General features: G+C 36.6%; 2 protein-coding genes across 3 annotated transcripts; one reads left to right on the forward strand and one right to left on the reverse strand.

Moving 5' to 3' along the window:
* Nucleotides 1-2,666: 2,666 nt before the first annotated feature.
* Nucleotides 2,667-3,551, reverse strand: LOC139440954 (brain acid soluble protein 1). Its single transcript, XM_071221610.1, has 2 exons — nt 3,157-3,551; nt 2,667-2,973 (listed from the first exon to the last, which is right to left on the reverse strand). Exons 1-2 carry the CDS (start codon nt 3,549-3,551, stop codon nt 2,667-2,669), a joined length of 702 nt encoding a protein of 233 aa, XP_071077711.1.
* SANBR (SANT and BTB domain regulator of CSR) lies at nt 2,783-57,642 on the forward strand. 2 transcript variants are annotated; one of them, XM_053925513.2, is made up of 21 exons: nt 2,783-2,939; nt 5,573-5,731; nt 11,897-12,080; nt 12,908-13,001; nt 15,452-15,690; nt 18,482-18,540; nt 19,940-20,100; nt 25,834-25,920; nt 26,028-26,138; nt 32,259-32,382; nt 34,817-34,969; nt 42,686-42,831; nt 43,848-43,947; nt 45,167-45,199; nt 46,055-46,154; nt 51,270-51,361; nt 52,701-52,729; nt 52,807-52,880; nt 53,500-53,588; nt 54,835-54,926; nt 55,825-57,642. In XM_053925513.2, the coding sequence occupies exons 2-21, from the start codon at nt 5,582-5,584 to the stop codon at nt 55,859-55,861; spliced, it is 2,154 nt and encodes a 717-aa protein (XP_053781488.1). In that variant the 5' UTR covers nt 2,783-2,939; nt 5,573-5,581; the 3' UTR covers nt 55,862-57,642. The 2 variants fall into 2 exon arrangements, with proteins under 2 accessions (XP_053781488.1, XP_071077662.1); XM_071221561.1 differs by lacking the exons at nt 2,783-2,939; nt 12,908-13,001.
* The last annotated feature ends 14,447 nt before the right edge of the window (nt 57,643-72,089 follow it).

Below are 72,089 nucleotides of genomic sequence, written 5' to 3' on the forward strand. Positions count from 1 at the left end.
GAAGTTAGTAATAAAGGTTTGGGTAGCATATAATCTTTGAAACTAGACTTGTGTAGAGATGATTAATTGACCACCAATATTCACGGTCCCATAATTAAAACTGCAACTCCTACCTTTTAGTTTGGTACACAACTAATCAAATGGAGCCTTCATTATCTGGCCTCCCCTTTTATGGTTAAATTGTAGCCAATGGGATATAAGTGGAAGTGATACACATGTGACTTTTGGGTCATGCCTTTAAAAGTCCTGGGGCATGCATTTCTTGCCCTGTCTCCCATTTCTTGTGTGGGATGTGGAAATGAGTGGGCATTTTGCAGCCATTTCAGATGCCACAATGGAGATTGTGTGTAAAGGATGGCAAAGCGGCCAAGCCAGCCCTGGACCATCACCTCTACTGTTACTTGAGAGACAAATAAACTTGTATTGTATTTAAGCCACTGTACTTTGGGTCTCTGTTAATGCAACTTAGTCTGTACTAAACCTAATAGAGGGATAGATGACCTATGAACACAGAAGAGTTAGACTTGATGAGGAAGGGAACGTAGGTGGAACACTTAAGTACCGTATTTTTCGAACTATAAGATGCACTTTTCCCCAAAAAATTTGGGAGGAAAATGGGGGTGCATCTTATAGTCCAAATGTGGCTTACCTGGCTTGCTGTAGGGGGGTTTGGGGGGTGGGGAGGCCAGAGGTGGAGCGGGGTCACAGGAGGCAGGAGCAGGACCACATTTTTTGCTTCAAAATTGTTTTTCCTATTTTCCTCCTCTAAAACCTAGGTGCTTCTTATGGTCCAGTGTGTTTTATAGTCTGAAAAATGCAGTAAAATTGCTCATTCTGCATAGAAGACCTCAGGAAGGAATACCTGTACAATGCCAAAGAAAGATTCTTCCTTGGGCAAAGGTCATTGAGCCTAATGAGTTGGCTATTTGGCCTGGGAAGAGTGACTTAAAACTTTCTCTGATCTTAAAATGAAAAGAGGAAGAAGTTGATTTTTCAAGGCTCCTTTCTAGCCCTGTCATTCTGTAAATGAATATTGTTCTAGAAAAGACTGGAGAGAGAGAAGGATAACCTTCAAATATTAAGTACCTGAATTAATTCCCCAGAGATTAATATGTGGAACAACACCTGGAACAGATGCTATGGATGGGGTCCAGTAGTAGAGCTCTATTCTCTACTGTGTTTGCAAACTAGCTAATTCTTAACTGATTTCATTTCTTTTCGTTGAACTTTGCTAAAAGCAAGGAGCTGTAGCCAACACAAACTTACATTCTGACATTTTCTCAACAACTTCCCTCAGAGCTATAGGCTTGATAACCTGCCTTCCCAGTTAATACAGGTGACACTTTCCAGACTGCAATATGGTTCTACCTGCCAATGCTGTATAGATCTTAGATCTGTTATTATAACACACCACTTTCACAACCAGCTTTCCCTTTTAGGGACTTCACTAAGCTTCTGTAACAAATAGGTCAAAAATTACCGTAGCTAAAGCAAGATAAACACTTTTCTGTCAAATAATAGTCCAGAGGTAGTCCACAGGTAGGGCCTGTGAGGTAGCTTTGCTTTACAAGGTAATCTTGGCCTAGGTTCCTTCTATATTATTGCTCTGTAATCTGTTAGGGGTCCTTATTGTCCTGAATGAAGCTGGCTCACTACCATCACAAGTACGTTCCAGCCTAGGTGACTGGAGAAAGAGGAAGTAGAGAACAAGTAGCCTCACTTTAAGAATTTACTTAACTTTGCCCTGGCCAGGTAGCTCAATAGGTTAGTGCGTCCTCTCCCTACATCAAGGTTGAGGGTTCTAGCCCCAGTCAGGGCACATGCAAGAATCAACCAATGAGTGCATGAGTGGAACAACAACAATCAGTGCTTCTCTGTCTTTCCCCCCTCTCTTTCTCTCTCAAATCAATCTTTAAAAAAGAATTTACTTAACTGATATAGTTGTGGTACAAAACTTGCCCAACTTTAGTGTCTTTGTGGAACAAAACTAGTAAAAGATTGCAGAAAGTCACAGGTGATACAATTGGAGAAAAAACTTATTTTCTGTAGTTAGCTACTTCATCATCAGAACTCATTATAGTAATTATTCATTTGAATAGTTCTTTACTTTTTCTGTCCTTTCTGATTCTAACATTTAGTTTTGGGTCTCAGAATAGGCGCATTCCAAGTGGAAATTGAAAATATGACATGTAGTATTTACCCTACAAGACTGGGCCTTATATATCATACTAGGTTCCCAGTGGTAATCACAATAACACACGCATGCTGAACCTATTAATGTGAATAAAAACTCAATTTGTAACCCAGAGTCATTTATATTTTTCAAGAGATGCCTCCTGAAAAAGAATGCTTAACCCAAGATACTTACTTTGTGTCCCTCAGATCTTACAGTTTTGTCGTTCTACCTACCTAACCTAGGTAGCTATGCCAAAGCGACCTGGACCGGAAACCTTTTCATCCATTCTTTATCCGAGTTCTTTTTATCTCTCCCGTATGGCCCCTTTCTTCTGGACTCAGAGTTAGTCACCGAAGATCACCAGGCCCTGATCCTCTGGTTGCTAAGAGACCAGACGCTGGGAGGGTGGGGTCGCTGCACTGCGACAAGCCTGGGTGTGAACGCCAAGAGGGGGCAGTGGAAGGGCCGCGGCAACCGCTCGCTGCTGCGACTAGTTCGGCTCCCTCCCGCCTGGCAGGATCTCGTCGCTTATTGGCTCGGCCACTGTGGCGCTGTCCTGCCATTGGCGAGGCGCTGTTGGGCCTGGCACTCCCCGGCCCGCGGGCGCCGCTATCGCAGCCGCACGGGGCGTTGCGGGAGGGCTCGAAGTGAGGGCAGCGGCAGGGCTGCGGTCCGGTCGCGGGAGCTGCATGGCCGCGTCGCTAGCAAAGGCGGCCGCCGTAGGTGACAGAGGTGCAGCGAGGGCCGCCGCGGCCCTGTTGTGGTGAGCAAGACGCCTAGGGGTCTCGGGCGCCGGCCTGCGGGCGGGAAGTGCGGCGAGGGGCGGTACCGCTGCCAGACAGCGCGATCCCCACCCACTGGCCGGGCCCCGGGCCCCGGGCCAGGCTGAGGTCCCCCTGACCCAAACGCCCCCGCAGCGCCCCTAGCAGCGCGCCAGCCCCGCCTGCCCCGCATCCCCTCAACCCGTCCCGCCCACGCACCTGCCGAGGGAGCCCAGCTTCTGTCCCCGCAGCCCCGTCTCTCCCCCCGAAGCCTTTGTCCGCTCCCCACCTACTCCGCGCCCACAGAGTTTCAGCACCACGGGGGATGAAGGCGGAGCGGAAGACAGCGGAGGCCTGGGGTGCCCGGAGGCCGCGCGGCGCAGGGACCCCCGGGCGGAAGGTTTGCGGGGCTGTGGTCTGTTCATGCTAGGTTTCAAATGTGATTTTTCGTTCTCCTTCCTGATGAAAGGCGGCCGGCTTCGCTCTCCCTTGAGGTCAGGAGCCTGGACAGCAGGCTTCTCCCCTGGTGCCGGTGACTCAGTGTTACCTCCCACCCAAGGCCTTGGACCTGCCCGACCCGCTTCCCACCGTACCGCTTGGGGGAAAGTGCCCATAGAGCCCTTCCCAGTTTCAGCAAAGCAAACTCAGATGTCAGCCGGGGACCTCTGTTGGTCTTAATTACTTAGATTGGTCTTACAGATACATTTAAATACACCAAGCTTGTGGGAATGGAGGAGAGGACATGAAGTATTTTAAAAAGTGTTGTGTATTAAACAAGTAGAATTTTTTATTTCTGGTAAATGACACATTTCAATTTAAACATTAACTTTTAAAATATATTTTGTCATGAATAGGGGTAGATTTAGTAGTAGTGTAATTTGAGCTTCAAACTTTTCTTTTTGTCACAATTTTGATAAGTCTGTACTTTTTTTTTCCCAGAATGGGATGCACTGTGACATCTGTTCTGAGAGAATTTATGTGTTATTCAGGACTGTCCATCAATGCCTGTCGTACTTACATGCAGACTCTAAGAGATGCTTTCTTGAACATTCATTTAACCGGAATTAATACTGGGCACTCTTCGCTTGCTTGGTATGATTCAGTTGTGTAAAGAAAATGTCAACAGAAAAAATTTTTTTTCACATCTAGATAATTTAAATTATTCTTAAACATGTATATTATATTTGAAATATACATAAAGTTTTAAAGTATTTGGTCTTGCACAGTATTTTTTATTACTTAACGGGTGCCTACACATTGTAGGACACATTAAATATTTCTGGAATTTTAAATATTTGTTGGAAATAAAGAAAGCACCTAGTTCCTTGCCCTGAATTCTGTTTTAGACTATTTTCTACTAAGGCCCAAATAAATTATTTTAAAAATACCCCATGCCCTAACATACTTCTCAAATAATGGAGTTAAATTATTTACTGAGCATCTTTTGTGTTCCAGATAGTGTGCTGGGTGCTTTATATATTACTATTTAATCCTTACAATAACTCTAAAGGTAGGTATTATTTTACTTTATTATAGCTGACACAGTTGAAAGTGGTAAAAGTGGATAAGAATCTAGATGTGACTTTCTACTTATTTTGTCAAAAGTGTGCTTCGTTGAAAAGTTGCTGTCTCTCTTATCTGCCATATTTATCCTTATGATTGTTTAATCTGAGGATCTCTGGTATGGTAATGTTACTACTACAAACATATAGTCCTTACTGTGTGTTAGGTAGCTCAGTCCATACATTCTCAAAATATGGGGGCTAGCCACTATTTTTTGTTTTACAGAGGAAATAGAGGCATAGAAATAAGTAATCTGAATCATATAATACTAAGTGCTAGAACTAGATTGAAAATTTGGGAAATTTGGCTTCAGAGTCTATACCCATATTCACAGCATGATTCTTACCCATCAGCAGGATAACTCCCTGGTTGCTAAAAAGCTATGATTTTAGAGTGCTTAATGTTTTTCTTTGTTTCTTTTTAATGCTCATACAGATACATGTAGGATAACTTTATTATATCTACCACCTGATGGTAGATGAAATACTGCCATTTATGACAACATGGATGGATCTTGAGAATATTATGCTAAGTGAAATAAGTCAGTCAGAAAAAAGCTAAGAACCATATGATTTCACTCATTTGTGGGATATAAAACTGAAACTCATAGACACAGACAGACAACAGCATGGTGGTTACCAGAGGGGAGGGGGTGGGAGGCTAATAAAAGGGTAAAGGGGGCCAGTTCTATGGTGACAGAAGATAATTTGACTTTGGGTGGTGGACACACAATGCAATTTATGGATCATATATCATAGAAATGTATACCTGAAACCTGTATGACCCTATGAACCAATGTTACCCCAATAAATTTAGTAAAAAAAATATATTTTTGTATTATACTTTTAATCATATATTTATCTATCTGTCCATCCTTCTATCCATCCATCCACTAAGTCATGATATTAAAATACTATTATATTTGAAGAGTTTGAGCTATATATTTTGTGTTTATTTTAGATCAGTTTCACTTTTCCTTTACATACTAGGAAATAATTTTTAGGAATGAATTACAACTGATTTATAATGTTCTGAAAACATTTGTAAATAAATCTGTCTTCTCTATCTCTAGTTGTAAAAGATGAGTCGTGGATATTCAGAAAACAACAATTTCCTGAATAATAACAACCAAATGGTGTTGGACATGATCCTTTATCCATTAATCGGAATCCATCAGACCATTAACTGGGAAACTGTGGCAAGACTTGTGCCTGGGTTAACACCCAAAGAGGTAAATAACAGTCTCACATGTCTCTCTTGAAAAAATCCGAAGTGATCAACTTCTTTATTCTTTCTTGTTTTTAATTATTTTTTTAATTTTTATTTTTATTGATTGATACTTAGAGAAGAAGAGGCAGAAGAAGGGAAGAGAGAGAGAGAGAGCAAGAGAGAGAGGGAAAGAGAAAGAAAAAGATTGATTGATTTGTTGTTCCACTCACTTATGCATTCATTTGTTGCTTCTTTTATGTGCCCTGAATGGAGGTTGAACCTGTGACCTTTTGGTATATCTGGAGAATGCTCTAACCAACTCAGTTACCTGGCTGGGGCAAAAGTTATCAATTTCAAGGAACAAATAGACAGAAAAAAAGATCTGTTTTACATGTTTATACAACTGAAAATTCACTCATAATATCTTAATCAATAGAGGTTTTCCTGTGAAATTATGGGTAGATAAATTTTTTGTAAATAATATTTTACATTATTAAACCCCTAATGCTATGAGTAATATTCAGACTATTTAAAGGAAAAAACTTAAAACTCCCAATATTGACTTAAATTATTTTATCATAATGTACAATAAATTAAATGAGCTCTAACAATACTAAGTATAAACACACCTATACCACCATAAACCTAATTTACATATTATAGACATAAGTAAAAACTAAAAGCAACACACTTCAAACTAATAGTGCTTACTTAATGTGATAAGTTTAGTGTTTTTTCTGAAATTAAATTGCTGATTATTACACAAATATTGTGTAGTCTGTTGTGGCACAGAATTTTTTGCATTCAGCCATTGCTGCCATGTGCCATTCAAAGCCTTCATTCTTTCTCCCCTCTTCTCTGTTTAACCTAATAATGAAGCCTTACATTGCTCAATGACGTTACTTGCCTTGCCTTGGCACTATTGCATCTCTTCTCTACAAGTCCCTTCCCTACCTTTGTCCTTTTTTAAAATTAGCCTTGGACAATTTAAATATTTCTTGGTATGAACTTACTTGTAAACAGACAGCAAATAGGCAGTGAAATAATCTGTCATTGTGATGATTTAGAGGATTTTATTAATATTATTATGCTCAGAAATTAAAACTTAGAATCTAAAAACTTCTATAGGGAACTCTTTGATTTCTGACCATTTGTCAATGAACCCAGGTTTGAGAAACACTGACCTTAGAATTTTTGCTGTTAAAAGGAATCCTGCAGTGGGTGAATCATCTCACAGTTCTAGAAGCAGAAATGACATCAGTGATTTTCCCCAGTATTTTTGAAGCTTTTTCACCTCTGCGTGACCCATCATATACATTATATACACTGTGGAATTGGTGAATGAACCAAGTTACACCCTCTTTTTACAGTTGGAAAAAAAACCAGTTCCCAAAGGAACTGCTTTTATCACTTGACCTCAGTTATAAGTCTTTGTGAAATGATGTTGAAACTTATGTTTTAGAGTATATTATCACTCCCTAATTTATATGTTATCACCTTTAGGATTTTTACATGTTAGACATTAAAAGTTGAAAAAATAATACAGCATCTCTATATCTTTAATACAGGTTTGGCAATTCTAGGATTTGATCTCTTTATGTAATTTTTTGTGACATTTAAAAGTAGGTTTCAGGCATCATAATACTTCACATTATAGACTGTAGCATACATCTCCTTCAAATAAGGACAGTATTACATAACCACAGTACTACAATCAAACCTAAGAAAATAACTCCACCATATCATCTCATATCATCTGCATATTCAAATTCACCCAATTGAGGATTTTTAAATTATGTTTTATTGATTATGCTATTACATTTTTCCCAATTTTTTCCCCTTTGCCCCCTCCACCCAGCACACCCTACCCCCTCATGTAATCGCCCCACCTCTGTTCATGACCATGGGTCATTTGTGTAAATTCTTTGGCTATTCCATTTCCTATACTGTACTGTACATCCCCATGGCTATTCTGTAACTACCAATTTGTACTTCTTAATCCCCTCACCTCTTCACCCATTCTCCCCCACAGTTCCCTCCCATCTGGCAACCATCAAAACACTCTCTGTATTCATGATTCTGTCTCTGTTCACTTGTTTGCTTTCTAAATTCAATTGTTGACAGATTTGTATTTATTGCTGTTGTATTGTTCATAGTTGTGATCTTTTTCTTAAATAAGTCCCTTTAACATTTCATATAATAATGGTTTGGTAATGATGAACTCTTTTAGTTCATTCTTGTCTGGGAAGCTGTTTTTCAGCTCTTTGATTCTAAATGATAGCTTTGCTGGGTAGAGCAATCTTGGCTGTAGGCACCTGCTTTTCATGACTGCATATTTCTTGCCAATCCCTTCCAGCCTTACAAGTTTCTTTTGAGAAATCAGCTGACAGTCTTATGGGAACTCCTCTGTAGGTAACTGGTAACTAACTGCTTTCCTGTTGCTGTTTTTAAGATTCTCTCTTTAACTTTTGGCATATTAATTATGATATGTCTTGGAGTGGACCTCTTTGTATCCATCTTTTTGGGACTCTCTGTACTTCCTGGACTTGCATGTCTATTTCCTTCACTGAATTAGGGAAGTTTTCTTTCATTATTTTTTCAAATAGGTTTTCAATTTCTTGCTCTATCTCTTCTCCTTCTGGCACCCCTATGAGGCGAATGTTGGAAGCTTGCAGTTGTCCCAGAGGCTGCTTATAGTACCCTTGGGTTTTTTTGGATTCTTTTTTCTTCTTGTTGTTCTGATCAGGTTTTTTTTGCTTCCTTATGTTACAAATCATTGATTTGATTGTTCATCCACTCTACTGTTATTTCCCTGTAAATTGTTCTTCATTTCAATTAGTGTATCCTTTGTTTCTGACAGGATCTTTTTCATGTTGAGGTCCTCACTAAGTTCCTTGAGCATCCTTTTAACAAGTGTTTTGAACTCTGCATCTGATAGATTGCTTATCTCCATTTCATTTAGTTCTTCTTCTGGAGTTTTGATCTACTCTTTCATTTGGGCCACATTTCTTTGACTCCTCATTTGGCAGCCTCCCTGTGTATGTTTCTATGTATTAGGTAATGCTGCTGTGACTCCCTGTCTTGGTATTGTGGCCTAACATAGTAGGTGTCCTTGTATGGTCTAGTAGCACAGCCACCCCTATCACCCAAGCCTGGTACCTGAGATGTGCCCTTCAGTGCACTGAGTACATCCTTCTTTTGTAGTTGAGCCTTGATTGATGTTGGCAGATCAGTGGGAGGGAATTACCCAGGCCAGTCAGCTACAAGGCCTGGCTGTGACCACTTACCACCAACCTCTGCCCTCTGTGGAGGATCAGCTGTGCTGGGGAAACTTGGGTGGGCTCATAAGTTGAGTGGGACAGAGTCTCAGAGGATATTCAGGACAGGGCAAACAGTATTAGCCAGGTTGATGGAGTCTCAGATATGGCACCTGCCTGCTGGCTCTGTGGCTCTGTGGGGGGAGGCTTCAGAAAAGAGACTGGCCTCTGCCTGCTTTTCTGTCTGGGAGAAAGCTGTCCCCCAGCTCTTGCCTTGATGCCAGACACTTCGGTTACTCCCTGTGTGCCACTGGTGCCTTTCAAGCTGCTACCCTGATGCTGGAGCTCAGAGGGAGTGAATCTGAGTAAGTCCATGTGCAGGCTCTCTAAGAGGCACTGTTTGGGACTCCAGTAGTTCCTTTCACCAACTCAAACCCCACTGGTTTATACAGCCAGAAGTTATGTGCATTTATCTTTCTGGCACTGGAACCCTGGGCTGGGGGCCTGGTATGTGGCTGGGACTTCTCGCTCTCAAGACATCCCTCCTGAATATTTATCCACCGCACATGTATATGGGACCAGTCTGTTCCGTGTCTGTGCTCTGACTGGGAATCAAACAAGCGACCTTTCACTTTGCAGGACAACGCCCAACCATTCAGGGCTCATTTATATATATTTTTAATAAATGCTATCTCGTTGCCATTTTACTATAACCTTTCTTTAAATCCTGAAGAGGTTAAGTGTTTTATATTTTCTTGTTCCATGTCCTTTTTCTATTTCTGGATTTGTTACAGGTATAATAATAGTTTTACATGTATTAAATATGTTAACCCTTGATCTAGCTTATTTTTCTGTTTGTTTTTCAGCCTATTAAGTTATTCTAATAGCCACTTATATTCAAATGTTTAAAAGTTTATGTTAAAATCTATGTATTTTTACTCTGATATCTGCCTTTTTTGTCATGCTTAGAAAATTCTTCTCACCTGATTTATACCTGTATATTTTTGAGTCTTATAGTTTTAACTTATTTTTAGTCTTTGATCTATTTGAGCTAATTTTTATATATTGTGTGACGTAGGGAGTGCAACCTCGTTGTTTTATACATAGGTATGTTATTTTTGCTTAAATACAAAAAATATATAACAATATATTTTAAAGTTTTTATAGTATATTTGCTTTCTTAAGCAACCATGTATCCATTTCAAATATCCAGAATTTATAATTTTCTTATTTTTAAACTATTAGAAATTGCTGTAAGCTTGTTAAATAAGTCTATCTATATTCAGTTTCCAAATAAGCTATAAACTTTACCTAAAAGATCAAAAGAATCTGTGTTTTAAAAGTTACCTTCCACTTTCTTTGTGTTACAAAAAATAAACTCATTTTGTAGGAAAAGTGGATCCAGTTATATATCATTTATATTCTTTTATCTTCTACATGTGAACCTGTACATATTTCTAATGATGTTGTAGCATCTGTTTCTCTTTTTTCCCCAGACTTTCAAAGGTATTTTTTTCAGTACTCATAAACAAATATTTTCTGTTTCTCATTTATCATATTACTTATTTTTATTTAATTTTAAGACTTAGTTTAAAGAGATGAGAAGATTGATTACATAATATTTCAGTCCACATTTACATATCTTTTAAAGCCTGTTAAAAAAACTGTTACTTTTCAAAGGCTTGAATAGTCATTTGTTGTAGTAACTGTGTAAATAATGCTTACTGAAAATAGTGCTTAATATCTAGTGGGTACTTGTTAAATATTTGTGTAATAAATGATTGATGCTATGCCCAATGCATTATTCATTTAATATGTACACATACATGGTTTATATTTTTCTCTTTTTTTTTTTTGCATCTCCCAGATTACTTAGTCTTCTATGGGATTTACCATCCACTTTGATGTCGATGAGATTTATAAACAGATACTGTAGCGTGTTTGATCAACACCCACAGTCAGGAAGGCATTTTATGTTATGACCCAGAACACACATAGAAATGACATTTTTGTGAAGGAGTGCTTAGCTTAATGAACTCTTGATATTTTTTAATCCATTGTATTTTTTTTTTTCAATTGCTAATCTGGACCTGAGCTGATTTCATGACTAACTCATGGGTTAAGGGAAAACACTGTACTAGAGCAAACTATGTCCAAGTAGTTTGCAATGAAGTATTTTGTACAAGGTGAACCTCACTGTTAATAGGAATCAAGTCTTTTATTATTTTAATAGAGAAAGTCTGGTGTCACAAATCAGATACTTTTTGGTTTAGTTTCCATTGAAGGTTAGAATTTAGTCTTATTCCTGATGAAAACTCAGTTAATATGAAAATATTAGCTATTTTTTACTAAATTATTTAAATTGTCAACTGATCATAGAAGCAGACCACAGAGAAATATGGCAGATAAAGGCATTCTTCATTTTTCTACAAGAGCATTAAACATATTATGCCTTTGGGTTAAGTTTTTTTTTTTTTAATTCTACCCTGAATTTTTAAAAAAATAAGTCAGTGGCTTTTGTATATTGAAATATATGCTTATTTTTCACAAGTTACCCAATGGATTAATATTCACTTACAAAAAATAATTATAGGCTCTGGCTGGGTAGCTCAGTGGTTTAGAGCATCATCCCCACACATCAAGGTTGTGTGTGCGGGCTCCCTGTGGCCAGGGCATATACAAGAACCAACCAGTGAATGCATAAATAAGTGAAACAACAAATTGATCTCTCTTTCTCTCTCATTCTCTCTCTCTCCTTTGTCCCCCTCCTTCTTCTTTCTATCTAAAATCAATCAATCAGTAAATAAATAAATAATTATAATTATAGAAAAGTATCTTCAAATACCTCAGTAGTAGGCAAAACTATATATCCTCATTTTTAAATTAAAAAACTCCCAGACCCGCATTTTCTTCCTTTTATATCATTACAGTGTGCAAAAAGGTTTGAGGAACTGAAGAGCAGTGGAAGTTCACCTGTTGACAACCAGTATAGTCTCCTAATGGCCGGAGAGAATCCTGTTGAAACTTTAGCTACATATATCAAATCCTCACTTCTTGACACACACGGAGAATTTCAGCAGACTTCAGTTGGTCAGGATGCAGTTTCCAAAACAGGTAAGGTTTTAAAACAAAATGCAGTGTTTGTCCTTCAATTCTGCCACATATGCATTCCAGTCATCTTTTCTTTCTTTATTTAAAGGCTAATATAAACATTAATAGAGAAATTTATTAGTATTTGTATCTTCCTAAATTTTAGAAATTTGTCGTATCTATATTTGAAAAAATTTTTAATGTTAATATACAGGTCAAATACTTTTACCAAAAAAGCTCTTTACCAAAATTTACTTCTCCAATCTGTTAGCCTACTAATGTCATAAATTTTGGAATTTGACCTATGCATTTTACTTAAATTGTTTCTTTGTTTTTGTTTGTTTGTCACTAAGAGAATCTTGCTTGTTTCTTGTGTTAATCTTTTTTATAGCTATTCTTATTGAAGTCAACAACAGCTTCAAATGACACAGTGGCAGAGTAGAAGAAATGTTTCCACGGTTGCTTTGGAAATAACAACTGGTTTTAGAAATCCTCGTAGGGAATTATTTCAATCTCAGCAACAGCAGTCAGAGTATTGATGTAAAACTTTACTTCAGGAAGAGAAATTTATACTGTTAGCTTTGAGCATTTGACCCTGTCTATACATACCATATCAGTATTTATTTTTAATCATCACTGTAATACTAGCAATTTGTTATCCCTGTTTTAGACTGTTTCTTCCATAGATATTTGGAAATATTGAGGGATATGCCACCTGACAAAGTACCATCTTAACTAGCCTTGAAAACCATGCATTTACAGTATATCCGTTCAATAAGTGAAAACTATTCTGAGCTAGAAATGCTAACCTCCCCCCTTTGTTTTTATATGTGTTTGTTTCTGTATTTAAGGAAGACATAGTATAGCTTCCACAAGGAATTGTTCTTCAGAAAGTGAAAATTGTACTACTCGTAATGGTGGAGAAAAGACTGAAGAATCTGAAGGGTAGGAGGCTGGTTCTTTGCTAGATAAGATTTAATATGAATATCAACTTTAAATTATAAAATATGTGATTGGTGATTGTATACATCAATTACCATAATTCAGGAAATACCACATTACACAATTGCTAAAACAATTGAAATCAGTTTAGTTCATGTATTGAACTATAAATAATTGTTTAGTAGCTAAGCATATGGCTTATTTGTGCTATTTATAAATTGGACTAGTTTTTCATTTTAAAAATTCACTTTCATTTTGTGAATATTAGAAACAACATCTGTTAACATAAAACTTTAAATATTAAAATCCAAAGAAAAATCTGTCATTGGTTCTCCAACTCTATTTAAAACACTGGGTATGCATTTTAGAATGACATATTTGAATATAATAAAAACTAGAGTACATCTTTCAATATATTACAAGTTTTGATAGTTTTGTATTGTTTCATGTATTTTACATACAATAAACTGCACATATTTTAAACATTCACTTTGATGAGTTTTCACAAATGGGCTCACCAAGTAACCATCATCCAAATGAAGATATAGAACATTTTCATTGTCTCTGGAAGTTCCTTTGTGTATTTTCAGTTTAGATAGTTCTTTTATAACAGATTTTTTTAACATGATTTTTTTTTGAAGATTTTATTTATTTATTTTTAGACAGAGGGGAAGAGTAGGAGAAAGAGAGGGAGAGAAACATCAGTGTGTGGTGACCTGTCACATGCCTTCTACTGGGTACCTGGCCCACAACTCAGCATGTGCCCTGACTGGAAATTGAATAGTTTGCAGATCAGTGCTCAATCGCTCAATCCACTGAGCCATACCAGCAAGGGCTAACAGCTTTATTACCATATAATTTACATACCATAACATTTACCTTCTGTGAAAACCTTCAGAGATGGATGGTAGTGATGATTGCACAACAATGTGAATTACTTAATGCCACTAAACTATACACTTAAAATGGCTAGGGCGGCAAATTTTGTGTTATGTATATTTTACCACATTAAAAAAAAATCACCCTTTTAAAGTAATTTTTTGTTTATTCACATAGATATTTCACATAATTTTTTAACTGATAGGTTTGTTTGTATGACAGGAAAATTTCATCAGATAATTTCTCTACTGGAATTATCTAGTATTTCATATTGTGATCCAAAAAGCTATACAAACTTTATGCTTCGTTGTACCAACGATTACCTGTTAATATTTTGACCATAATTTCTTTGGAAGAACAATTTGCCAAGAGTTAAATTCCTTTGACTTTAACAGACTGTTGATTAACAATCCCTTTTCTGGTAGTTCAATTTTATTTCAAATGTAATTAATTAATTAATTACTTTTAATTTTTAAATGCACTTGACATTCAGTATTTTTTTTCAGTGGCAGTTGATATTCAGTATTATTTTACATTTGTTTCAGGTGCACGGCATAGTGGTTAGAACAAATGTAATTTTTTTATTAGAAATTTATCAAGTTGAATTAAACACACATTAAATTCCTGTTGTAGGACAGTGTATCTCTTCCTATTTATTCTCTTCCTTTTGTAATGACGCGAAGGCACTTGTGGATCACACTGATTCCTTTTGAGGTAGTATAATTTTCAAGGGATAGTAAACTCAAGGAGTGTATATCATTTCAAAACAATCATTCTGGTATATTATCTAAACTTACCAAATTATTTTTTAAATATGTACATACCACATTCTACTCTTCAGAATTCTTTAACTATATTTACTAATTTATATTTATTGAATGTCTGGCAAACTTTCTTGCTGTTAAAAATAAGTAAGTTGCCATGCTAATTTTTTAATTCTTTCATGAATAATTTTAACATTTTTTTCTACTTATAACTAGTAGGAAAATTTTAGTATTTAACTTTATCTCCTTCCCAGGCCCATAGCCATGTAAAAGTACTGTTTTATGTTCTTGACAAGAATTAGAATGTATTATTTGATTTTTCTTGGTGAATTGATATTGTTTTCTAAAACTTTATAACTTGAAAATAATATACAGGGTCTGGCACAAATAATGCCCCTTTTTATTATAAAATAGTTTATTACAAAATCATAAGCATGTAATTCTGTAACATAACAATATCACACTCAAGCACACCATTTGACATTTTAGGTAAAATGTTCAAATTAAAACTATAAATTATTATACACATATTAATACCGTACCAACCACACTCAAGCAGGTGTTTACTTCTGCCAGACTCTTTACTTAAACCCTGGAAATTATGAGTCCATAGTAAAAACTTTTTATCTGTTTTATTAAGTCAGTAGTTTAACTAAAGTTACTCATAATCTAAGAAATAGATCAGATTAGCGAGACACCTAAATCCTTTAATACTGATTTGTGGTCAAACCTTCAAAAACATGTCAATATGCTTGGCTCCTCTTCTAAAACTCTTAATAATTTCATTTCTGTGTAACATTTTTTATGAAGGCCAAACATGGTGATCCATGTATGTGATGAAGCAAAAAACTTGAAAGAAGATTTTATTTGCCCACGAGATCTTTTGATATCAGAAATGAAGTACTTTGCTGAATATTTATCTATGGATGCCCAGCGCTGGGAAGAGGTGGACATTTCAGTTCATTGTGATGTTCAGATTTTCAACTGGTTGATAAAATACGTTAAAAGGAACACTAAGGAGAATAAAGATTGTGAGATGCCTGCTTTAGGTAAAAGACAATCTATTACTTATTTTGTAATAATTACATTTGTGTGTCACCTGGTAGTTGCTTCAGGCCAAACGTGAAATGTGGAAAATTGCCTGAACGTTAGCATTTATACTCAGATTATTAATTTCCCTTTAGGAAAGTGATACCTCATCTTTTTTAGTAAATTATAATGAATTTATGGCAAATGGATAGGTCTCTAGATCAGCAGTTCTTACTGTGTGGTCCATGTACCACTGGAGTCCTGGAGGATCCTTTTAGGCAATCTACCAGGTCAAGACAATTTGCATAATAATACACAAGAAGTTATTTGTCTTTATATGTTGACATTTGCTCAGACGGTGCAGAAATAAAGGAGGGCAAAACTGTTGCAGTTTTAGCACACGACAAAGCCAGGGCACCAGACTGTACTAGTGGTCACTGTATTATTCTTCAGCACCATGTGCTCATAGTAAGAAGGAAAAAAAGAAGAAAATCCAGGTTCACTTAAGAATGTCCTTGATGAAGACTTAATTATAGTAAGTCTTGACCCTTGAGCTTACGTCTTTCTCATATTCTGTGAGGTGACGCAGGAAGTGCACTTCTGCTGCACACCAAAGTGTGATGTAAGGAAAAACACTTGTGCAGCTGTCTGAGTTGCAAGCTAACCTAGTTGCTTTTTTAAAAAAAGAAAACCATTTTCATTTGAAGGAATGACTGACAGACAAATTATGGTTATTCAGACTGCGGCATTTGGCAGATATTTTCTTGAAAATGAATTAAGTGAGCTGGTCAGTTAAAGGGAAACAACTGCTAGTATTTGTTGCCAATAGTAAAATTCAAGCTTTCAAGTGAGAATTAAAGTTTGGAAATCTTATATGTGCTTTCATGTGCTTGACAGTTTCTTAATATTTAAAGTCTTTTCTGATGAAACTTGTGATTTTATTTATATACTGTACAATGAAATGTTTCAACCTTTGCAAGATTTACATAACTCATTGAACCAGTATTTTCCAAATGACCAATGCATGATGTTAAAATAATCATGCATGGGATAAAGATTCAAATCACAGGATAAATCATTGGATTTTGAGGGAACATTATGGAAAAGTTCGTTGATATGATTTCAGATCCCATTACAAGTAACCTTAAGGAAGTGCCATTTGTCAAGGTTTGATGTAACATCAAAGAAGACTACCCACATATTGAATGTAGAACCAGATACGAGAATCCAGTGGTGGTCTATTAAGTCAGACATTGAAGAAATTTGTAAAAAATGTCAAACAGTGCTATTCTTCTCTATAAATGTTTTCATTTTGGAAAATAATAATTATTTTTCATAAAAATATATGAACACATAATGTTTATTTTTCTTTTTAAATGAATTAATAAATATTTTTCTGTTTTAATTTCTAATATAGTAAATACTAATAGATATAATCCATATAAAAAAAGCTCTCTAGGAGTCTCAGTTTCTAAGATTGCAAAGGGGTCTTGAGAGCAAAACTTTGAGAACCAGTATTCTAGATGATAAGAATAACAATTACTAAGTAATCTTTCATTGGGCATAGAGTTGAATAGGAACTCTCACTAGTGGTTTAATAGTCTTTCTGTGTGCTAGAATTGCTATTTACAGCAGAACCAAAATATTTCTAAACTCTCATTAGTAAATGAATCTATACAGACAGTATAAAATTTTCTGAGGAAATTTATAATTTATTACATTTTAATGACAAAATTTAATGGAAAAGGCTGCTAGTGATCCTTAAATAAAAATGGCAAGATTGCTAAATCAAACATTTCAGCCAATCAGAGTCCAGAGATTTCAGACCATCCAGATATGATATGTACATGTGAAGTAAAAATCAAAATATGTAGAGAGGAAAAAACTATTGTTTGATCCAGCAAATTTATATGTACAGTAAAGTTAAAAGAAGTGGATCAAAACTAGTCACTGTAATCTTTGACTTTAAACTAGTGAATAGAAATGTAAACTTTTATAAGAGCAACGTTTATTCTAACTTAAAAAACTACCAAAATGCTTAATTAAATTTCTGAAAATGCACATATTGCTTATCTGGAATGAGTCATATTACAATTCCCTGAGGAACTTTTTTTATTTGAGAACCTTTAATCTAGAATTGTTATTTAAGGAAAGATTGGATTACTTATTTTAATCATTGTATCATTCTTTAGGTGAATTGTCTTAGTACTATAACGGTAAAAATCAGGGTCTTTTTTTCCTTAAATATACCTCACATGAGATGACTTAGGTTGACTAAAACAGTAGCATTACCTGGCATACCCCTTTCCCTGGTTATGCCTTTGAAGGCTCACTCAATCTGCCTGCGGGAAGTAATTTTAGCACTTCTACCGGAGCAAATTTTATATTTCTTTCAGAATTATTTTATTAAGAATTTGTTCATAACAAGCATTGAACTGCTTTTGAAATAACTAATAACAAGGGCTCTCATTAAATCTTTTTAAAAATTTTCTCACTGATTTTTGTGTGATGTATTCTCAATTTTAATTATCTTCTTTCCTGGTTTAGTTAAGGAGAAATTTGCATATGTCTTATCTTTAGCTGGAGTCCTTTCACTTGATGTGACTCTAATTCCAGGACAATTTACTGTGCATTTTCTCTGTACCTTAAGTTTGAACATTGAATTTTGTTTCTTTGATATATGTAAGTCATAGTAAGTTCATCTTAAGTTGTTCTTATTAAAGTATCATCCTGTTTTCATATGAAAAGGACCCTGTTCTAAGGACATTGAGGTACAAATCAAAAGGAGAATTTAATTTTTTTTTTTTTTAGAGCCAGGAAATGCCATTTCAATTCTTATTTCTTCAGAGTTTTTGAAAATGGATTCATTGGTAAGTATTAATAAAGGATTTAACTTCTTCTGTTCACCCATGCTTGATTTAATATTTAACTTGATTTTTCCTTCAAGTGTTAGAAAATTCTAAGGCATCTGTCTGAAGTAATTGTTAATTCAAGAGTGTGATTCCATTAGAATAAACTGCTCATGTTTGAAGGTATTTTGTTCTGTTGTGGGAAGGGTTGAGGCCACTGTATATCATTTGTATGTGATGCCTGTAAAGCAAGCAATTTATCCTCATGGAGTAGCTCTCTTTTGTATTAGATGAAACTAAACAGAATTAACTTTACCCTAAAAGAGAGTTTGCTCTAAAACCAAATTAAATGAAAATTAATTGGAATATATTTGTTTCACTGTTTAAGTAATTTCTTAATGCTAATTTGTGTCTTTCATTTATATTTCAGTGAATTAAGAACAAATACCCAACTATTAAACAATATAATTCTGTATGTGTAAATCAGATCCTCATGTCTGTTGTTTAAGAGTAGTTGATTAAACATAAAAGCACATATATACATACACATATCAAGCTTTAACATTAAATATATGTTTTTTTCTTTTTATTTAATGAACTTACTCAATATTTTTACATGTTTTTATGGTTTTACTCTAAATAATATTTGCTTTTGGTCCCTAATAAAACTACAGAGGACAGAATACTCCTTTGCTGTGTTAATGAATGTGAAATTTGTTTGTTTCTTTGATAGTTGGAGTTTTACTAGTTCCCTGTATTCTTTCTATTCCTTAGTGCCTCCCCCATTCAGTTGCTGATATTAATTGCTTCAGGGAAAGGTTACAGAAAGAAAAAAGACTCTTTAACATTTGAGTTTTAAAATCTAAGCCCTAGAGGATAATTTTTATCCCAGAAGCAAAATATTTTGAAGAATACATGTTTAGAGAATGCTAGTTTTCCCCAGAATCCAAACCCACCTCAAAAAGTAAATAAATATACTCTCAGGTTGGAAAAAGGGAAGGAAAATCAGAGACCAGTACAGTAGGACTGAGAAAACCCTGAAGTCACCGGTAATATGTTTTGTGCTACTTCAGAGAAATGGAAATTTAAAATTGTAACTACATTTAGTGATAGGGAGTCAGATATCCTGTACATTTGAATTGGTGGACTAAGATTTATACCTGCCACAACCATGAGAGATGCTCATTGCATCTTTAAGACGGTTGAAAATGATTTTTCTAGCTATGTATATATGTTTGTACAAATTTGACCCACTGGAGCACTTTGGAGCAGTGTAGATAACCCAAATAGGTAAAACCAGGCAGGACCTAGCAATACATGTATAAAGCTTTTAATGAATTTTATCTTTAAAAGGTACTGATATGACATTTTCCTTCATGCTACTATTTTCATCATTCATTTTCTATTCTGTGTTTTTTAGGTTGAACAATGTATTCAGTATTGCCACAAAAATATGAATGCCATAGTAGCCACTCCATGCAACATGAACTGTATTAATGCAAATCTTCTTACACGTATAGCTGATATGTTCACACACAATGAGGTAGATGATTTAAAGGACAAGAAAGATAAGTTTAGGAGGTAATTTTTCATTTTAAATCCAGTGTTTCTATTAGAAAAACTATTTCTTTCATTTTAGTAAAATATTATTTTAGATTATATTTAGAAATATGTTTCCATTTTATTATAAGTGAAGTAAAATTTATCCAGAGCCAATTGCTCAAGGTAAAAATTAGTAATGAAATTACTTATTTTGTCTAATGTACATACAAGCTTATTATGGCAGTGAATTATGTGAAAAATTATTAAGAAAGGCCTTAGTATAAAGGAGAAGGGTGGTATGCAGTGGGGTCGGCAGTGGTCATATCACTTAGGTGCTGTTTAGGTCATAGCAAGGAGTATATACTTTCTTCTAAGTGTGAATGTAAGCAGACAAATAGCATGATCTGATTCGATAAGAAATCACTTTGGCCCTGACTGGTGTGCCTTGACTGGGTGTCGTTCTGCAAAGTGTAAGGTCATCGGTTCAATCCCCAGTCAGGGCATATGTCTGGTTAGTAGGTCCCAGGTCCAGGCACATATGAGAAGCAACCAATTGATGTTTCTCTCCCTTGCTTTCTCCCTTCTTTCCCCTCTCTCTAAAAATAAATAAACAAAATCTAAAAAAGAAAAAAGAAAAAATCATCTTGGTTGCTATCTGGGAATAGATTACAAGGAAGTAAGAAGCAAAGAGACCTATTAGGAAGATAAGGCAGTAGTCTGGTGAGAGACAAAAGGGTTGCAACAGACTAGAGTAGAAGCAGTGGAGCTGGAAAGAAGTAGACAGATTCGTAGTAGGTTATTGAAAAGAGTTGGCAGTCCATTCAAGATGGTGACATAGGCAGATATGGCTCACCTCCTCATATAACCACATCAAAATTACAACTAAAATATAGAACAACTATCATGAATATCATAAATTCAGTTGAATGGAAGTCTGACAACTACGGAATTGAAGAAACCATATCCATCCAGACTGGTAGGAGGGGTGCAGATGCAGAAGGGGCTGGCACTGCACCCACATGGATAAAAATCCGGTAGGGATATCTCAGGAGTGAAGAGTGCCACATCCACCTCAGGCACCCCAGCCCAGGATTCCATTGCCAGGAAGATAAGTCCCCACAACACCTGGCTGTGAAAACCAGTGGGAGTTGAGTCAGTGGAGGAGGCTACTGGAGCCCTAAGCAGTTCCTCTTGGGGACCCCACACACAGACTCACCTACTCAGACTCACTCCCCCTGAGTTCCAGCACCCAGGTGGCAGCTGGAAGGGCACCACTGGTACAGAAGGAGAGACTGAAGTGTCTGTCATCAGGGCAAGCAGAGGTCATTGTCCCTTTGCTGAGCTCCCCCCCTTACAGAGCTAGTAGGCTGGTGCCATATCTGCGACTCTGTCAACCTGGCTAACACTATATGACCCACCTTGGAGATCCACAGAAGCTCTACCCCACCGAATTTACTGGTCCACCCTAGCTGCTTTTCCATAAGAAAGGCTTGTCTTGGCTCCTAAATCCAATCAAACAAGCAACAGCTGGCTTCAGTGAACCCTAGGGCAGCTAGATTAGAGAGTCACAGCTTGGCTTCACCTGGGAATCTCCAAGCCCAGCACAAGTAGCAACCGTCTCAGATTGGTTTATAGTTCAGGCAGGGTGGCCCTGCACAAAACAGGTGGGGGCTGACCATGGCTTCCACCACCAAGGGAACCCCAGGGCCAGCACACCCAGTGGGTAGCTACAGACCAAGTCAGAGCACCACCATCCTGCCCCTGCACAGCTGATCCTCCATGGAGGGCAGAGGTTGGTGATCAGTGGTCACAGCCATTCCATGTAGCTGACTGGCCTGGGTAAACCCTTCCCGTCGATCCACCAACAGCAAACAAGGCTCAACTACAAGAGCAGGGTGTATTCAGCCCATGCACCTCAAGTACCCAGCTTGGGTGATAGGGGTGGCTGTGCCACTGGACCATACAAGGACACCTACTACATTAGACCACACTACCAAGACACGGATTCAAAGCAGCTCTAGCTGATACATAGAAACATACACAGGGAGGCTGTCAAAATGAGGAAACATGGCCCAAATGAAAAAACAGATCAAAACTCCCGAAAAAGAGCTAAATGAAATGGAGATAAGCAATCTATCAGACACAGAGTTCAAAACACTGTTTATAAGGATGCTCAAGGAACATAGTGAGGACCTCAACAGCATAAAAAAGATCCAGTCAGAAATTAAGGATATGCTAATTGAAATAAAGAACATTTTATGGGGAAACAGCAGTAGAATGGATGCAGCTGACAATCAAATCAGTGATTTGGAACATAAGGAAGCAAAAAACAACCAATGAGAACAACAAGAAGAAGAAAATCCAAAACAAGAGAATAGTATAAACAGCCATTTTCCCCCCTTTATTTCCCTCTGCCCTGCACACCCCCTCCCACCCACACCCCCCCCCTTAGTTCATGTCCATGGATTGTATGTATAAGTTCTTTGGCTTCTACATTTCTTATACTATTTTTAACTTCCCCCTATTTTCTACCTACCTTTTATGCTACTTATTCCCTGTGACCTTTCCCCCCTTCTCCTCCTCCCCCTCCCCTGCTGATAACCCTCCATGTGATCTCCATTTCTGTGGTTCTGTTCCTGTTCTAGTTGTTTGCTTAGTTTGCTTTTGTTTTTGTTTTAGGTGGGGTTGTTAATAACTGTGAGTTTGCTGTCATTTTTACTGTTCATATTTTTATCTTCTTTTTCTTAGATAAGTCCCTTGAACATTTCATATAATAAGGGTTGATGATGATGAACTCCTTTAACTTGACCTTGTCTGAGAAGCACTTTATCTGCCCTTCCATTCTAAATGATAGCTTTGCTGGATAGAGTAATCTTGGATGTAGGTCCTTGCCTTTCATGACTTTGAATACTTCTTTCCAGCCCCTTCTTGCCTGTAAGGTTTCTTTTGAGAAATCAGTTGTCTAATGGGAACTCCTTTATAGTAACTCTTTCCTTTTCTCTTGCTGCTTTTAAGATTCTCTTCTTCTCTTTAATCTTGGGTAATGTAATTATTATGTGCCTTGGTGTGTGCTTCCTTGGGTCCAACTTCTTTGGGACTCTCTGAGCTTCCTGGACTTCCTGGAAGTCTATTTCCTTTGCCAGATTGGGGAAGTTCTCCTTCATTATTTTTTCAAGTAAGTTTTCAATTTCTTGCTCTTCCTCTTCTCCTTCTGGCACCTCTATGATTTAGATGTTTAAAGTTGTCCTGGAGGTTCCTAAGCCTCTCATTTTTTAAAATTCTTGTTTCTTCATTCTGTTCTGGTTGACTGTTTATTTCTTCCTTCTGGTGCAAACTGTTGATTTGAATCCCAGTTTCCTTCCAGTCACTGTTGGTTCCCTGTATATTTTCCTTTATTTTGCTTTTCATAGCCTTCACTTTTTCCTCTATTTTGTGTCCATACTCAACCAATTCTGTGAGCATCCTGATTATCAGTGTTTTGAACTCTGCATCTGATAGGTTGGCTATCTCTTCATCGCTTAGTTGTATTTTTTCTGGAGTTTTGACCTGTTCTTTCATTTGGGCTTTTTTTTTTTTTTTTTTTTGGTCTCTGGAGCCTTAGGTATTCACCAGGGCGGGACAATCCCTGTCACTGTGTTGTGGCACTGTATGTGGAGGATGGTCCTAGAGGGAACAATGCCGCTTGTTCAGTTCTCTGTGGCTTTCAGTCACTTCCACCGCTACCCATAAGCAAATTGGGCCCTTCTGGTGCTGATTCCCAGGTGGATGGGTTTGTTTACATTCTAGGACCCTGTGGGTCTCTCCAATGAACTCTCCTGTGAGGCTGGGAGTTTCTCCTGCCGCCTCAACCCCTACAGGTTTTTTCTGTCAGGGTTTGAGGCTTTATTTCCCCGTACTGGAACCCTGGGTTGCATGGTCTGTCTTGCTCCCCAGTTGTTCCTCCAGGTTTATCTGCACGCAAATGTGGGACTGCCTGGTCTGTCAGCCACCACCTCCCTGGTCCGCCAGCTGCCACCTTGCCTCCAGTCCTCTCTGCCCGGCTGTCTGTCTCTGCCTCTCCTACCAGTCTGGATGAATATTTCTTCTTTAACTCCTTGGTTGTTGGACTTGCACATAGTTCAATTTTCTGTCAGTTCTGATTTTTCTGTTTTTAAATTTGTTGTCCTTTTGGTTGTGTGAGGAGTCACAGTGCGTCTACCTACACTTCCATCCTGGTGGGAAGTCCCTGTTTCTGAGTTCTCCATTTTGTTCTGTTGGTTTCTTTGTTGATATTTTTATCAGTATCACACTGTTGTAATTGTGGTAGCTTTATAATATTTTTTGGTATCTAAATTCTCCAGCTTTGCCTTTCTTCTAGATTGCTGTTTTAGCCATTTTAGATTTCTTACATTTTCATGTAAATTTTATAATTAGCCTACCCATTTTTTTGTTTCTTTTGTGCACACACATACACAACTGCCAGAATAATTTAGGGTTAATATTGAGCCTCTAGATTTGTGAAAATTTGATATCTTAATAATATTGAGTCATTCAGTCCATGAACATGGTATAACCCTTCATTTATTTTAGCAATGTTTTATGATTTTCAGTGGAGAGATGTTTTTCACTTATTAAATTTATTCTCGGGCATTTAATTTTTTGGGTGCTGTTGTAAATCTATTTTTAGTTATTTAATTTTATAATTGTTAACAAGAGTATTGGTAAAGACTATCCAAAATTTAGAGGCTTGACAGAGGAGCATCATCACCAGTGAGGGGTCTGAAAAGGAGGAGCCAGTGGGTTGAAGGAAAGAGGGTTTCCAACAGGAGGAAGTGATTAAGTGATCAAATGAGTAGAATGCTGCCACCATATAGAGTGAGATTAGGACAGAAATGTGACCAGTTGGATTTAGGTGACTTTTTTCCAGATGTTTTGCTCTGAGCAATTGCTGAAAAATTTAGTAGTAGCTATTAGGGATAGGTAGTCCCAATAAAGGATTTTTTTAAAGGAGAGAAATATTAGATTATGTTTATTTGCTGACCAGGATGACTCATGAGAGTAGGAGGAACTGATCAGGTAGGGGGTGATCCAAGAGTTTAGTCCTTAAGGGAAATGAGACAGGGGAATTATCCAAGAGCTAAATACTTAAAAATGGGACCAGGGCCCTAAATCTGGATCTGACCTTCAATAGCAGATATTACATGAGGGAAAATGGAGACAGGATGATACACTTGGAATTAATGACAATTAGTTTAATTAGAATTAATTAATTAGAAGGTTTGAAGTTCAGTCATTTTATGCATGAAAATAAAGTATTAATATTCATCGAATGCTTAATGCTTTGCCTGTTTTTTTTTTTTAATTATCTCATTTAACCCTCCTAAAAAATTATGAATTTGGAATTCTTAACCCCATTTTATGAGTGGCAAAACATAAGTTAAGAGAGATTAAGTTGCTAAAGATCACGTACTGAGTTACTGGTAGACACAGAATTGTTAAATTTCCAAAATCTTTAATCTTGAATATTCCAGCAACAAAGGACTAAAAGAGAGGTAATATTTCAGTCTTATTTTTCTTGTGAAAATAGATTATTGATCAAACAGTTGTCATTAGGAGGTTTATTTACTTAGAACACTAAAACCGTATTATACATTCCCAAAGAGAATAAATCTAAGCATTTATTAATCTTATTTTCTACATGTGCAAATAGATCAGTATTTGTTTTATTGCTATTGAGTAACTTTAGTAAAGTGGATATGGGAAATTAATTTGTTGGTCATTTGTTGTTAATAGTAAACTGTTTTGTAAGAAGATTGAGAGACTATTTGATCCTGAGTACTTGAATCCAGATTCTCGTAACAATGCAGCAACATTGTACAGGTATGGTAACATGGTTTTCCTTGGTAGACTATATGATGCAGCTAAATTTTTTCATTTTACTACATTAAAATTTTTTTCTTATAGTTTTAAATCCCTTTTTGTTGTAGGTGCTGTTTGTGTAAGAAACTTTTAACTAAAGAAACAGAAAGAAGAGTTCCTTGCATTCCTGGAAAAATCAATGTGGATCAACATGGAAATATTGTGTACATTCACATAAGGTATAGTGAAAAAATACAGCTTTTCAAATATAAATTACTAATGTATTTATAGAAGCATAACTACTCCTATAAGCAATAGGGTATATTTTCTGCATGTGATCCAGTTTTGATTTAGAAAGATGCTACTTTCAAAACAAAATTGTTTTAAAAGCTATGTTTTATTAATCAGATAAATATCAGTAAACTTTTAAGTTTTCAAAGAGTAAAAATGGTCATACATTTATCTCGAAAGATATTCTGGTCAGTACCATTAAAATTATTTCTTTACAGTAACAGATTTTACATAAATGTTATATTGAATTTAACAAGAGAACCAAGTTTACTTTCAAGTGAATTTTGGTGAGGAAAATAGTCTTTAAAGTTGAATTTTCTGGAGAAAGCTAACATGGCAGCCTAGGTAAACATGGCTCACCTCCTCACACAACCACAAAAACATTACAGCTAAACTGCAGAACAACCATTATTCAGAACTGCCAGAAATTGAACTGAATGGAAGTCCTACAACTACAGAATTAAGGAAGAAACCACATTGAGACTGGTACAAAGGGAGACTGGTAGGAGGGGTGGAGACATGGAATGGGCTGGTCCCACAACAATGTATGGCAGATACAAATTAGGAGGGATATCTCGGGAACAAGGAGTCCCAGCCCCACACCAGGCCCCCAGCCCAGGGTTCCAATGCCAGAAAGATAAATCCCCATAACTTCTGGCTGTAAAAACCAGTGGAGATTGAGGCTGTGGAAGACAGAAACTTCTGGATTCCCAGGCAATCCTTAAATGGCCCATGCACAGCCTTATTCAGATTCACTCTGGGCTCCAGCACTGGGGCAGCAGCTTGAAAGGTGTCAGAGGCATACAGGGAGGAACTAAAGTGTCTGGAATCAGGGCAAAAACTGGGGGACAGCTTTCTCCCAGACGGAAGTGCTGACAGAGGCCACTGTTCCTTTTCAGAGCCCCCCCCCCCCCGCCCCCAAAGAGCTGGAAGGCAGGCACAATATCTGAGACTCCATTAACCAGACCCACACTGTTGCCCTGCCCTGGTGATTTCCTGAGTCTCTGCCCAACCCAAATTTCAGGCCCACCCAAGCTGTTTCCAGTGGCTTTTCCATACAAGTGGCTTATCTTGGCTCATGCTTCAGATTTTTGTAAATCTCTCAAATGAGCAGCATCTGGCCTCAGCAAGCTCTGCACTTCTTGCTAAGTGACCCCAGGCCTAGCACTAGCAGCTGGCCTTGATTCACAGTTTGGCCTTGCTTGGGGCATTTCCAAGCACAGCATAAGTAGCAGCCATCTGCAGATCACTTTGTAGCTTATGTCAGGTGTTCCCAGACAGAACACAGGCAATGACTGACCTTAGCCTCTACCTCTGGGGAAGCACTTAGTGGACAGCTACAGACCACATCAGAGCACTACTACCCAACCACCTCCACAAGTGACACACTCACAGGGAGAACTCAGCAGGCTCCAGAGCCCTACTGAACTAAGTCCTGCTATGTGGACTGGCCCCTGCACAGCTGATCCTCCACAGTAGTCAGAGGTCAGTGGTCAGTGGTCAGTGGTCATAGCCAGCCCTTGCAGCTGATCAGTCTGGGTAAGTCCCTCCCATTGACCTGCCAACAGCAATCAAGGCTTAACTACAAGAGGAAGATATAAACAGCCCAGATGGTGGGTGGCTTTGAGTACCCAGCTTGGGGGTAGGGGAGGCTGTGTCATTGGACCCTACATGACACCTACTACATTAGGCACTGTACCAAACCAGGGAGTCATAGCAGCTCTACCTAATACATAGAAACAAACACAGGGAAGCTGTCAAATGAGGAGACAAAAAACAGGGTCCAAACGAAAGAACAGAACAAAACTCCAGAAGAAGAACTAAACAAAATGGAGACAAGCAATCTACTAGATGCAGAGTTCAAAACACTGGTTATAAGGATGCTCAATGAACTTAGGGGAAGAGCAGATGTACTCATACAGAACTTCAACAGCACTGAAAAGGACATGGAAAGCATTAAGAAAAAAACATAATTGAAGGATACACTGAAATGAAGAACTATTTGTGGGGGAACAACAGTAGAGTGGATGAAGCCGAGAATCAAATCATCATTTGAATAAACAAAAAACACCCAATCAGAACAGCAAGAAGAAAAAACAATCCACCAAAAACTGAAGGTAGTGTAATGAGCCTCTGAGACAACTTCCAGCAGACCAACATTCACATCATGGGAGTGCTGGAAACAGAAGAGAGAGAGCAAGAAGTTGAAAACCTATTTGAAAACATAATGACAGAAAGCTTCCTTCACTTGGTGAAGGAAATAGACATACAAGTCCAGGAAACACAAAGAGTCCCAAATGAGATGAACCCAAAGAGGCCCACTCCAAGACACATCATAATTAAAATGCCAAAGGTTAAAGACAATGAGAGAATCTTAAAAGCAGCAAGAGAAACGCAGTTAGTTACCTACAAGAGCATTCCCATAATACTGTCAGCTGATTTCTCAAAAGAAAGTTTGCAGGCTAGAAGGGATTGGCAAGAAATATTCAAAGTGATGAAAAGTGAGGACCTACAACCAAGGTTACTCTACCCAGCAAAGCTGGGTAGAATCGATGGTCAAAGAGCTTCCTGGACAAGAAAAAAGCAAAAGGAGTTCATTATCACCAAACCATTACTATATGAAATGTTAAAGGGACATATTTAAGAAAAAGGAGATCAAAACTATGAACATTAAAAAGGCAACAAATTAAGCCCTGGCTGGTGTGGCTCAGTGGATTGAGTGCTGTCCTGCGAACCAGTTCAATTCCAAGTCAGGGCACATACCTGGGTTGCAGGCCAGGTCCCCATTTGGTTTGTGTGAGAGGCAACTGATTGATGTATTTCTCATGCATCAATGTTTTCTTCTCTGTCTCCCTCCCTCCCCCTCTCTCTAAAAATAAATAAATCAAATCTTTAAAAAATAAAAAGGCAACAAATTCACAATTATCAACAACTGAATCTTTTTTTTAAAAAAGTAAGCAAACAACCACAACAGGAACAAAATCATAAGTATGGAGATCATTTGGAGGATTATCAGCTGGGAGGGGGAAGGGGGAGAATGGGGAAAAAGGTACAAGGGTTAAAAAGCATAATTGGTAGGTACAAAATAGATAGGAGGTGTTAAGAATAGTATAGGAAATGGAGAAGCCAAAGAACTCATACACACAGCCCATAGACATGAGCTAAGGGGTGGATTCTTGGAGTGATGGGGGGGGGGTGCCAGACAGAGAGAGGCAAAAGGAGAAAATTGGGACAACTGTAATAACATAATAGCATATACTTAAAAAACAATTGAACCTAAAAAGCAGAATTATGGATCCAGAGAATGGTTTGATGGTTGCCAGGTGGGAGGTAGGTCAGTGGGGATTGGCGAAAAAAATGAAGGGATTAAGAAGTAAAAATTGGTAGTTTCAGAATAGTCATGGGGATATAAAATACAGCATAGGGAACAGAGTAGCCAAAGAACATATATGCATGACCCATGGACATGGACAATGGTGTGGGGTTTGCTTGAATGAGTGTGGCAGCAGGTGAGGGCTTGGATGGAGGAGGCAAAGGGGGAAATATTGGGACAACTATAATAGCATAATCAATAAAATATAATTTAAAAATCATAAAATTGAATTTTCCCTAATCTATTTATTATTCTTACTTTGTCAGTATTCCATTAATACATAGTTCTTTTTTATTCCCCTTTAAATTCAAAACCTGTTCTCATTTTGAGTTGGAGGGAGAGTGTTGTAAAATGGTATGTCTCAGGAAAGCAAAAACTTTAAAATATATGAGGTCTGTCTGGAAAAAGTCCAGCCATTGTTAATATAACAAGAATGGTTTGTGCTACATCGATATAACCTGGCAGCCAAGGACAGTGAATTGGAATGCACATGAGTGAACAATGAGGACTTCACTGTACTAGTCAGTGGGGGCAGCAGACACCATTGAGTGGGCATGTGTACTGTGTGGCCATCACATTCAAAATGACTGAGTGAGTAGAGCAATGAATCTGCATCAAATTTTACATTAAGCTTGAACATTCCTCTTCAGAACTATTCGGACAATTCAGAAGGCTGTGGGCAACTGATGATTGGCAGCTTCATCATGACAACATGCCTGCTTATATATCATGTCTCATGCAGTTTTTTGGCAAACCATCAAATCACCCAGGTGACTTTGCCCCGCTCCAGCCCATATTTGGCACCCTGTGACTTCTGGCTTTTCCCAAAACTAAAATCTCCTTTGATAGGGAAGAGATTTCAGACCATCAGTGAGATTCAGGAAAATATGACAGGGCAGCTGATGGCAATTGGGAGAACTGTGTGAGGTCTCAAGGTGCCTGCTTTGAAGGGGACTGAGACATCATTTTCCTATGTACAATGTTTCTTGTATCTTGTATCTTTTTCAATAAATGTCTCTATTTTTAATATTCCATGGCTGGATACTTTGTAGACACACCTCACTCTTATATATCCTCTGATAATATCCTACTGCTAGGGATTTACCCAAAGAGATAGTATTGGATTTGTGAAAGCACTTAATAAGGACAGTTTTTGCTATATTGTTTATACTTTTAATAAAGGAAACACCCACCCTGGCTGGTGTAGCTCAGTGGATTGAGTGCAGGCTGCAAACCAAAGGGTCGCCAGTTCGATTCCCACTCAGGGCACATGCCTGTGTTGTGGGCCAGGTCCCCAGTGGGGGGGACACATGAGAGGCAACTACACATTGATATTTCTCTCTCTTTCTCCCTTCCTTCCACTCTCTAAAAATAAATAAATAAAATCTTAAAAAAAATAAACACCCAAATGATTAAACAAAGTAAAATATATCCATGCAATACTATATCTGTAAAAAGTACATCTAATCAATTCTTAATGTGCAGCCTTTGAGAATAATGTTGGAGGAATATATACCTATATATAAAGTTTTTAGTGGGAAGAAGTGAAAAGAAGAATGGACACATTATGAAACAAAACTAGAAGCATGTTCACTAAAATGTTTATTGTTGTGTTACCTCCGAGTAATAGTATTATGGATGATTTTAATTTTTTGTGCTTGTTCCTTCTATATTAAAAAAAAAACACAAATGTTAGATTTCATATTTTAAATATTAAAACAGAAGTACAGAGAAACATATATAACCTAATATGAATATAGTACAATCAACTTTAAAATGTTACATTTTTCTCTATATACAACTATCAGGCAATCTTTACTAGTTATTCTAAGCAGCTGAGATTTTACACTTTCTTGTCTTGAGACTTGATTCACTTTTTAAGAATGTCCACTGTGATCGCAATAACAAATATATATATTATATATATATTATGACAGTGGTAACTGCGTGAAAAAATTGATAGTAACTTCAACATCCATTTTTGTTTTATTCAAAGTATTTTCTAATAAGTCAGCTGTTGATAACACTTTTTAAATTGTCTTTAACTTAAAACATGTGCCTGTGTAATTTGTAATAACATGATGATATTTTGTTATTTGTTGAACTAAGGGCAAAAAGAGCAAAAGTTTGAAAATATTAAGGGACTTGGAAAAAACTGGGAACTTGAGTTACATAAGTCTATAGCAAACAGGGTTTTAAGCCTTTGCCATTTTTAAAGTTTATCTTACTTAACTTGAAAATGTATATTTCCAAGACTGATTGTATGTTACTATTATTACTCTATTGTTGAAAATGCCTTTTGAGGATAATATAAAGAACACATTAATGAAATGTTTAGAATCACCAATAATTACATCTTATTATACAATATGTACAATTAGAATAAAGCAATTATCTGCGGATGTCCCAAACATTAGTCTACTCAAACTATATTTAATTTATAACCCTTTATGTAGCTTAGCATTGTATTTGGCATTCAAGCTTCTATACCTTTTCCTATTATCCACAGGAAAAAAAAAAAGAATAAACAGACTCCAAAATGAAATTTCATCTACCATTCAGTGTAGTCCATCCCACAGCCGTTATTTGGGGGAAATTCTTGGATATAAGTCACACATTTAAAAACATTTTCTCTAATAAATTGTTAATATTGCTTGCTTATAAAATAATACAACAATTGAGACTTTTTCCCCAGAGATAAGACTTGGGACATTCATGAGTATTTGAATAGTCTTTTTGAAGAGCTGAAATCTTGGAGAGATGTGTATTGGCGCTTGTGGGGAACAGTCAACTGGCTAACTTGTTCAAGATGTTGTCGGGTGAGTTTTTAAAAAATATCCTGCTTTGCAAACATTGAGACCAGGCTCTTTTTTTTTCTTTTTTAAATTTTTATTGTTACTCAATTACAGTTGTCTGCATTTTCTCCCCATCCCTCCACCCCACCCCAGCCAAACCCACCTCCCTCCCCCTCCTTCCCCCTCCCCCTTGATTTTGTCTGTGTGTCCTTTATAGTAGTTCCTGTAATCCCTTCTCCTCACTGTCCCCTCCCTACTCCCCTCTGGCTATTGTTAAATTGTTCTTAATTTCAATGTCTCTGGTTATATTTTGTTTGCTTTTTTCTTTTGTTGATTATGTTCCAGTTAAAGGTGAGATCATATGATATTTGTCCCTCACCGCCTGGCTTATTTCACTTAGCGTGAGAGAGCAGGCTCTTTTGATATATGCTGTTTAATTAGTATGTTTGAATATATTTTGATAATATCTGACATCTTTTTAAGAAATTAGTGGCAAAAACAGTGGTGCTATTAAATAAACATTGCTTACGTCTGACTTAATTTCTCTTACTACATTTCTCCTTCCCCTTTATTATCATTGTTGAAACAATCAATGACTTGCCAAATTTTTAGAAAACCAACAGGCGTTAAGTGACCAAATACTTTTTTAAATGGAAAAATAAATACCGAGTCCTTATTGCCTTCAGTTATTTCTAGCCAAACTTTTTCTCCACTAGCCCATACATTTCTTTAGAAATCCAGAAATGCCTTTGCAGACAGGGTGCTATTGAAATGTACCCTTCTTGTTATAACAGTTGTGTTCCAATAAAAGGTTTTGTTCATTTTTTTAATAAATGAGGTCTGTAGTAAAAGCACAAGAAAGCTTGCTATTTAAAGGTACCTATAATAAATCCTTTTATAGAATAAATAGACCTTTGTAGGTCACAGTCATTCCTTATTAGTCTTATGTATAAATCCAGAGTGTTCTACATAAAAAATTTTTATGAATCCCTAATGTCTGTCTACCCCCAGTAATTTTCCTCTCTCACTCGAGTAATGATTTTCAGTAGAGGGAATGAAGAGCTGCTTATTAAAACCTTCAGTGTGAGATTTCTATTGGGCTTATACCCAATAGACTCCTTGTGTCCCCACAGTTTTTAAAAATTGGATTTATTGAAGTAAAATATATATACAGTAAAATTCACCTTTATACAGTAAAATTAATTTCTTTTCTGACGTTTGACAAACACAGTTGTGTAACCACCACCACAATCAAAGCATAGACCAATTCCATCACCCTAAAAATTTCTTATGCTCCTTTGTAGTCAGTTCCTTTTTCAACCCCGGACTCTGGCGACTGCTGATTTATTTAAACATCTTTATAATTTTGACTTTTCCAGAAAGTCATACAAATAAAATTATACCATATATATATTTTTTTTTTACTTAGCAAAATGAACTTGAAATGTTTATTCACTAGTGAAGGGCTTTGTAGGTGGTTCTAGTTTGGGGCCATGATGAAGAAAGCAACTATAAACATGTCCTATGGACTTTCATATGAATATAGGTTTTTATTTCTCTTTGGTAATAACCTGTAAGTAGGTTAGATGCTGGATTGCATGGTAAATGTAAGCCAGTTTTCCCGAGTCCCTGAACTTGCATTCCCCCAGCTTTTTAATTTTATTTATTATTTTTAGAGAGGGGAAGGGAAGGAGAAGAGGGAGAGAAACATCAATGTGTGATTGCCTCTCAAGCACCCCCTACTAGGGACCTGGCCCACCACTCAGGAATGTGTCCTGACTGGGATTCAAACCAGCAACCCTTTGGTTCATAGGACCATGCTCAATCCACTGAGCTATACCAGCCAGAACTGAAATCTATTATTTTTATAATTAAATTTTGATAAGTTCCTTCACCAGTGATTCAAAGTTACTCCATAGTTTTCATTAATACTAATACTAAATATTTACCTTAAAAATATGTCAAAAAATAGTTGAGGCAAAATTTTATTTCATTATTTTCATTGAAAACTTTTTATGTGTTTGGCTAATTATAAAATTAGATGTACATCAAGATCAACTTAATTCATCTGAAGTTTGAGTAACATGTTTTGGTTTTGCTTTTTAATAGCTTTATTACAGCATAATTATATGCCATAAACTTCATTTATTTTAAGTATATAGTTTAGTAAATTTAGAGTTGTGCAACCTCACCACCATCCGATCACCTCTTCACCCCATCATCCCAAGAAGATTCCTTCTGTCCATTTGCTATCACTCCCCAATCTTATCTCCAACCTCAGGCAACCACAAATCTACTTTGTATCTCTAGAGATTTGCCATTTCTGTTCCTTTTATGTAAAGAGAACATAAAATATGTGGTCTTAAGTAAAGTGTTTTTAAGATATACTTGAATATTATATACCTTAAGATATACAATATGGGAATAATTATTGCTTTTATCTATTTCTTTTATTCAGGTTTTTCTCTGTATAGAATTTTCACATTGTCAGTATCATTCAGAAGCAGTGGTTTATCCTCCCGCAGCAAGTTCTCTGAGTACTGTGGGCACTGGAGTTTATCCCTGCTGCAACCAAAAGGTTCTTCGATTCGATCCCACTCAGCTTACAAGGGTAATGCTCAATGTTACCCTTTTGCAGTTACAGTGCTCACTAATAATTTTTATTTAAATCCTTTTCTCTTTTTGTTTTTAAAGTACAAAGGTAATACAAGCATGTAGGGTAGATGGTATTACAGTATTGCAGTGAATATCTTCGCATGTACACCTTGGTGCAGTACATGAGTATCGCCATAGGTTAGAGTCCTTGATCACTAACACTTTTGAAAATGTTATGTAATTAAAATTCATGGGTGATGAAAGGAACCTAAAGCTCTTCCTCATCATCGTTCATACAACAAATACAGAGTGGGGCAAAAGTAAGTTTACAGTTGTTCGTATGGAAAAATAATACAGCAATTCATAAATAATAATACAAGAATAAACTCTGTGTTCCACATGCTTACAGCTGTAAATCTCGTTTTGCCTCATCCTATATTTATAAAGCACCAAAGTTGTATCACACACTGGACAAGGCAGAGGGTAGTATATAAAGTTAGGTAGTTTCTGTCTTTGTGGAGCTTAGAGTTCAGGCAATAATTTCAACAGGGAAAAAGTATACAAGGAAATGTTTGAAGAAGTATGCAGGTTCATACATGTCTGTGATAGGCTGATATTACCTTCTTAGGGATTTGGCATTTCATTGAGATCTGAAGGGTGGGTAGGAATATTTGAGGTGAAAAGGAAGGGAAAGAGCCCTCCAGTCAGAACAGCAAATCCAAAAGGGTTACAGTGAGTAAGAGACTGAAAGAAACTCTGCCTGTTATATAAAAAACAAAACAAACAAACAAAAAATATGCATATTTGAAGACAAAGCTGGAGAGACAAGTAGATGTCAGGCCATGTAGGGGCAGGACCTCGTCAGCCATGTTTGAGCTTTTTCCTTCACTTCAGGTTTTTGAAAATAGCAGTTGCAGTGTGGAGAATGGCTGGAGGAATAATCAGTGGAATTAGGACCAGGAGGAAGTTATCATAGTAGTCTCAGAGAAAGATGATGGTTGCTTGGACTAGAGCAGTGGAGATGAAGAGAAATGGATGAATTCAGTATTTAGGAAATAAAACTGATGGGTTGTATCATATAGGGAGAATATGACTCAGTTTCATGCTTGTACTACTTGATTGATGATGTTATTATTCACTGAAGAGGAAACAACAGAAGGGAATTAGGTTTGGAGAGAGGCTCACAAGTTCTGTTTTGGACATTTTGGGTTTGAGATGCTCTATAAGATAACCAGACAAAGAATGTTAAATATATGGGTTTGGGTTCTCAGAGAAGTGGTTAGGCTGGATATAATAATTTTTAAGTCTTCTTACAAATAAATGATAATTGAAGCCACCAAGTACAGGTGAAGATAAGGGCAGAGGGCCTACAATAGCACCTGGAGAAACTCCAGTATTTAATGGCTAGATAGAGAAGCATCAGCCTACAAAGGAGAATAATCAGGAACAGCCAGAATATAGGAGGGAAACCAAGAATGTTGTCATGAAAGTCAAGGGAGCAGTGTTCAAAGAAACAGAGAGTGGTCCACAATATGCTGCTAAGAGGTCAGATAAAATAACGAAAGAAATGTATTTTGGCTTTGGTGACCTGGAATCCATAGGTGTGAAGATCTGTTTTGGTGGCATGCTAGATCCAGAAGTCATATTCGTGTGGGCTGAAATGTGAGTGGAAGAACAAAAAATGGAGGCAGTGTGAACAACAATTATTTTGGGAAATTTGAGAAAGGAAGGGGATAGATCAATAATCTGTATTTGTTTATGTTCCTGTTTTATTTTGTTTTGATAGGAGAGAACTTTTTAAAAGTCAGTGGAAAGGATCCAGTGAGAAGAGGTTGATAGTATAAGGTTCATGAGGAGGCAGAGTAGGGTGGGATCTGAAGCACAAGTGGCAGCATTTGTGTAGACAGGAGGAAGGGAAGCTCCTCTCATGTGACAGGAGAGAAGAGTAGGATGGTTGTAGAATTAGTAAAATTGTATTTTTCTCATTGATGATAAATTATTGCAATTGAATGCCTTTCCTGTTCTCCATCAAGTAGAAGCTAAAGCTGTCTGCTAAGAATGAGGGAAAGAGGGAAGGTTTCAAGGTTTGGAGAAAGGTTTGAAAGTCTTTTGGAAACAGAAAAGTGAATTTTCCACATAAATATTGTAGGTTACTAGGGTCATTGGAACTTGCTGATCATAAATTTATAGTGAAATCCAACATAACTTTTTATATTGCTACCTCCAGCAATTTTCTCCAGGCGTGGAGAAAATGGGTACTTGAGCTCATCCAGAGTTGGGGTTTGTCAGATGGATATGATGAAATTTAGGAGCAAGGAATTTGGGATGTTAGCACAAATATTACTGAAATGATGGACCATAGGATTTAATTTGGATTAGGAAATTTGTTATTTTTGCAATCAATCACCAATTTTGATTATCAGAGATTTTACTAATGAGGTAATAGATTGCTGTCATAGTGTTCATATCTAAGATTTAGTTAACATTTTGCATGCAACACTGTTTAAATGAGGCATGAGACTTTAAGAAGAAGAGCATTAGCTTTGACAGGCCCAAGAGATTTTATTAATTCATGATTGCTTTTATATATTTGCAATAACATGATTTTTAGTCCTTGCAGTTCTTTATGGTTATGATGTTTCTATTTTAACTATCACATTGTTTTGAACAATACTTTTTAAAGTTGTAACTCTTTGGCTTCTTTTGTCTACTTACTAGTTATATTAACTACTAATCCATTTACTGTGAGAGGATTAGGAGTAAATAGTGATTAAACTGTATGATAAATCTTGTATGTGAAATCATGGATATTTATTGAGGTAATTTATTTGGCTAAGTGAAATCTAGATAACTCGTAAAGTGATTTATATTTCCAGTAATGGCTAAGTAATACAGACCAATCCTCCCATCAAATGCAACTTAAAAAGGTAGATGAAATATAAAGATTATATTAAAAGCATGAACAAGCTAATGGGGAATTAGTGGTAAGATACAGGGGATGAAGGGAACTCAGAGGAGTGGGCTGGCACTCAAGGCCATTTTCGGGGGGATTGCAGTCTGAAAGAGTGGCTGAGAAGCTGGGCTGAGTTTTTGGTGCCCTATCAGGATTTTTGGGAATAGTCAGGGGCCAAGGTCTGTCAATACTGGGGATAATAATGAGTAACATTCACTCCCTTACACTTTGAGTAAGTCAGAAGCAAGCCATTTCTTGCCTTGATAGTAGCCTGGCTTTGATTTAAGTGGCCTAGAGTATTTCAAGCCCTGGAATTGGATTAAGGTAATCCTGGATTGCCACTCTCCCCAGGCACTTGGGAGAGCAGTAAAAATCCTCTTTGGACAAAGATAACATTATTCTAAACCTCAAATTATTTCTACAAACAATTTTTTAACAAAATATTCAGCATGCAAAGATAACCTGGCATAGATGAACATAAGTTACCAAGAATGGGAATAGCAGAATTTAAGATACAAAACAAACCACAGAATTATTTATATAGACTGTAAATTAAATAAGATTTAGTAATTTAATTTAGTTTAACAGAAGCCAAGCTTAGAAATTTTTGTCAGAGAATTACAAACTATAAAAAGTGACAAAGAGGGTTTAAATAAAAACAAATAGAAGTGCTAGAAACATGTAATGATACAGAAATTAAGCTCAGCGGCAAATTAACAGCAGATTACGTACAGCTGAAAAATCAGTGAATTAAAAGATATCAGTCAGAAGAAACTGTCCAGAACAAAGCACGGAGAGACCAAATGAGAAATGTAAAATAAAGTAAGAGACCTAGAATGTGCATGTCTACCTCTTTTTAAAATTGTGGTAAAATAAACATAAGATAAAATTTTCCATCTTAACCATTTTTAAGTGTATATCTCAGTAGTATTAAATATGTTCACTTTGTTATGCAACCAGTTTCCAGGACTCTTTCTTCTTGCAAAACTGAAGTTTTGTACCCAATCAACAATTCCCTGTCCCCATATCCCCTGGCAACCTCTATTCTACTTTCCATCTCTAAAAACTTGACTAAGTACTTCATATGGTATTGTAGAATCACACAGTTTTTGTCTTTTTATGTGAGGTCTAACTTTCTAATGGAGTTCCCAATAGCAGAGAAAGAGAATAGATCAGAGGCAAAATTTGAAAAGATAATGGCTGAGATACTTTAGAATTATTGAAACATGTCAATTTATAGATTGAAGAATTCCAGTGACTTTCTCAATAAGATAATAAGAAATTCATACCTACATACATCATAGTGAACGTGCAGAAAACAAAAAACGATGAGAACATTTTAAAAGCAGTCAGAGGGAAGAAGTGCTGAACCCCTTTAAGACATCAATAATTAGAGTTTACATCTCAGCAATAAAAATGGAAGTCAGAGTGTAGTCCATAGGTCTTCAATGTGCCAAAAGAAATGTTCACAATCTAGAAACCTGTGCCTTCCTTAAATATCCTTTAAGAATGAAGCCAAGCCCTGATTGGTGTGGCTCAATGGATTGAGCCCCAGCCTTTGAACCAGGGGGTCGCCCGTTTGATTCCTGGTCTGAGGCACATGCCTGGGTCGAGGGCCAGGTTTTTGGTGGCAGGCATGCAAGAGGCAACCACACATTAGTGTTCCTCTCCCTCTCTTTCTTCCCTCCCTTCCCCTCTGTCTCAAAAATAAAATAAATAAAATCTTTAATAAAAAAAAGAATGAAGACAAAATAAAGACATTTTTAGGCAAAGAAAAATTGAAGGACTGTACAACTGGCAAACTGCTTTAACAGAAATACTAACATGTTCTTGAGATACAGGAAGGAATGAAGATCAAAGAAAGATTAATGTATTGAGAAATCTGAATGAACACTGACTGTATAAAATGATGGTAATGCTTTGTGTACGTGTGCATGTATGTATGCATTCATGTTTGTAATAAATATGTAATTATATTAATAATGTAGATGATCTAAAATAGGTCATTGATATATACTCTACATTTTAATGTATAATTTTAAAACTCACAATAGCCTATAAGTTGGGAGAGCAGTAAAATTGAGTTTAAAAGGTCTTTGAGAAGGAAGGGTATTAACAAATCAGACTTTGATAAGTCGAGGGTACATCTTGTAAGTTGTAGGGTAACCACTGGAAGGACAACAGAATGTGTAACTTCTAAATTAATGCATGTGAAGGGAATGAGTACAATGATTAAAAAATTAAAAAAAATAAAGATTCTTACCAGATTTAGGAATAAAAAGAAAATTATGTAATTCATTTAAGGATGGATAATATAATAAACTTGTAGCAAATATCACATTTAATAGTGAAATGGAGGAGGCTTTCCTTTTGAAATTGGGAAGACGATAAGGATGCCCACTGTCACCACACTTTATTCAAATTGAGCTGGAGGTCCTTGACAGCATATTAATGCAAGGACAAGAAATAAAAAAGGGACTGTTACAATTTGTAGATGATGTTGTAAACATAGAAAACCTTGAAGAATCTTCAGATAAATTATTAGAATTAATTAGAATTTAAGATTGATCTTTTAAAAAGCATTCACAAAAATCAATAGTATTTCTGTAAACCAATTAGATTAGAAAATGAAATTTATAAAAAGAAAACAGAGCAGCCTTAAAAATATCAGGTACCTAGGATTAACTCTAACAAATATGTGCAAAAACTCTATAGAGAAAACAGAAAACATTATTGAGATAAAAATGAAGAAAACTAAAAAATGTATTATTGTACCAAGTTCATAGATTAGAAGACTCGATATTGTCTGAGATAGTTTCAAAGAACACCAAGGAGAAGTACGTGCTCTGTCCAATGTCAGAATTTATTATAAAGCTTTGGTAATTCAGATGGGATGATTGTGATAATGAATAGACTGGTGGACCAATAGCAAAGAATAAAGTACTCAGAGCCACTGAGTACTTGACTGAGACATAGGTGTCATTACTGAGGAGTGGGCAAAGGATAGACTTTCCAATAAGAGGTACTGTGACATTGGGATATCCATATGGGGGAAAAGTGGAATGAGACTCTGGCCCAAACTATTTTTTTCAAAAAAGACCTATATGTGAAAGAAAAACTAATAAAGCTATTAAAAGGCAATAACATAAGGAAAAAAATTTAAAGTATGTCAACTATATTAAATAAACTGAAACTGAGGAGACAAACACACAGATTAGGACCAGATGTTAGCAACACATCTCCATAAAAAGTTCATATTAAGATTCTTTAAAACTCTTATAAATCAATAAGAAAAAGACAATAGGAAGTTCACACAACAAAGTTCTTTGTTGTTGTCCAGTAAACATTAAAAGAAACTCAACCTCATTTGTAATTGGGGAAAAGCAGATAAAAACCACAATGAGATACCACTGCATGCTCATTAGAATGACTAAATAGGTCTCACCAAGTGTGAGAATTAATGAGAATATTGATTAATGAGAACTCTCATACACTGCTGATAGTAATATATTTTTGTATTAGCACACATGAGCACTTGTGTGCCAGGAAACATGTAGAAGAATGTTCATAATAGTATTATTATTTTTTTTTATACTCACCCAAGGGAGGGCATACATAGAGAGAGGAAGGGAGGGAGAAAGAAAGGGAGAGAAACATCAATGGGTTGCTTCTCACATGCATTCCAACTGGAATCAAACTGCAACCTAGGCATGTGCCCTGAGCGGGAATCAAACCCGTGACTTTTCAGTCTACGGAACGATGCTTCAACCAACTGAGCCACAACAGCCAGGGACATAACAGTATTATTTGTAATAGCTCCAAACTGGAAACAACCCATCTATCAACTGTAGAATAAATAAATTTGTATGTATTCATCTCTTGGAGTGCTGGAGATACTCTGTTTCTTAATGTGGATGGTGGTTACATGAATACTCTTGGATATTTTTAAGGTATACAAGGTCTGTCCAGAAAAGTCCAGCCATTGTTAATATAACAAGAATAGTTTGCACAACATCAATGTAACCTGGCAGCCAAAGAGAGTGAATTGGAATATGCATGTGTGAACAATGACTTCGCTGTACTAGTCAGTGGTGGTGGGAGATGCTGTTGAGTGAGCATGTGTACCATGTGGCCATTGCATTCAAAATGACTGAGCGAGTAAAGCGTCAAATTTTGCGTTAAGCTTGAACATTCCTGTGCAGAAACTATTTGGATGACTCAGAAGGCCAGTTACGGGCAACTGGTGATTGGCAGCTTTATCAAAACAATGCACCCACTCACATCACGTCTTGTGCAGAGTTTTTTGGTGAAACATCAGATCACCCAGCTGACTCAGCCCTGCTATAGCCCAGATTTGGCATCCTGCAACTTCTGGCCTTTCTCAAAACTAAAATCACCTTTGAAAGGAAAGAGATTTCTGAACTTCTATGAGATTCAGGAAAATAGGATGGGGCAGCTGATGGTGACTGGGACAACTTTGTGAGGTCCCAAGGCACCTACTTTGAAGGAAACTGAGGCATCATTGTCCTATATACAATGTTTCTTGTATCTTGTGTCGTCTTCAATAAGCATCTCTATTTTTCATGGCTTGATACCTTCTGGACAGACCTCATACATTTATGTCTCATGTTCTTTCCTGTGTGAGTTTTTTCCCTTGGAAAAAAAGAGCTAAAATGGTTGATATGACCAGGCAAAGAGGAACAAAAACATACAGTCATCTTTAAAGGAATGTTTCCATAATGAACCAACCTCTCTAATTTAGTGTCTCTTGTACAACAGGGTTGTAAAGTGAGAGACCACACAGTTGCTCTTCGTGATCAAGGCGAAAATGGAGATTTGCCACCCTATCCAGCTGCTAGAATACTGGATGATCTGCACAAACACAGAGATGTCATTGTTGTGCCTTTTTCTAAAGACACAGTTAGGTATGGGGGAGGGCGAGAGGGATATACTGCAGCTTTACCATCCCCTAGTATGTCTCCAAATCACTAATGTCAGTCCTCACACAGTTTACACTATTTCGGAAAGCTTAACTGAAATTATGTTAGCTTAAAATAAGAACCAGCAGGTGCTTATTTGATAGGAAGAACACTCCCAGAGAAAGAAAAACTAATAAAAGAAGCCCTTGGTGATTGAAAGGTTGGGACCTGCAATCCAATTTTTGAAGTGTTTTTTTTTTTCTTTTTTCAAGCTACTTAAGCTCATCTTAAATGTTTGATTGACACAACTAGAAAAATAGTTGATGGTTGAAGTCATCTTTGCAAAAATTTGAGCTCCCTGAAGTCATTAATTTCTGAAGTTACTTCCATCATCTTGCAACTACAGCAGGTTATCAGGTTGGGAGGTTAGGAGGACCCCATAATAAAGGCTGTTCTTTTTTTTCTGTTGCCGAAGGGAGCTCCTGTAATGGGTATCATTCTCAGAGCAGTACCCATTATAGGAGCCCATTTCACCCCCAGGCAAGTGTAATGCCTGGAGTGCAATGGTGTTCCCCTATACGGAACGATCCGTGCTGCGGGAATCACTAAGTAAATTAAGAAATGTAAATTTTAATTTACATTGAAATGTAAATTTGAAGTACATACCTTATGCTCAAGAACTGTAGTTCCTTTTTTTATTGAATTTATAGGGGTGACACTGATTAACAAAATTATATAGTTTTCAGGCATACAGCTCTATAATACATCATCTGTATATTGTATTGTGTGTTCACCACCCCAAGTCAAGTCTCCTTCCATCACCATTTTTCCCCCTTTGATCCTCTTCTACCTCCCCCCAACCCTCCTTTCCCTCTGGTAATCACCATACTGTTGTCTGTGTCTATGAAGAACTATATTTCTAAAGAGCAAATTATAAAATATGTGCAATAAAAAAGATATCATTTGCATTTAAATTCTTAAGAAATTGAACACTTCTTCATAAAATGTCTTTTTCTCCCTAGTGATTCTGGAGTCGGTCCCTGTGATGAGAAAGGTCTGGACTATGATGTTTTACTGGAGCCAAGTACACCATGGGGTCCCAAAAGTGGGGAGCTCAATGCTGTGAGTACCTTGTTTCACTCATTCTTTATTTACACAAACAATTGATGACATTTAATCTTTGCAAGAACCTTGATCAGTTTAAATTGACGTTGAGCCCTGACCAGTGTGACTCAGTTGGTTGGGCATCATCCTGTAAACCAAAAGAGAGCGTTTGATTCCTGGTCAGGCCAGGGCACATGCCTAGGTTGTGAGTTTGGGGCACCTATGAGAGGCAGCTGATCCATGTTTCGTTCCCTCTCTTTCGCCCTCCCTCCCCTTCTCTCTACCAATCAGTAAGCATGTCCTGAGGTGAGGATAAGTAAATAAATAAATTGAAGCTGAAATTTTTAGTTCATAAGTATTTACTAACTACTAGACATAACAAGATATTATGCTGAGTTAATAGAACTATAGGGATAATAGGACACATTTATTGTCCTCAAAGAATTAGTAACTAATTGACTTAAATTTGGCAGAAAATGTAACATGGCTTTCAGGGTTTTTATTATGGATAAATAATGATTTGAGGAATGAAGATAGTATGGATGGTATATTTTGTCTCCTCCTAGTACTATAAACTGTTTTGGGCATGAAATTCTTTTTTTTCAATTGTTATCAGGAAGACATTTAGTTTTTTCAATATTAAAACAGTATTGGAAAATAGTATTTAGTTTTTCCAATAGCTTTGATTCCTGTTGCTAACAACCAGGGAGTCTCTGTCTGCTGGTAGCTTCCTGCCTTTGTGTCTGGTGGGGTGGCATTTACTTTGGAAAGTGAAATACTTCATGTAAAATGGGTTTTAAACTCCAAGTGGTTATAAGTGTTCAATCAATAACATTAATTTATGAATTACATATAAAATAGCAAATTAGACCTATTGAATATTCATGTATAATCTGGTTCCTTAATTTATAAAAATATAAACATTAAAAAGTGAAATAGTTAAAAAATAACTAAAAGTATATTATATCTGAATGTAATTTACTTGTCCTTTGGAAATGACACTAGGAAATGTTTTTTTCTTTTTTCTTTTTTTCTTTTGGTGAGCCATATATATCATCTCTAGACAGGGGATATAAAAGATTATATCATTTTCAGCCTAAGTTTAAAAGTATGTTTCAACCTGGAAGGAAACTATACTTGTAACTTTTAAAAATTCTCCTAGAGTATCCATGGGAAAATAAGAAGCTTCAGTCTGGGTAGATGCAGATTTATTATCTCTTGTTCTTTTGTCTTACAGTTTTTATCACTGAAAAACTGGACTCTGCAGCTGGTGAGTGAGCAACTATATTCCACTTTCATGGATCTCTTTCTTCCTAAATTGAAGTGTAATTTAATATAATGTTATCAACATTATATTTTTAGATTTTATATATTTTAGTTAAATGTTTATCATCCTTTTCAGTGTCTAAACTTTTGTACTTACTAAAAATGTCATTGGTTAGAGCAGACACATACACCATTTTTTGGCTGCATAATCCATACATCTAATTAAATGAACTTTTAAAAGTTATTTTTGTCACTGAACAAAGCAACAAATCTATAACAGGAACTTTCCAATTATTTGGTTGTTTGATTGGTTGGTTATTTGATTTTTTTTTTTTACCTGTTTGCCTTTCCTCTGTCATCTGCCATCAGTATTCACAAACATGGAGTCAGAATTTGGATCAGTGCTGACAGACAGTAGGGTGGATAGATGCAGGAAACTGGTGTAGGTATGCTTACGTAATCCAGTACCCCTCTGATCCAGGGAATGTGCACGTGTGCTTATTTATGGGACTACTTTAATATTGGCAATTATTGTATTTTAATTTATTCTTAATATCAATGAACATGCATTTAGTTGAGTGACAGAGGTACAATTCAGCAAACACTGAGTACCTGTTAGGTGCCATCACTCTTCTAGGATCTGTGAAGGAAATAAATCAAAAATATTTGATGTAATGTGATCCTGTCCTAATTATAGAAATTCTTGTGTCTGCTTCCTGAATGTTGTGCTAGCAGTGATCATTTATCAGCTCGTATTTGGCTCATTCATCGAAAATAAATTTAGATATATGTGAAAAAATTCATTATAGATGTGATAATACCACATTTTTGATAGGCTGTGTATTGTCTTTTAATTCAGAAACAACAGTCATTATTTTCAGAAGAAGAAGAATATACGACTGGATCTGAAGTCACTGAAGATGAAGTTGGAGATGAAGAAGAAGTATCCAAGAAACAAAGTACATTGATTTCTTAGTTAAAAATCAAGCCTTATTTTTATGAAGGGGCTGTATTCTGAAGGCTTTAATGCAAGGGATGAGGGATTGGCTTTACAAGTTCACATGGTAGGGTATAACATGGAAGAAAAAAATAAAGGAGGCTCTATCAGGATTTCCTAACCCTGGCACTAACACAGAATACTCACAAAATTATAAAGAAAGTGCAGTGTAGTGAGAAATAATCCTCCGAGTTTTTATTTCAGGTGTAATGTAATGGGTTTCTCAAAATGTATGACTCACATCAGTGTACCTGCGGTGATTTGAAATGACACTCAAATGAAACATTGAATAATAGTCATCAAAATGTGACTTTTAAAAATTAAAAACATGATTTTATACAGCTAGCAAATGAACTTCTGTCAAAAATTTTCAACTCACTGGTGAGAGAAATAACAGGAAAATTGATTCAAAGAGCATTTGAAGATTCAGATTTTTCTACAAGGCAATAAACCCATAACCTTTGGGGTTATCTTTTCTACTAGATGGAAGTCATTTGCATTTCTATTAGACCCAAAAATCTTCAAGTTAACATGAAACTTCACAGAATCTGGGCCTTCAGACAATAGTAGATAGGAAAGTCAAACGCAAGGATGTTCTCTTAGAAAAGTAATCCCTGTGTGGGCCTCTTTAACAGTCCTCCAGGTGCACACCGAAAGAATGTGCAGTTCTCCCTTTCTCTTATTTCCAAGTTTTATGTAACTTTTCTTTAAAGGTAGTCCTTCACCAATTATTTTTCAGTCCTAATTAGTCAAGGAGACAATGCTACTATGTCGTATGTTGTTCTCACAGTTGATTGAGGTATAACTTACATGTCATAAAATTCACCATTTTTTGAGGGTACACATAGAGGAGTTTGGGCATACAGTTGTGTAACCACCACCAAAATCAAAACCTAGAACATACTCCAAAAAGTTACCTCCTGCCCCTTCATACTCAGCTCCCTTTCCCCACTCCCACCCCCAGGCAACCACTGTGCTTTTTGTCACAATGATTTACCTGTTCTAATGTCTCATGTAAATGGAATCATGAGTAGTCTTTTGTGTCTGGTTTCTTTCACTTACTATTTTTGAGTATTTTCGAGAGTCATTCATATTTTGTATGTCAGTAGTTCCTTTTTATTGCAGAGTAGTATTCTGTAGTATGAATATACCATAATTTGTTTATCCATTCCCCATTTCATGGACATCTGGGTTGTTTCCAGGTCTTGGCTCTCATGAACACTTGTGGACACTTGTGCATAAGTCTGTGTGGACATATATTTTCATTTTTGCTGGGTAGATAGATACCTAAGAGTGGAGTTGCTAGGTCACCTGGTAAATGTTTGATTAACTTTATAAGAAACTACGAAACTGTGTTTCAAAATAACTATACCATTTTGCATCCCACTAGCAATGTATGAAAGTTCCAATTGCTCTACCTCTCCTTGGCATTATTGTTTTGTTTTTTTACTTTAGCCATTCTACTGGATATATAGTTCTATGTATCTTTTCATGTGCTTTAACCTATTACAATCCACATAAAACTATTTTGAATTACTTCAGATAAAACATAAGAACCTTAAAATAATATAGTTTCATTTACCTCCCCTTCTTTGTTGTGATACATGTATTTATATACATTATACTTTTTGCCTTAAACAGTTTTATGGAATTTAAAGAATGTAAGGAAACAAAAAAATATGCATTTAGTCTTTTATGTTTACCCACATATTTACCTTTTTTTCTTATATCTGTATTACCATCTAATGTTATTTTCTTTCATTCCAAGGGATTTCTTTTATTATTTCCTGAAGTACAGATATATTTCCTGTTGTACAGGTACATTAGCAGCGAATTCTCTCATTTTTATTATCTGAATATATCTTTATTTCACTTTAGATTTTTTTTAAAGATTTTACTTATTTATTTTTAGGGAGAGGGGACAGGAGGGAGGAAGAGAGGGAGAGAAACATCAATGTGAGAGAGAAACATCAATGGGTTGCCTCTCACAAGCGCCTGACCAGGACCGAACCTGCAACCTGGGCATGTGCCCTGACCAGGAATCAAACCAGTGACCTTTCACTTTGTGGGATGAGACCCAACCAACTGAGCCGCATCAGTCAGAGCTCACTTTAGATTTTAAGTACAGTTTTCTTGATATAGAACTGTTGGTTAACAGTTATTTTTTCTTTTAGCATTTTGAATATGTTATTCCATGTCTTCTGGCCTCCAGTGTTTCTGATGAGAAGTCAGTTGCTGATATACTTGTTACCCTGTATGCAATGTGCTCTTTTAATCCTACTGCTTTCGAGATTTTCTTTTTCTTTCTTCTTTCAGAAGCTTGACTGTGATATGCCCGGATGTGCTTTTTTTGTGTGTTTATCTTACTTGGGATTTGTCGACCTTCTTGGATCAGTAAATTAATGTTTTCACAAAATTTGGGTAGCTTATGGTCATTATTTAAATACTTTTTCTGCCCCTTTCTCTTACTTGTCTTCTGAAACTCCCATAACATACATGTTAGACCTTTTGATATAGTCCCACAGGTCTCTGACATTTTGCTTCTGTTCCTTCAGTTTTTTCTTTATTTTCTGGATTAGATCATTTCTAATGCTTAACTCACATTCATTGAGTCATTCTTTTGCCATTTCAGATTTCCTCTTGAGCCCATCTAGCACAGTTTTTCGTTTCAGTTATTATGCTTTTCAGCTCTAGAATTTCCACTTGGTTTAATAGTTGCCGTTATTTCATTTAGATTCTCTATTTGTTTACTCAATAATACAGTTTTTCCTTGGAACATATTTGTAATAGTTGTTTTGAAGTCATTGTCTGCCCAATCCAAGTGCAGGCCCTCACAGAATCAGTTTCCATGGACTGTTTCTTTTCTGAGCTGTACTTTTCAATTTCTTTACGCATAACTTTTGGGTGAAAAATAGACATTGCAGATTGTCTGTGTGCAATTCTGGGGTGTTTTGTTGTTTTAAGGATTATTGGGATTTTTGTTCTAGTAGGCAGTTAACTTGCCTGATCCAAACAGCAAAGTCTCCCTCGTGGTATACAGTAGGTGGTGCTTCTGCACAGGTGATTTTTGCTATTCACTGCTGCTGCTTTAGCCTCTCCCACCTCTCACCCCCAGGTGACAGTTTAGTGGTCAGACAAGAATATATATTCAGATTTGGAGGCTTACCTGCTTAGTAGTTCCCTTGCTTTATGGGTTCTCCCTAGATTCCTACTTGTCTTTCCAGTCCCAAGTTTGACCTCTGCCATCTCAAGCCAGTAAGACCTCTGCTATCAAAAGCTCAAACCACGTGCAGTTTGGGGAAAGCATTCAGTCGAAGGCACGAGAAACTCTCACACCTCACAGAACCAGAAAAGTTGTGTCTCGCAAGGGTTGACACCCCACCCTAGTTTCTGCTTGCCTTTTTAGCTGGGTTTTCTAGGGCCTCTTGTGCACTTAAATAGTTTAACACTTAGCTAGGAATTTGGGCAGATTTTAAACTCACATTTTATTTACTTACTCAGAGCTTAAAGTGAGTTTATTAGTGAAACAGTGAGACAGAACCTATTGTCACATTTTAGATCTCAGGTCTTTTGTGACTTCCTTGCTTCCAAAATTTCCCCTTTATATTTCCAACTTCTCTGTTGCTTCGAACTCTTATCTAGACCGTGGAGCTCATAAGGCTGTAATTTTTCTCCCTGAGCTGGGGAGGTTGGGAAGAAGGCTACAAACTCACAGTTCTTACCTCTTGCATCTTTCAAATGTAAATATTCAAATTCTGCCTACTTTTGATTTTTACCAGTGCCTGCAGATAGTTATTTGAAATATTTTTGTTCTCTTTTTATTATCATTTTCTTTGGGAGGAATTGTCCAACCTCTTTACACTGCCATTATCAGATGTCCCACCCTATCATGTCTTTCAGCAATTTTTTAAAATTAATTTATTTTCTGATTACATTTGGCATGCAGTGCTATATTAGGTTCTGGTATACAACATAATTAGATATTTATATACCTTATGGAGTGATCACTCTGATAAGTTCAGTACCCATCTGACACTGTGCATAGTTATTACAGTATTATTGACTATATTCCCCATGCTGTACTTTACATCCCCATGTTTATTTTTTAAATAATCATTTTAACTTTTTTGATTACAGTCTGCATGCAACATTATATTAGTTCCAGGTGTATAACCCAGTGATTTGATACTATACAGAAATTTTATATATAACACTTTGTAATCTTCCAATTAAAACACTCGTCAGGGTCTCAGGGTTTGCCAGCAAGCAAATCTACCTAGATTATTAATATTGTTGTTTTATTCTAGTGTCTTCAAGGTTACCTTGTATGTAGCACATTTTATAGGTTTCTCATTTATGGTAGTGATATAAAGTTTCCCTTTTAAATGATCTAGCAAAAATTGTGAAGATTATTTACAAATAATTGATGTTTGGGAAATAGTGATCCAATGTACAGTGTTATTGTTACCTTCAAACATTGTTTTTAGAGAAATGCCTATTTCTGTTTCTTCTTTTCTGCCCCTCGCCTTTCTCTACTAAACTGTCAGCGTTCAGAAAAAAATTCAGAATGCTGACTGCAGGAATGCCCCAGTCTAAACTACAGTTTGTTCCAAATCTGCTTCTTCCCAAGATCATTTCTGTCCTACCTCCAATTTTGAGCAAAAGACATTTTAAAGATGTGTGTGTGTGTGTGTGTGTGTGAGTTCCAAGACTATAGTTACGTTTTTATATTAAAAATTTGGAATTAGGAGATGACTTCACTGTGAAATTAGACTCAGAGAAGTAAATATGTATAGTTTTCCCCAACATTTTTCTATATTTAACTTCAATGGAACTTTGAATTCATTGTCTCATTTTTTCCCCAAAGGTTTTCGCCAAGTAGAAGAAGAAAAGTAATTAAAATGAGCCCATGTTAAGCACTTTTAGTTTGACTTTTCTGTGTGTTTACTTTTTATCCAGAAGAAATGTTAGTTTTTAAAAAACAATGTTTTTTCAGGGTTTTGTTTTTTGGAAGAAACAAGTGCATTAGCGAAATATGCGGGACTTATTCTCAAAACATTGATTTTTGTCTTATCAGGGAAAAAGGAGAAGCCAAAGAAGTTCACTAAGCAACCAAAAAAGCAGATGTCTTCACCCTGTGGTCAGAAGAAAGAAAAGGCACTGGAGAAGGTAACTCTAAATTATATATTGCTAAAAAGTTCATATGCAGAAATAAGAAAGCAAGTATAACCAGGAAAAATCTGAAAGAGAAGAGTAGCAAATCCCATAATGGAATGCTAGCAGTATAAAATGAATGAAAAAGTTCTATTAAGACAGATTAAAGATCTCCAAGATATATTGACAGGTGAAAAAAGGAAGTGCAGAGTAGTATGTAGAGTGGCATATTATGCCACCATTGGTGCAGTACAGGTGGAGGAATATATATGAATTTATTATATATACCTAAAATATCTCTGGAATACTATGTAAGAAGTTGATAAGGTTGCCCTGGCTGGTGTAGCTCAGTGGGTTGAACACAGGCCTGTGAACCAAAGCACTGCTGGTTCAATTCCCAGTCAGGGCACATGCCTGGGTTGCAGGCCAGGTCCCCAGAGGGGGGTGCACAAGAGGCAACCACACACTGATGTTTCTCTCCCTCTCTTTCTCCTTTCTTCCCCTCTCTCTAAAAATAAATAAATAAAATCTTAAAAAAAAGAGAAATTGGTAAAATTGGTTCCCTCTAAGGAATGGAAGAATGTCTGGGGGCAGAGGCTTTTTACTATATGTGTTGTTTGTACCTTTTGAATTTTGAACCAATATTACTTATTAAAAAATACATAAACATGTTAAAATAAGATAAATATACTTACAATTCTTAGTAAATTAGCATGGGGCAAAAGTAGGTTTACAGTTGTTCATATGGAAAATAATACAATTAATAAATAATAATACAAGAATAAACCCCATTTCGTATACACATAACAGTAATCCTACTTTTGCCCCACCCTGTACTTTATGGTCTTTTGAAATAATTCTTATTTCCCCACGACTTCAAAGGAAGGGGTAAAAATCCAGGTGGGAATAAGGGAACAGTAATAACCACAGTTGCCTAAAAGGGAAACAAACCATGGATTACAAAACTGTGTGAAAGCTGGGGTTGAGACAAGCCCCACACAACTTCACTGGACGTGTGTAGGTTCATCTTGTGTTAAGTACTACAGACACACGAGTGGGTGAATTATAAAAGATTGCATAAGCTGGGGCTTCCATTTCAGACAGTAAAGCTGGGTTCAAATTCTAGGTTTGTCTTCCTTTGGACAAGTTTCTTAATTTCTACGAACCTATTTTTTTGCAGAGATAAATAACACCTGTCGCACATGGTTGTTGTAATGCTTAAGTGAAATAATACTAGTAATGCTCTTCATACAGTCTCTTGCACTCAATAAATGTAAACTCCTTTTATTATTAACTGTAGCACTATCAGTAAATATGTTCTAATTAGGCCTTAATGTTGTCTACTTTTTTTTAGTCAACTTCTAGAGATGTGTCTCCTTTCATGTGAGTATCGCTCCTGAATCCAATGCAATATTTACTCTTAAAGCATCAATGCTGATTTTTGCTTAATTTTTCACTAGTGTGAGTATGCAGAAGAATAAGTGGGATGCTTCAAGATCATTGAGATTCAACCAGGATGCACAAAGAGAAGATGGTAAGTTTTACTTTTTGGGTGGTGTACAAATTAGGTATAAATAACAATAACAGGAATCTTTTATATTACAAAGTATGCTGAATAGTTTTTTAAAGATTTTTATTTCTTTACTTTTAGAGATAGGGGATAGGAGGGAAAAAGAGAGGAAGAGAAATATCGATAGGTTGCTTCTCACACGCACCCCTAAGCGGGGACCGGGCCTGTAACCCAGTATGCTGAACAGTTTTAAAGGTTTCAATTGGAATGAGGCTCAGAATTAACACATTCCTTAGACCTCAACCAGAGCTTCACTATTAGACAATCACAGAAGACAAAATAATGTATTATTTTTTGCATGTATGGTTTTGAGGTCTCTCATACTGACTTTTGTCCACTAATTTTACTCTCAAGATGGCAGGATATGTTTTAGGCTAATTTACAGTAATCTCAAAAGTATCACAATTATCCATGTATGAGCCGTTTTGTCACTCACAGCCTAAAATTCTTCAAAGATAAATAGGCATAGGTAATCTGTAAAATGATATTTTCATAAAACTTTGATGATTGCAATCTTTTTTTAAGAAATACAAATTATAAATCATTCTCATGACAGGCAAGGTTTATTATTTTTTGCCTTCAGATCAGAGGCGGATGTCTGAGATTACAGGGCACCTGATAAAGATGAGACTGGGTGATCTGGATCGAGTCAAGTCAAAGGAATCAAAAGAAGTAAGAATTATGTACCAGTGTCCTGTGCTTGCTTAGCTATGCCTCCCTACTTTATTTTCATTCATCATGAGGAATATAAAGTTGTTTTAGGCAGAATTTAAAAGGAATAATTTAAGTATTTTTATACCCTGCACCAGTTAGCCAATTCATTCACATAAAAGCTGTCCACCATTGCTTATGATCTATGGTTCATGGGTCCTCTGCAACACACATACTAAAGTACATTGTCACTGTAAGTGTAATATCACACCAAAAGTAGGTTAAGTGTGCATTGCTAGCCATCCAGAGGGTAACTTTCTGGAAGTTGCTGATTTTGATCAACCCTGCATGAAGTACTTAGATGTTATCTCTAAAATACGGCATGATCTTGTTGAGAATGATCATTAGAAACACCTGTGTTCTTACTAGAATTACATATTAGTTATAATATATATTATCATAGTATTGGTATTATTTAATCATAACAACTCTTGCCCCTGTTTTTATTTAAAAATGCATTTCCCTATAAAACCTCTAAAAGAAAACATAGGAAAAAATCTTTGTGACCTGGGTTCGGCAAATATATCTTAGCTACAACACCAGAAAAATTGACAAATTAGACTTCATCAAAATTTAAAAGTTCTTCTTTTTCAAAGACACTCTTAAATGAAAAGACAAGTCATAAGCTATGAGAAAATATGTATAAAACATTTACCTGGTAAAGGATTTGTGTCCAAAATATATAAAGAACTCTCGAAAATCAATAATAAAATAAACAATCCAATTAAAAGAAACGGGCAAAAGATTAACCATACTCTTATTAAAAGAAGGATACAGGAAGCAAATAAGCACATGAAAAGATGCAACATCATTAGTCATTAGGGAAATGTAAATTAAAACCTCAATAATATATATCACTGTAAACCAACTAGAATGTCCAAAATAATTTTTAAAGCATGCTGGCAAGGTTTCCAAGAATTGGCAGTGTCAAACTGGTTGACTTTTATAAGGGACACAAGGGGATATTCTTGGGTGAAAGAACTATTCTATGTCTATTGTAACAATGGTAACACAATTGTGCGCATCTATCAAAACTCAGGAATATTTACTAAATGGGGGGAATTTTAATACATGTAAATTATGTCAAAGAGCCTGAATGTTCAAAAATCAAACTAGAGGTACTTTTAAGTTAAAGAGTAATACCATTTTAATAAAGCATAGCTTCTCTTGATTCTGTAAAGATAATGACGGCTCCTTTACTCTGCAGTTTGCAGGAGGTATTTATTCCAGGCTCGAAGCGCAAATCAAGGCCTCGGTGCCAGTCAGTGCCCGGCAGGGAAGCTCAGAGAAAAACTCCAGGTGAGTCAGCCTAGGTGAATTCAGAGTGCCATTGGCTTTGAAAGGATTTTTTCTGGGCAAATCATATGATGCTAGAGGCACATAATTTGAGTTTGGTTCTGTTTCAAGGATCAGATCAAGACACTAGTAATAACCAGATTTTAACTCAAAAATTAAGACTTTAAAAAGTCGTAAGCATGAAATTTAATGAAAGTATAGGTTTTTTTTTTAAGGCTTCAGCTTACTGATTTAGCTGTCTTCTGATCCAACTGCTGGTAAAAATGTAAGCCATAGTGCTACTGTTAATTGGCAGACTTGTCATACTATTTATAGGTTATATGCTATTATTTTACATAAATCATTGAAGTCTTCCTCATTTCTTGTTTTATTTTATTTCTCTTTTAAAAATCTAACTTGTGGATCCTGTGTTATTTTATTTCACCAGTTTTCTTTTAAAGGTTTACAGTTACTGAGATTTGAAAGTTAAAACCACAGATCCAAAAGCCTTATCTGCAATGCAGAAATCCAGAAAGCTCAAAAAAACACAAGTTTTTTTCATATACCTGTGTCAGCTCAAACGTAAAGTGAGCTACTAAGGTGCTATTCACAGCTTTTATTTATCCCACTTAATGTAAATGTTCATTTGTTTCACTGTGAAGAAGCATTAATGTGTTTGATTATGAGGCATTGCTTTAGAACCATAATATACAATATATGTGCCATATTATCTCCCCAAAGTAAAAAAATATGTGAATTCCAAAATACATCTCACTCCAAGGGTTTTTAAAAATGGCTTATGGAGCTACATAAAGTTTCATTAAACTTCGATACTGTCAAGCAAGCATAACCTACAGTAACAGTATAACTTCCTTTTGTTTTAGAAGCACCTCTGACCTTCTTTTCTGTTTCAAATATTTAGATCTAAAAGTCGTTTCGGGCCGGGGCGTCCTGCATAAAGCACCTTAGCATGTAACTGAAAAGGCCGAAGACACACTTCTGGACATATGAAATTGCTCACCTCTTGAAGATCTTCAGAACTATGACTTCTAAATATTTTAAGTTATTTATTAATTATTCTTGTAAACCACATAAATCATAACATTAAGGAAAGTGTATTATTAGGTCTTAGGACATCCAATTATAAATATGAAACTTCTTAAATCTAATTTTCTTTTAGTGTGATGCTAAGCTATACAGAAAGTTAGCATTTACTAATTAGTTAAGACCCTAATAATAATTTATTTGAAAAAAAAACCCTGTCGAGTAGCCTAGATTTTTTCGGAGACCTTAAAAACTTAGGAGAACACACCTGGTGGTGGCACCGTGCATGTGCACTGATTGTGGTACGTCTTCTGTGAATCGTGAGGTGGCGTTGAGAACTGCAGTTTGTGTGATGAAATTCCCAGTGATGCTAATTTGAAGTTTGCATGGAGATTAAGGAGCGACAGATCTCAAGACAGCGTTAAATAAAGTGTCATGGTAAGGTATTTCCTGTGTTGGGCAGAAGGGTTACATTTTTTCAAGGTTATTCCATGGAAAGCACAATGTTGCTCAACTTGTTTTTTCTTTTGTTTTTTAATGCTTATCTCTTGGTCTTCAGGGCTGGAATTACTGATTATTAACTCTTTCCTCCATGGAGCTAGTGCCATCTGATAGTTTTAGGGTAGTAAATTATTTCAGTTATATGATATACCCACTGTACAATTCTCAGGGTTCTAAAACCCAACCATATTTCTATAGCCCTTTAAAACAGTTGTAATTACTTATCACTTTAGATCTGTTTACAAGGAAAGATTCCCAAATTCATTTGATGGATGAAAAATTGCATATATTCAAGGGAAATCAAAATAAAATCCTATAGATCATATTCTAATTCTTCTAACCAAGCAGAAAGAGTGCTCAGGGAACATTTTTTTCAAACCATAAGCATATAAAAAATATGTGTTTGTAAGTTATTTATATATAGGTCTCGTACAACTTTAAGATGTACTGTTCCTAATTTAAACGAAGATTTGCCTTGTAATTGACATTTCTTTACATCGTTTAGGGAACAGACTTTGATAATGTGTGACCGAACAGCAGTTTCTGTTGAAAGGCTGAAGTGTTACACTCAGTATTACACATACAGAAAACATTATTTTAGTTGATAAATTAAGCTAGATTTTATTTGATGTTATATCTATGGCTTGGCCAAGGTTTTTGAACTTCTGTTTGGAAACCTTGTTGCAGTTTATATAATTTTTAATTGATATTTTTGAAATAGATTATAAAATTTTTATTTTTAAATGAAAATGTTTCATAGTACATGATCTGTAAGCCCTGCTAAATACCAATTCTTGCTTAGTTTACTATATTGCCTGAGTTAAAGGATTTAGGTATATACATGTTATATACCTAACTGAGTGCTGAGCTGGAGCTGAGTGCTGTGATAGTCATAACCGGAAGAGGAAAATATGTCCTTTTGATTTTTAACTAAGAGTAACGAGTCAAATTGCTTCTCCCCTGGTGAGATTGTACCACTGAATTGATTTTTACAAACTACAATTTATCAGAATTTGATTCTCTTCAGAATGTGCTTTTTTATTTTGTTACTGTCTGTCATACATAACACAGGTCCCACATCATTTTATTCAAGCTCTTGCAGCATTTCTTTTGCCGCATACTTTGAGGTTTTACCTTACATTAATTCTGAATTCTCATATTTTAAATGGAAATAAACATTAATGACAAAAGTAGTTTGAAAAGTCCCTTGATCTGAATCATTCCATTTCCTCAGAAAGGCCTAGATGGGCTCTAGATCACAGGTCTTCATGGAAAAGGTGAATTTTGTAAATTGTAAGAGTTTTAGAAAAGATTTTATTTATTTCGTTGAGGAACTGTTGTGAATCTCACCATCTCACACCTTTCAGTTAAAAGGCACTGTGACATCCAGTTAGTCCAGTCCTAACAGGCTAACTTTCCCACTCATTTAAAGCTGGTCAGGTGGGGAAGATGATATGGGGAGGGTATTATTGCCGCCCTGTAGGATTGTTGGGGTATTAAGTGGCTTACAGATCTAAAACAATAGCGCAGTACCTTCTGGCTCTAGTGAGCCCTCCATAAAAGTTAACTATTCTTGTTGTTGCATTGTTATTTTAATATTTAGAAAGTAGACTTAAATTCTGTAAGATAAGGGCTTGATGTCCCTCTTATGTGACCTGAGTGGCCAAGACTTAGATATACTTGCGTGTGCTTAGTGCAAGAAAGAAGAGAGGTACCTAATACTTTGGTAGTTGCTATGGCATCATATGTTACTTTATTATTCTAAACATCTTACCTTACTTAGGCAGAATAAACAGCATTTGTAGGGAGGGCTAGATAGGAAAACTATTTCCTGATATGTGGTAGTGACTTACGTTATTTTCAAAGAGGTTTACTGAAGGGGAGAGTGAAGGTTACACCATAGTCTTACAGCAGCTTTCCATCTGAGACATGTCTTTCCTTGAGAAAATGTGAGTTTTGCTCTTACTACTTGTCAAGTCCAGCTGATCAGATAAGAGTTTGGTGAGGAATAGTAGTTGCTAAATATATATGCCTTATCTCCTTTAGTCTCACAATAAATCCCCCACATCAGGTTACCTCACTTTGTAGTCGGAGAAGTGAATTCAGAGAGGTTAAGTAACCCACACAGATTACAGGGATTGGAATCTGGCTGGGCATATCAGCACATTCCAACACCTTCTTGAAACAATTTTACCTTAAATTACCGGAAACATTCTCTCCTGGCTCACTGGCAGCTCCTTCAAACTGAAAACAAGCAACCCTAGCTCGCTTCCTGTAGTTTCAGTCTTGTGTATCCAACAGCCTGCTCGGCATTTGTACTTGAAATACCACTACGTGTCTCTAACGTAGTCAAAACAGAACTTGTGATATATCCCCCCAGCACCTCCACGACTCCCTGTTTGCTCAAGCCCAGTCTTCCCCAGTTTAATACTATTGTGTACCCAAGTGCCCAAGCCGACATCTGTAAATTATTTATCCCTCTTTCCTTCACTCCCCACATCCAATTGATCAGCACATCCCAGACATCCATTTGCTTCTCTCCATCTCCATTATCACCACGCCAAGTCAGTATCTGTTACAGGAAGTGCTGCAAAACTCTCCTAAGTGATTCCCCAGCTTCCACTCCAATGTCTGTTATCTACAAAGCAACTGTAGTGATTTTGAAATGTGAATCAGATCACATCACATCCCTACAAACACTCTAGTAGCACTTCATCAAACCTAGAATAAAATCCAACCTCCATTGCTCAGGTTTACAACGTCCTGTATGACCTAGCCCCCAGCTGCCTCTCAGACCTCCTTGCCCCTCTAGTTTACTACATTCCAGTCATAGTAGCCTACCTGTTCCTCCAACATGTAAGCTCATTCCCACCTTTCAGTCCCTTCACATTAACTGTTCTCACTGCCTAGGTGGTTTTTTCTTACAATTCAGATTTTAGGCTAGATCTCATTTCCTCTCAGGAGGCATTTCCACATACTCGGTCTAAAGTAGCTACCCAAGTCACTCTCATCCCATCATTATAGTTTGTTTCTGTATGAATGTGACATTATTGCTGATCTTTTTTAATTTGTTGGTTTGCTATTTGTCTCTCATAGCAGAAAATGAAATTAAATACATCCAAATTGGAAAAGAAGTAAAACTATATTCACAGATGATATGATCTTATAGACAGAAAATCCTGAGAAATCCATTAAAAAACTATTAGACCATATCATTAAGTTCAGCAAGATTTCAGGATTCAAGATAGATATACAAAAATCAACTTCTTATATACACTAGAAATGAAAAATATGAACATGAAATAAGGAAAACAATTCTCTTTATAACAGCATCAAAAAGAATAGATTTAATACATTTAAAAAAGAAGTGCAGAACATATTCTCAAAACTACAAAACATTGAAAGATTAGAGAGGAGCTAAATCGATGGAAAGACTGTTCCATGGTCATGGATCACAAAACTGAAATGTTCAGATGGCATGCCTCCTCATGGTTTCACTGCAATCCCTAACAGAACCCCCAGCTGGCTTCTTTGTGGAAATTGACAAGCTAGTCCTAAAATTCATATGGAAACTCAAGGGACCCGGTACAGCCAAAACATTTTTTAAAAGACCAGAGAGAATTCACACTTTCTGTTCTAAACTCTTAACTGTAGAGCTACAGGAGGCAAGACAATGTAGTACCAGCTGGTATGTAGTACCAGCCTAAGGATATGGAGAGAGATATATATCAATGGAGCGGAATTGAGAGTCCAGAAATAAACCTATATATTTATGGCCAACTGATTTTCAATGACAGTGTCCAAGAACATTCAATGGGGATAATCTTTTCTAGAAATGGTGCTGGGACAACTGGATAGCCTCATGCAAAAGAATGGAGTTGGACCCCTACCTAACACCATATACAAAAAAAAAAAATTCAAAATGATTAATGACCTAAATGTAAGAACAAACACAGTTAAGAAAGTGAAAAGACAGCCTACAGAATGGGAGAAATTTTTACAAGCCATATGTCTAATAAGAGACTTCAGAATATATACAGAACTTTTACAATTCAACATTAAAAATCAGACAACAGCTTCTAAAATGATAAAGGATTTGGACAGACATTTCTCCAAAGGAAATATACAAATAGCCAGTAGCACTTTATAAGATGCTCAACATCATTCGCCTTCAGGGAAAATGAAAATTAAAATCACAATGAGATACCACTTCAGAACTAGTAGAACGGCTATCACAAAAAAGCCACCTAATGACTTGTAGACAATGTGGCAAAATTGGAACCCTCATGCTCTGCTGGTGATGATATAAAATGGTGCAGCCACTTGGGAAAGCACTCCGGCAGTTCCTCAAAAAAATTACATATGGAGTTACCATTTATCCATCAAATTATACTAACAGGTATATCATTTTTTATTTAGTCTCTTCTTTGGTTAGCCATATGCATATATCCATGCACAGGATAGTGTTACTATCTACATCTTTATACAGACAGAGAAACTGAGACCCAGAGATGGCGGCTTGTTTAAGGGCAACAGGAAAGAATGATCTGAGCAGGGTGCTCTTCCCGACAGTGTTGCTGTGTTAAATGAGGTAATACATCCATGTAAAGCACTAAGAACAGTGCCTGACCTATAATGAGTGCTCAAAAGATGTTGTTATTATTAGACCACATGGAAGACTTTTAGAAATAACTATATTGTGCTCATTTCTATTTCTGGCCTTGGCTTATGTTGTTTTCCCACCTAGATCCCTCTCCTTTGGATTTGCTGCTTATCAAAATTTCCCCCAGCTTGATGTCCCTGCTCCAATCTCCTCCATGATTCTGCTGGTCTCTCTCTTCTCTGAATCATATTGTAGTCATGACATTGCCACAGTTTAGCAGTCACATGTTCTCATTGCTTTTATTTTTTGTTGGTCTTGAGTCCCCAACCAAATCTTATGCGCTACTAGTAATATTTTATATGTAGATGACCCTTGAACAATACAAGGGCTGAGGGAGCCAACTCTGCACAGTCAGGAATCTACACATACCTTTGAATTCCCTCCAAAGCGTAGCTACTAAGAGCCTCCTGTTGATCAAGAAGCCTTTGGATACTATAAAGTCAATGTATATGTATTTTGTTATATGTATTATATACTGTATTCTTCAATAAAGCGAGCTATAAAAATACATTAAGAAAATCATAAGGAAGAGAAAATACATTTACTGTACTTATTACAAATAATCTGCATAGAAGTGGACCCATGCAGTTCAAAGAGGTGTTCAAGGGTCAGCTGTATAGCACATGGAAACATTTGAAACAAACATGACGGTGTTCGTATTTGTTAACTTTGAGTGGTAGGTTATTGTTGTGGACTGTGCTTGTCTGTGCTTAATATATTTTCCCAAATTAAAACAATTGAGCCGGCCAGAAGCTATTGACCATTAAAATGATGAGAATTTGTTTAAAACAGTAAGAGAAAGTAAAGCTGCAGCAAGATATGTAGACAACTGTCAGAATTATTCTACAGCAGATACAAATACTTGAGGGGATCTCTAAAGTGTATTTACTTCTAACCACAAGTAATCATGTGACTGTCAGATATGTAGTCATAAAATCAGGGAAGAAAGTTGACCTTTTCCCCAGTAAGTAAAGGAGCTGAATATTTGTTAAGTGTCATCTACCTTAGGCCAACGAATCAATGTTAAAGCCTTTCTGCAGTGGTTCTGGAGTGATGCCTAGTGTTGGTAATTTTTAAAGGCCACCAGGTGACTATTGTACAGACAGGTTGAGAACCACACTGCTATGTGACATGATATCTTTAAATGACTAACACTTCTAGCCAGAAATGTTCAGGAGCATTAAAAAAAAAAAAAAAAAAAAAAAAAAAAAACAACCAGGACAGTGTATATTCTGATACCAGAATGTTGCCGTAAGGTGGTGCTAAAGTGCAAGGAAAACCATAGTTTAAAAATCACACAATTTACTTTTGGTCAAGATGGCAGCATAGGCATACGTGGCTCACCTCTTTACACAACCACATCAAAATTACAACTAAAATATAGAACAACCATCACTCAGAACTGTCAGAAATCGAGTTGAATGGAAATCCAACAACTAGGGAATTAAAGAAACCATATCCATCCAGACTGGTAGGAGGGGCGCAGACATGGAACAGGCTGGTCCCTCACCTACGTGTGATGGATAAAAATTAAGGAAGGATGTCTTGGGACATCCCCACATCAGGACCCCAAGCCCAGGCTTCCAGTGCCAGGAAGTTAAGTCCCCACAACTTCTGGCTGCAAAAACCAGTGGTGATTGAGTAGATAGAAGAAACTTCTAGAGCCCCAAGCAGTTCCTTTTAAAGAAACCACACACAGACTTACTCAGGCTTGCTCCCTCTGAACTCCAGCACCAAGGTAGCAGTTTGAAAGGTACCAGTGGCATACAGGGAGAAACTGAAGTACCTGGCATCAAGGTGAGTAGAGACCATTGTCCCTTTTCTAAACCCTTACCCCACAGATCCAGCAGGCAAGTGCCCTATCTGAGACTCCATCAACCTGGCTAACACTGACTGACCTTCTTTAGAGGTCCCCAGAGACTCTGCCCCACCCAGCTTATGGACCCACCCAAGCTGCTTTCCGATATGAATGGTTGGTCTTGGCTCATGCTTCACAACTTCCTGAATTCTCTCATATAAGCAACAGCTGGCCTCAGTGAGCCCCAGGCGTGACACTAGCAGCAGCCAACCTAGATTCACAGCATGGCTTTGCCTGGAAATCTCCAAGCTCAGCACAAGTAATAGCCAGAATGCTTTATAGCTCAGGCAGGGTGGCCCTGGGCAAAACACAGGTGGAGGCTGACCTTAGCCTGCATCACCCAGGAAACCCCAGGGCCAGTTCACCCAGTGGACAGCTATAGACCAAGTTGGAGCACCACCACCCTGCCCCTGCACAGCTGATTCTCTATGTAGGGAAAATCCTTGCAGATGACTGGCGTGGATAAATCCCTCCCATTGATCCACCAATAGCAACCAAGACTCAATGAAGTATAGGGTGTATTCAGCCCACACCAAGGGTGCACTCAGATCACACCAAGGGTGCACCGTGAGTACTTGGCTTGGGTGATAAAGGAGGCTGTGCCACTGGACCCTACAGACACCTACTACATTAGGCCATGCTACCAAGACATGGAGTCAAAGCAGCTCTACTTAATACATAGAAACAAACACAGGGAGACTGCCAAATGAGAGACAAAGAAACATGGTCCAAATAAAATAACAGATCAAAGATCCAGAAAAAGAGCTAAACAAACTGGAGATAAGCAATCTGTCAGATGCAGAGCTCAAAACACTGGTTATGAGGATGCTCAAGGAACTTAGGACCTCAGCAGCATGAAAAATATCAAGTCAAAACAAAGGGTACACTAATTGAAATAAAGAACAATTTACAGGGAAACAACAGTAGAGTGGATGAAGCTGAGAATCAAAATGATTTGGAACATAAGGAAACAAAAAACAATCAGAACAACAAGAAGAAAAAAGTCCAAAAAAATGAGGATAGCATAAGCATCCTTTTGGACAACTTCAAGAGGTCCAACATTCTCATTATAGGGGTGCCAGAAGAAGAAGAGAAAGAGCAAGAAATTGGAAATCCATTTGAAATAATAATGGAAAAAAATTTCCCTGATTTGGTGAAGGAAATGAACATGCAAATTCAGGAAGCACAGAGAGTCCCAAACAAGATGGATGCAAAGAGGCCCACTCCAAGACAAACAATAATTAAAAATGCCAAAGGTTAAAGATAAAGAGAGAATCTTAAAAGCAACAAGAGAAGTTAGTTACCTACAGGTGAGTTCCCAAAAGACTGTCAGCTGATTTCTCAAAAGAAACTTGTCAGGCTAGAAGGGATTGGCAAGAAATATTTGAAGTCATGAAAAGCAGGGACCTATACATAAAATTGCTCTACCCAGCAAAGCTATCATTTAGAATTGAAGGGGAGATAAAGAGCTTCCCAGACAAGAAAAAACTAAAAGAGTTCATCATCACCAAACCATTATTATATGAAATGTTAAAAGGATTTAAGAAAAAGAAGACCACAACTATGAACAATAAAATGGCAAAAATACATATCAACAATTAAATCTAAAAAAAAAACAAACTAAGCAAACAAGAACAGAGACAGATTCATGGATATGGAGAGCATTTTGATGATTGCCAGATGGGAGGGATGTGTGGAGGAATGGGTGAAGAGGTGAGGGGATTAAGAAGTACAAATAGGTAGTCACAGAATAGCCATGGGGGTGTAAAGTACAGTACAGGAAATGGAGTAGCCAAAGAACTTATACCCATGAACCATGGACAGAACAATGTGGGGAGACTGCCTAAGGGAGTTGAGGATGCTGGGTGAAGGGTGCAAAGGGGGAAAATCAGGACACTATAATAGCATTATCAACAAAATATAATTTAATAAAAAACAATTTGCTTTATGCTTAGTCATCCTTAGCAATTATGCATATTCTTATTATTTATAGAAGAAAACAGAATATTAGAAAAAGATGGTAAGGGAAATTATAGCTAAAATACATAAGGAATTCTAGAAGGCAAGTGAGAAAAAGGAAGAAAGCAAAAAAATAACAAAGAACACTATTCACTTATATGTTGAAGTTTAAATTTGATGTCCTTCTTCAATGCCAGAATTGCCTGTTTCATAGCCATGCTTTTGTATATTTATTCCATAGGTTTCATAAGCATTTAGAAATCTCTAATCATTCTGAGAAATTGAGGGGGAGAAAAATGTTTCAATAGTCTTGATAAAACAAAGTGATGGGAATTGAATTCATGTAGATTCTTTAATATTAAATAGTGAAATGTTTCCCTTTTTTGTAAATATTTTACTTAGCAAAGGGATGTCCTCTAGATGAGTGAATTATTACTGATGTTAGCAGGTTTACCTAGCCTGCTAAACTCTGTGCACTATCCTCACTTCAGTTCTCCGAGGACCCGCCACCCTGTTCCTCCCTGTCCAGAGAGGAGAGACACAAAGACACAGGAAAACAATGGGCAGATTTATACCAGTATATTAGCAGAGGTTATTCCAGGGATGGGCAGGCAGGAGAGGTAGAATTATGGTGCTCTTTCCATTTTAGCTTGCCTATGTTTTTTTTTAATTGTTATTAAATATTTCAAGTCAACAAAAAAGTACAGAAGATACTACAACAAACATCCAGGTACTCACCCCTCAGTATTATGATGTAATAGCATGATACACATTTTTTATAAGAAACAAAACATTCCAAATACTGTCACCCTATTATAGATGATTCTGCTTCCAACTGTCTTTCCCGGAAATAAACACTTCCCTAAAGTTGATGTTTATGTCCATGCATGTTGTTATATTTTTACTACATATATTATGTAGCCACAACATAATAGACTATTTAAACTTTAATGAACTCATACTGTACATCTCTTATATGGTTTTTAGACTCTTAATTATGTTTTTGAGATCTGTATATTTTAAGACAGATAGCTTAAGTTTATTTTGGCTCCTGTATAGTCATTTATCCTATGTATCCAAAATGTATTTCTCCATTTCCTATCAGTGGACGTTAAGGTTATTTTCCATTTTTTAAAAATAACGCTGCAGTAAAACTTTTTATCATTGCCTTGTGCAAACATGAACTGAAGGGCACGCACATCGTCAACCTGACTGAGCCGCTCCAAACTGTTCTCCAGGGTTGTTGCACCAGTTTAGGCTCCTGTCAGCAGCATATGAGCGTCCCTGTTGTTCTGCTTCTTTGCCAGCAATTAAGGTTGTATCAGTCAGGATAACTAAATTATACCACAATAGCCAGCAACCAGAAAAATCTCAGTGGTGTAATTCACAGATTTATTTCTCGCTCATGCTGCAAGTGCAGTGCAGGTCAGCAGTGAAGGTCTGCTCATCATAGTCACTCAGGGACCTGGGCTGCAGGAGGCTCACCCTGACGCGTGCTGCGGGGAGGCAGGAAAAAAGAGCTGAAGGGCTTGCTCTCTGGCTGTTAAAGTTTCTGCCATGAAAAAAATGTTTTCTCATTCCTAACTCATGAAATTTTCTTAAAGTTAGCCCAGATGGCATTTTTTTTTTAACCTGCTGGCAAAACTATGCAGTAGTTAGTTTGTAATTACTTATATGGTCCCAAACTTGCAAACCAAGCTGTTTACAAAAGATGCTTGTCAAAGATTAGCTAACCAGCAAGCTGACAATTTTTTTTTATTCTAGAGAAGTGGTTTATATTGCCGATTCTCTGGCATTCCACAAACTTGTGTAACTTAGGACATTGTGAAACCCACATCACCCACATAAAGCTGTGCATTGTACAGACAGAAGGCAGAGAGCCTGGACAGAAGTAAGTTTATCCTGACTGGCTATGGCCTGTGGTACTTAACGCTTCAGCAATAAAGCCTTTACTACAGACTGATCACCCATGGAGGCTGGCTGTTTCCTGTTAAACTACTGCCTATTATATCTTTGTTTTCTATTACATTAATATTTGCTTTACGAAAGTAGCCTATTTTATGGAAAGGGTAACTCAATATTATCAAGTTGTGAATTTTCCTCAAATATACAAATTTAATGTGATCACAATAAAATTACCAATATTTTTTTTCCTGGAACTAGATGAGTTGATTATAAAGTTCATATGGAAAAATAAACATGCAAGAAGAGCTAGGAAAATCTTGAAAAAGAAATGGTTGGGGTGTGGAGATGACTAGCCATACCAGATATGAAAGCATACTACTGTAGATCCTTGGAATATAATAAAAAGTCCAGAAATAGACTCTAGAAAATTAAAAAAACAAAACAAAACAGTATATGGCAAAAATGGAATCTCAAACCACTGGGAGAGATTTTTAATAAATAGCATCAAGACAACTGAATGTTGAAAAAGATGAATTTGGAATATACTTGGCCCCACATACTAGGATAAAATCCCAATGGCTCTGAGAGCTACTTGTAGAAAGTTAAATCATACAAGTACTAGGAGAAACTGTGGACGAACTCCTCTATAATCTGAGCTTGCAAGATGTAATAAATGACAAGTGATAATCTTAACTACTTTTTTAAAAACTTCTTCATGACAAAAAATAAAAATAAAAGCAAAGTCAAGAGAGATAACCTAAAGCAACTATTGTGAGTTTTATTACAGATTGCTAATATATAATAAATTCTTTAAAAATAATATGAAAAAGACAAAAAAAACTTACTATGAAAAGGACAAAAGGTGGCTCTGGCTAGGTAGCTCAGTTGGTTAGAGCATCATCCTCATATGCCAAGGTCACTGGTTCAATCCACAGAAACAAATTTAAAAGACAAAAAAAGGTGAATAGACGGTTCACAGAAAAAGATGTATGGATGGCCTTCAAACAAACAAATGAGAAGATACTCAACATATTCACTGTAAGAGAAATGCAAACTAAAACTACACTGAAGCACCAATTCTCATCTATCAAAATAACAAAAATCCAAAAGAATAAAATGGTACTACATCAAGGAAGGGGATTTGACCCAGCAAAGCCACTTCTAGGAAATTGCTGTGAAGTTACAACTTGACAAATATAAAACAATAGCAACATAAGAGTACTCATTGTAGCATTATTTATACACAACAGCAATAATGTGCAAGCAACTCAAATGTCCATCAGCAGGAAACTGGCTGGATAATAGTACACCAGCACACTGTAGTACTGAACAGCTATTGAAAAGAAAAAGGACAGCCCTGGCCGGTGGCTCAGTTGGTTGGAGAGTCATCCCATACACCAAAAGGTTGTGGATTCTCTCCCCAGTCAGGGCACATATCTGGTTCAGGGCATGTATCTGGGTTGCGAGTTCAATCCCCAGTTAGGGCTCACACAGAAGGAAACTGACTGATGTTTCTTTCTCACATCAGTGTGTGTGCGTGTGTGTGTGTGTGTCTCTCTCCACCACCCCCCAACACACCTCTAAAATCACTAAATATATCCTCAGGTGAGGATTTAAATTAAAAAAAAAAGACTAAGGACAAAAACTATTTCTCTCCATCAATATGGATATATTGTTAAGCAAAGAAGCAAAAAATGTATAAAGCAAGTTTCTTTTTTTATTATTGTTGTTCAGTTACAGTTGTCTCAATTTTTCCCCACTGCCCTGCCCTGTCCCACCCCCTCAATCAATTCCCACCCTGTTGTCCATTACCATGGGTCCTTCAGCAAGTTTCTTTTGCTCAAGAAATAAATAGAATCTAGTAGATTCTATTTTTAACAATATATTAATAATTTTACTTAATATATTCATATTAGTTCAACAACAAATACATTTATTTCCGCAAAAGAAACAAATCTGGTTAGCTATAGGGAATGGGAATGAGGTAGAGGAGACAGAGTTGGAGAGGCTAGGCTTCTTTACATTATTGGACTTTTCTTAATTTTTATTTATTTTTTTTCTTCTCTAATTTTATTGTTATTCAAGTACAGTTCTCTGCCTTTCCCCCCCACCCACATCATTGGGCTTTTAAAACTTTTTTTTTTAACTTTTTATTTTGAAATCATTACAGATTCTCTGGAGACTATAACCTAGCCAACTCGATGCATAAAGTGACCCCGGTCAAGAGATGTTTAGGAAACAAAATCAATAAGACTTAGAAATTGACTCAGAAAATGGGGTGGGGAGTTGAAAAGTGAAGGATAATCTCTGGCCGAGGTGAGGAGTAGAAACAGAAGGGCGGACCTGGAGTGGGGTGTCTGGTAGAATTGCGCCTGCTTCCTACCCACATTAAAACAAAACATGCTAGTAGGGAGCTCCACCCATGTGCACAGAGTTCTAGACAGGCTTCCTCTTGCCCAATTCTTAAATGTGACACAGCCAGAGAACACTGGAGTGAAACAACCCGACAGAGAAAGACCGAGATAAATGACTGGAGAAAAGTGAAGAGTGACCTGAGAGGGAAAAGCTAATTCTGGTAACAAAAGAAGATATAAAAAATAGTAACTTTAATAAATATCTTCAGAAAAAATCAAGAAGATTTGCATTTATAAAATAAATACAGCATAACATAAGAAAAAAATAAGATGCTCCTTTACTTGCTGAAATAAAAAATGCAATAATAAATAAAATTAAGCAAATGGCTGAGAATATAGAGGAAAATGATGGTTGGGACCTTTTGATCGTTCACATAGAAATTCAACCCAGAATATTCAACATTCAACTAATAAGAGTTGCAGAACAAGATAATCAGAAGGGAAGAAAATATTAATGAAATAATTTCAGAAAAATCTTAGAACCAAGAAACGTGGATTTCTAGATTGAAAAGGCCCAGCAAAAGCTCAGCACACTGAATGAGGGAAAAAACAAATCGAGGATGTCCATGGACAGAAATCAGGGCAGTGAAAACTGGGGAAGATCTAAATGACTGCACTCGGAAGTACATGTTGGCACCTATCTGCTCTGCCGCTGACGGAAATGGATTTGGACACATGATAACATCACAAGTAAGGAGCTGTAATTAGTAAGTGGATAAAATACAGAAAAGGACATGTGAATGCTACATATGCTCCTGATGTTATTATAGTCCGTACTGGGACTGACTGCTCATGAAGGTCAATTGGATTTGAAGGGTTTTCATCTGTTGTCAAAAATATTAGTGCCATTATAAGTATGTTTATACGGCATACTCCGGACGAAGATGTACCGTAGGGTGCCCACCGTCTGTGACTTGAGTTTCAGCTCCTGATGGAGTATGACATACTGCAGTGATGTGGTGGTTTTAAGACTGAGCTGCAGGCCATTTGGAACCCTCTGCATGAGAGCCTGGGGTCTGAGCAGACAAATGGGAGTGAGCTGCTTGAAAGGAACATGGCGTTTGCCGATGAGCCAAAGAATCCTCATTAGATCAAGAACTGTTAATGAGAATTAAGAACTTGCTTGAACCTGTTATCATAAGGGATAGTGGACAATCATGAGAAACAAGCTTGTTTCATCTTCTCTGCTTTATAGTCTGGAAAACACAATATTCAGTTTGGGAATCTGTGAAAATAGATGGATGATATTTGGAAGAAGAGGAGACAGATGACCAAGAGGACTCTTGAAGGAATTTCCTAAGTGTGGTCTTGAAACATGATTAGTGAAAAGGACAAAACAAAACAAAACAAAACAAAACAGGGGAGGGAAGTCTCAACTCTTTTTCCTTTCAAGAATTCCTCCTGAGAAGCCCCTGTCCAGACTTCTCTCTGCACCTGATGCATGCGATCCTGCTTTCCTCTTAAATTCTCAGCGATGCTTAATAATGCCATTCACCCTGTTCTCCCAAAGCAAAAACCTAGCTGCCATCCTTGACAATTTCCTCTTCATCTTACCCCTCTAATTCATCATTAGGATATGTTGGTTCTATTGCAAATCTCTTCATTTCTCCTTGGTCACTCCCTGCCGCTGCTCCTTGGTCCTGACCCTAACTTCATCTCAACTAGACAGGGCAGTTTTAACTGGTCTCTCAGCCCCCTGTCTCAGCCACTTCTCCATCTTCACTGTTTACATAAATATGTATGATTGCTGTTCTTTCTTCTCTTTATTGTCTAGAAGCACAGCTATATTTAATGTAGAGCACAGTAACAATTAAATTTTGTAATTGTGAAATAAAAAAATGTGCCTATACAGATTTTGAATGTAAATATATTAGTAAGCTTTCAGAGTATAAACTAATGCTTAAAAAAGAAATATGTATATAAAATAATAAGAGATCTTTTTTGTTTGGGAAGGAGACAGGAGAAACAAGAAATTGCATAGTTTTTTTCCCCCTAAACTTTATTCGTTTCACTTTAGGCCCTAAAGATCATGTGATATATGTGTTATATCATTGTCTTTGTCAAACAACAAAAACTTGAATTTAACCCATATCTGCTGCAGAAAGTGTCCCTTTAGTGACTTTTTAGAACTGAATGGTATTTTATAATGAACTTAATGTAAAGATGTGATTTTGTTTTTCAGCTATTTTTGTATTTGCCCACAAATGATTGAATAGGATAAAAGTTAATTGGCTAAACAAGAACCAGAAGAGTCTTCTGCTATCATAGCTGGAAATGGGCTTCAAAAATTTTTCTTAATTGCAGGATTGTTCAGATTGTTTTCTCAATTGCAGGATATAAAGCACAGAGAGCCTTTAGTGTTTTATTTATGTCTTTAAAGTTCCTTAAAATTTTTCATATATGAGAAATAGGACAACTGAAGGATAGAAGTTCAGTTGTGAGTTTGGGGTGGGTTTTTTGGGGGGTTTTTTGGTATATAAAAGACTCAGAGATGACACCAGGCAGACCTCTGGGTCTGTATGTACAGTGCCATAAATATGTTTTATATTTAATGATAGTCTACTTTTGGAATAGTAGTATATAAAAATGGGTTTAATAACTCACTGTGGTTTTGAATTTTCTTATAGTCATCATCTCTTAAAATTCTTGCATGTGTTTTTATAATGAAAAATGAAAGTAAGTGATACCTAAATAAATAAATTCCAGGGCACACCATTGTGAAATTCACAAGCACCGGAATCTGTGTGAATCAAGGGGTGAGAGGGCTGTGAGTGGAAGCTTGACCTGGTTGTAACTGGGTTTAGAAAAAAGCAAATACCTGAATTTTATGAAGTAAATTCATA

Source organism: Desmodus rotundus, chromosome 5 (genome assembly GCF_022682495.2).
Source record: "Desmodus rotundus isolate HL8 chromosome 5, HLdesRot8A.1, whole genome shotgun sequence".
In the NCBI taxonomy this organism is placed as follows: domain Eukaryota; kingdom Metazoa; phylum Chordata; class Mammalia; order Chiroptera; family Phyllostomidae; genus Desmodus; species Desmodus rotundus.

Coding starts and splice junctions, on each gene's coding strand:
- LOC139440954 (XM_071221610.1), bottom strand. CDS start 3,551: ATGGGCACTTTCCCCCAAGCGGTACGGTGGGAAGCGGGTCGGGCAGGT. Junction 2,974..3,156: donor AAGCTGGGCTCCCTCGGCAG/GTGCGTGGGCGG, acceptor TCCCGCCCGCAG/GCCGGCGCCCGAGACCCCTA.
- SANBR (XM_053925513.2), top strand. CDS start 5,582: ATGAGTCGTGGATATTCAGAAAACAACAATTTCCTGAATAATAACAAC. Junction 12,081..12,907: donor GGATGCAGTTTCCAAAACAG/GTAAGGTTTTAA, acceptor TCTGTATTTAAG/GAAGACATAGTATAGCTTCC. Junction 34,970..42,685: donor ATCCCACTCAGCTTACAAGG/GTAATGCTCAAT, acceptor CTTGTACAACAG/GGTTGTAAAGTGAGAGACCA.